The sequence below is a fragment of the Mobula birostris genome, chromosome 5 (genome assembly GCF_030028105.1).
Source record: "Mobula birostris isolate sMobBir1 chromosome 5, sMobBir1.hap1, whole genome shotgun sequence".
NCBI lineage: Eukaryota > Metazoa > Chordata > Chondrichthyes > Myliobatiformes > Myliobatidae > Mobula > Mobula birostris.
This window is the reverse complement of record NC_092374.1, coordinates 36,080,723-36,152,811: the sequence shown is the minus strand read 5'-3', so window position 1 is coordinate 36,152,811 and position 72,089 is coordinate 36,080,723. Positions and strand designations below refer to the sequence as shown.

Genomic DNA, 72,089 nt, shown 5'->3' with positions numbered 1-72,089 from the left:
AATGTCCTGGGTACTTTGTAGGCTAGTACAAAGATGGAGCTGACTAGATTTACAACCCTCTGCAGCTTCTTTCACTCCTATGCAGTAGCACGCGCCCCCCCACCCACCATACCAGACAGTGATGCAGCCTGTCAGAATGCTCTCCACGATACAGCTATAGAAGTTTTTGAGTGTATTTGTTGACATGCCAAATCTCTTCAGACTCCTAATGAAGTATAGTCACTGTCTTGCCTTCTTTATAACTGCATCAATATGTTGGGACCAGGTTAGATCCTCAGAGATCTTGACATCCAGAAACTTGAAGCTGCTCACTTTCTCCACTTCTGATCCCTCTATGAGGATTGGTATGTGTTCCTTCGTCTTACCCTTCCTGAAGTCCACAATCAGCTCTTTCGTGTTACTGACGTTGAGTGCCAGGTTGTTGCTGCAACACCACTCCATTAGTTGGCATATCTCGCTCCTGTATGCCCTCTCGTCATCATCTGAGATTCCACCAACAATGTATGTAACATCAGCAAATTTATAAATTGTAACTTTGAGCTATGCCGAGCCACACAGTCATGAGTATAGAAAGAGTAGAGCAGGGCTAAGCACACACCACTGAGGTGCACCAGTGTTAATCATCAGCGAAGAGGAGATATTATCACCACTTCACACAGATCGTGGTCTTCCAGTTAGGAAGTTGACGATCCAGTTGCAGAGAGAGGTACAGAAGCCGAGGATCTGCAACTTCTCAATCATGATTGTGGGAATGATGGTATTAAGTGCTGAGCTGTGGTCGACGAACAAAATCCTGACATAGGTGTTTGTGTTCTCCAGGTGGTCTAAAGCTGTGTAGAGAGCCATGGAGATTGCGTCTGTCGTTGACCTATTGTGGCAGTAGGCAAATTGCAATGCGTCCAGGTCCTTGCTGAGGCAGGAGTTCAGTCTAGTCATGACCAACCTCTCAAAGCATTTCATCACTGTCGATGTAAGTGTTACTGGATGAAGTCATTAAGGCAGCCCACATTATTCTTCTTAGACACTGGTATAATTGTTGTCTTTTTGAAGCAAGTGGGGACTTCCACCCGCAGCAGTGAGAGGTTGAAAATTCGCTACAGATGCTGCTTGACCTGCTAAGTCCCTCCAGTAGATTGTTTGTTTCTCCAATAAGAAAGTTCATATTTGCCCCTGTTTCCCTAGCTGTGAGACCTTCATAACTTTCTTACATGAATTACCTGACTGCTGTTTGAAAACCTCAGCGCCACTCAATCTCGACAGGCATATAACCCTTGTAGGTGCCCTTTTCCAGACAACAGCAAGGCAGAAGGATCTCATAGATTCAGGAGAAGGCCAGAACTTCATCCTGTGCAGTAACTTACTCCTGCTCGCATTCAATTATATCAACATACAAAATGCTGGAGAAATCCAGCAGGTAAGGCAGCATCTAAAGAGAAAGCACAGTCAACATTTCAGGACAAGGCCATTTATCAGGACTGGAAAGGAAAGGGGCAGAAGCCAGAAAACAGAGGGTAAGGGGAGGAGGAAGAGCAGGAGCTGGCAGGGGATGGATGAATCTGGTTGAGCAGGGCAAGGCAGAAGTTTGTGGGAAGAGGAGAAAAGGGAATGATGTGAGAAGTGGGTGGTAATAAATTAGGAAGGCAAAGGGATGAAGAATAAGGAATGTGTTTGGAGAGGACAGGAGACCATGGAATGAAGGGAAGTAGGGAGAGAACCAGAGGGTGGAAGGTGATGGGCAGGTTGTGAGATGGGGGAGGGGAAAGAGGAGGAGTAATGGTACACAGGGATAAGGTAAAATAAAGGGTGGATGAAAAGAAGGGAGTGGTTTCCATCATCCGCAGTCTCACCTGCTTTCCTGCTGACCTGCGTTTTCATATTCCTGTGTCTACATCAGGGTTTCCCAACCTGGGGTGTACGGACCTCTTGGTTAAAGGTGTTCAAAGCATAAAAAAGTTAAGGAATCCCTGGCTGATATCTTTTAAAAAAACTTGACTGACCTCAGTGTGCATTTATTTCCCAAAATGATTCCATTAATCCCTTTTCCTATTCTCTTAAAGTTAAACATCAAAGGACTTTGCAGTATATTAGTCATGAAGTTAGCTGCATAATTTGCCAAACGTATGGAATATTTAGGAGATGAAGTGCTGTATATATTTATGGTGATGGGTTTGCAGAGGGTGGTTTGAGGTGGAGTGGTGGTGCTCCTCAAGGTTGTCATACCCAGGGAAGGTAATGGGGATAAGCTCCCACAACCTATTAATGTCATGGTCCGGATCGGGGCCCCTTTAAATTTAGCTTGTTTATGTTATCATCCGGACCGTTAATTCCTTGTTTTCCCCTGTCCCTCGGCTTTGGTGATTAGAGGCAATTAATGCTCGGCTGAACAGGTAGTTTATAGTCTCCAGCTATCAGCCGTTCGGCGCAGGAGCATCTGCAAAGTCATCAAAGTTATGGTGTGCTGATGTCACCTGGCCGGAGCAAGCCTAGTCTCTGCCGATAATTCAGCTTCCTCACCTGAGCAACCCTGTCCAGTTACCTCGCCGAAGCGAGCCTGCAAAGTTTCCTCATCAAGGTGGGTCCTTCAGTTAACCTGCCGGAGAGAATCAGGAGCCACTGGCTACTGTTCCTGGGCCGAGTCTAGAGCTCGCCACTACCCTGAGGTTCCAAGTACCACGTCCAAGTCCTGGCTCTGGCGGCATCCAAGTACCACGTCCAAGTTCTGGCTCTGGTGGCATCCAAGTACCACGTCCAAGTCCAAGTCCTGGCTCTGGCATCCAAGTACCCAGTCGAGTCCTGGACCTGGTGGCATCCGAGTACCTAGTCAAGTCCTTCCCCTGGTGGTCTGTGATTCCTGTCCTACCCCCCAACCTGGATCCCTTCTCTGACCCTCTCACCTCTAGCCCTCCTATGGAGCCCTCGCCTGCACCTTGGTCTAGTTCTATCACTGGAGCTAGATCAGAACTGTGTTGTTCTTTGATGTTTATCTTGTCTTGTCCTCCCCTCCATGGGGTAAGTCAGGCCGTCTTGCCATTGCTCCGCGGAGGGGGGGAGTGTGGTCATGAGTCCCAGCCCTATGTCCTGTTCCCAAGGAGGGGTCCCAGCTCTCTGTTCTGTGTGTGAGTCCCGGCCCTATGTCCTGTTTCCAAGGAGCGGTCCCAACTCTGTGTTCTGTGTATGTGTCCATGGTTCCATGTACCTGCTCTCCCGAGACAATGTCTTTCCATGTTCCTCCTCTTCCTAGCCCATGTCATGTCCATGCCTGGTTCTGGGGACCGAGCCCAAGGCAAGACCCAGGTATTGGGTCCTTGCCCAGTCTCTGGCTTGGAGTCCATACCGTAACCTCAAAAGATGTGTCTTGCATTTGGGTCCACCCTTGCTCCCAATGCACCCGCCATTGTGACAATTAAATGCTTCCAATGGCGGGTATCTCAAATAGCTTCTGACAGCCTAGTCTGACTTCTGGCCGTCACATGTGGCTTAGCTACTAAGCCCAGCAGAACTGTTTCTACTGACAGGAGAAGGGTCAAAGGCATTTCATTGACATTTCAAGCCAGTCGCTTCGGCAGATGGGGTTTGTCAACTGTAGTTGGCAGCTCATCTGGGAGAAGGAAAACTCTGATCTCCAACCTCACCTGTCACTCATGGGACTCATGGGGAAGGCTTCAGGAGTAAACCCTGAGGACAAACAGATCTATCTTTCCTAAGGCAATCCTTTGTTGGGTTCAATGCTGACTGGCAAGCCCTGCGATGCTGCTAGTGTCAGATTGTATCGGTTTCCACTGTTCCTTTGGATTCATCAGCTGTGTGGTGAGGGAGAGCCTGTGGGGAGAGGGCCTCCAGGTTAGTTGGAAGAGACAAAGAGCAGAGAAACAGCATGCACTGACCTTGAATAGAGCAGACGTCCTGTCATGATGGTCGCAGTGCACTCTCCTATCTTTGCAGTTTCATATCTCCTTATGAAACCCGAACCATGAGTTAAAGGCATTTGGAAATTGAATTAAGACTTGTATATCTGCAAAGTGCAGATACATGTGAATGTTGATTTGGGCTTACAATCTTGCTTACTTAACTGACAACACAAAAGCTGTCGTGAGGAAGTGGACACCAATCTCATGAGTTGCTTGGCTACTTTCTGTGAGTTCTTGCAGAAAGACTGGCAGTTAAAGCAATTTATCTCAGTAAATATCAAGTCTATCCCTCACAGTGGTACTTGCATGTTTATTTCCTGAGTGCAATTCAACATTAACTAACAGGGATAGAAATTAGTTTACAAAGACAGAATCATAGAAGAAAATAGAAGCAGAAGCCAGTCACTAGGACCCAAACTCTTTACCTGACATTCATCTCTTCTGTGCCAGATGTCCATGACACTCAGTTCCTCAATCTATTGAATATTTACTTGACTCCACCTTAAATGAGGCATAGGAGGAGAATTAGCTCATTTGACTTATCGGGTTTGCTCTGCCATTCAATCATGACTGGTTTATTATCCCACTCGACCCCATTCTCCTGCCTTCTCCCTCTAACCTTTGGTGCCCTTACTAATCAAGAACCTATTAACGCTGCATTAAATATACCCAGCGTCTTGGCCTCCATAGTTGTCTGTAGCAATGAATTCCATAGATTCTCCTCCCTCTGACTAAAGAAATTCCTCCTCAACTGTTTTCTAAAGGGGTGTCTTTGTATTCTGACCTTGTGCCTTCTGGTACTATACTCCATCACTACATGAATCATCTGTATAAATAGCTAAACATCTACGTGCCTATAAAAAGAATTCACCCCGCCCTTGGAAATTTTCATGTTTTTACAACTTGGCTTTTTATAACTTGGCTTTCTTTTTGATACCAAAAAGGCTCTTTCATGTCAAAGTGAATATGAATCCCGACAAAGTGATCCAAATTAATTAGAAATATAAAACACAGAATAATTGATTGCATAATTATTCACCCCCTTCAAGTCAGTATTTAGTAGATGCGCCTTTAGCAGTAATTACAGACTTGAGTCTGTGTGGATAGGTCTCGATCAGCTTTGCACATCTGGATACTGCAATTTTTCTTCATTCTCCTTTACAAAACAGTTCAAGCTCTGTCAGATTGCATGTGGATCATGAGTAAACAGACCTTTTTAAGTCCAGCCACAAATTCTCTGTTGGACTTGGCCACTCCAGGACATTAACTTTGTTGTTTGTTAAGCCATTCCTGTGTAGCTTTGGCTTTACGCTTGGGGTCATTGTCCTTCTGGAAAACAAATCTTGTCCCAAGTTGCAGTTCTCTTGCAGACTGCATCAGGTTTCCCTCCAGGATTTCCCTGCATTAGCTGCATTGACTTTACCCTCTAGCTTCACAAGCCTTGCAGCATGATGCAGCCACCGCCATGCTTCATGGTCGGGATGGTGTGATTTTGATGATGTGCTGTGTTTGGTTTTGCCAAAAAAAAGCATGTAGTCTGATGGCCAAAAAGTTCAATTTTGGTTTCATCAGCCCATAGAGCCTTCATAAGCTGACTTCAGAGTCTCCCAAACACGAGGAATTCTGCAGATGCTGGAAATGCAAGCAACACATATAAAAGTTGCTGGTGAATGCATCAGGCCAGTCAGCAACTGTAGGAAGAGGTACTAGAGATGCTGCCTGGCCTGCTGTGTTCACCAGCAACTTTGATGTGCGTTGCTTCAGTCTCCCACATGCTTTCTAGCTAACACTTCATGTCAGTTTTTTCCACCAGTGGCTTTCTCTTTGCTACTGTCCCATAAAGCTGGGATTGGTGAAGTACCTGGGCAACAGTTGTTGTATGCACAGTCTCTCCCATCTCAGCCACTGAAGCTTGTAACTCTTCCAGAGTGGTCATAGGTCTCTTGGTGGCCTCCTTCACTAGTCCCCTTCTTGCACGGTCACTCAGTTTTTGAGGACAGCCTGCCCTTGGCAAATTTACACCTGTGACATATTCTTTCCATGTCTTGATGAACAACTTAACTGTACTGCAAGGGATATTCAGTGACTTGGACATTTTCTCGTATCCATCTCCTAAATTGTGCTTTTCAATAAACTTTTTGCAGAATTGCTTGGGGTGTTCTTTTGTCTTCATGGTGTAGTTTTTGCCAGGATACTGACTCACCAGCAGTTGGACCTTCCAGATACAGGTGTATTTTTACTACAATCAATTGAAATACCTTGACTTCACAAAATGATCTCCATTTAACTAATTATGTGACTACTAAAACCAATGGGCTGCACCGGTTATGATTTGGCATGCCATATTAAAGGGGATGAATACTTATGCAATCAATTATCTTGTGTTTTATATTTGTAATTAAATTATCACTTTGTAGAGATCTGTTTTCACTTTGACACAACACTCTTTTTTTGTTGATTATTGCCAAAAACAGCCAAATTAAATCCACTGTCATTCAATGCTGTAAAACAATAAAACCCAAGGTGCTTGAATACTTTTTATAAGTATATCTAATGACCTGGCACACTAATTATACCGAATGATCTGGCCTCCACCACTCTCAGAAAAAGTAATGGATGATTTATTTCAATCCCATTCTCTCACTTTCTTCCTCAAATACATATCAATTAGGATCCTATTAATCACTGCATTAAATGCACCCAATGGCTTGGCCTTCACAGCCATCTGTCACAATGAATTCCACAGATTCATGACTCTCTAGCTGAAGAACTTTATCCTCATCTCTGTTTCAAAAGGCATTCCAGAAACTCACCACTCTCTGTGTTAAAAACTCCCTCTGACATCTTCCCCATATTTTTCTCCACTCATTTTAAATACTTCTGGTATTAGTAATTGCCCCCTTGGTTAAAATTTGCTGGGTGTCCTTACTTCTTTGCTTCTTACAAATTATATACCTCTATTGAGTAGCTTGTCACCCTCTTTCACTCCGAAGAAAAAAAAGACATAGTTCATTTTGCCTTTTCTCCTAAGACATGTTCTGTAAACCAGGCAGCATCCTAGTTAATCCCCGCCCTCTTTAAAGCTTCCACATCCTTCCAATAATGAGGCAAGCAGAATTGAACACAATGCTCCAAGCATGGTGTTACCAAGTTTTAAATAGTTGCAACATTACCTCAGGGCTCTTAAATTCTGTCCCTGACTAAGGAAGGTTAACACACCAGAACCCGCCTTAAGCACCCTATTAACTTGCAGGCAAATTTGAAAGATCAATGGACCCCCACGGTCCCTCTGCTCCTCCATGCCGCTAAAAATCCTGCCATTAACTTTCTACACTGCTTTTAAGTTCATTCTTACAAAGTGTATCATTTCACGCTTTTCTGGATTGAACTCCATCTACCATTTCTCAGCTCAGCTCTGAATGTTATCAACATTCCGTTGTAGCCTCAGACAACCTTCTACACTATCGACAACGTAACCAGATTTTGTGTCATCTACAGACTTACTAACCCACTTTTCCAATTCCCCGCCCGAGTTATTTATGCAAATCGCAAAGAGCAGGGGTTCCAGAATAGATCCCTGCAGAGCATCACTGGTCACGGACCTAGAGGCAGAATACACTCCATCTGCCACCACCCTCTGCCTCTTGTGGACAAGACAATTCCCAATCAATGCGGACAAGGTTTCACTGATTCAATGCCAAATGAGTTTCCGGATGGACCTTCCAGAATGAACCCTGTCAAATGCCTTACTAAAATCCATATACACATCATCCACAAATCAATTTTCATCAGTTTGTTTATCCCTTCCTCAAAAATGTCATTAACGCTCACGAAGCACGACTTGCTCATAAGGCTCATAAAGCCATTCGGACCATTGCGAATCGGACCATACTTCTCCGATTGCTCGTAAATCCTCTCCCTGAGCAGTCTCTCATTTTGTTTGGCCTTTGCTGACGTAAGACTCACTGGTCTACAACAAAATCGATCAACTAGCTATTTTCCAATAGCCCGCACTCTTCCCCACCCTACGAAATGAACGCTTCCACTGAGCATGTGTCTCCAATTAGCGCGACGTCAGCATTGTCAGACAGGGATACTGTAATGAGAATTACAAGTCTACGGGGGGCGGCGCGGGAGAGGCGAGAAGGAGAAATTACTCGTGTCCGACCTGCTCTATCACACCCTTTTGATCAGTCCCACCCTCACTCTTGTCATCCTCTTGTTCTTCACATATGTGTAGAGCACCTTGGTGTTTTCCTTAATCCGACTCATCAAGCACTTCTCATGTCCCCTTCTAGCTTTCCCACACCCCTTATTAATATCCCTGCTGGCTACTTTATAATTCTCAAGAGCCCCGGCTGATCGTCGCTTCCTAGACCTTAAGTATGCTCTCCCCGATTACTTTGCAAACCGTCTGCTTCTGCTGTTGTCCATTCCCATGCTAAGGCTCAGACAGCTGTGGTCTTTATCTCCGAAATGCTCACCCACGGAGAAATATGTAACCTGATGAAGTTCATTACCCAGTATTGGATCCAGTATGACCCGTCCTCTAATCGGCCTGTCCACATATTGTATTAGGAATTCTCCCGGAACACAAATAGAACTCTGAGTGATATTTGTGCTTCTAGATCAACCAGAAAGGACTGTTCAATACAAAACGAAGGGCTTGCACAAAGTCGGCTGGATGGAAATGGGGAGGGGCGATATATCTCCGAAGACCCAGGCATGCACAGCAGAGGGGAGGATAACCTTCACGGGACGTGGATGGGAATTTGTATAATTTAAAGTATCTTCTAACATCTGGTTGAAAACACCAAACATTTTGTGAACTTCGACAAGCTGTACCACAGTGAAGGCGTGACATTTTAGTTTCACATTTACATCAGATCGTTGTAGATGAAAGGTCATCGATTTAGTTAACTATTCCTGTGCAATGTGAGTGTCGTTTGCGGCCAACAGCGTCAGAGCACGGTGAATAAACAGCAGAGCCCTCTCCGACTTATCATTAAAATAAGGAAGGGACTATTTAATGTAAGTGTCAAATTCAGTTATTAACCTTTTCAAGTATGTGCGACATGGTCGGCACAGTGTGATTGCCTGAAATTTTATGCAAGCCTTACCGATCACCACGCCATGCTACTCTCAGAGAACTAGTGAACACAGAACCACAAACAGATAAAAAGTGAACATTTTTATTTGCATTCGAATACATTTTGCATTTTAAGGACATATTTACATTTTTGCCTGTATTCCATAATCTATTCTTAAATACATATGACGTATTATTTTAAATATTTGAGGCAAAAGTTTTGCAAATGCATAGAAATGATGCCACAGAGGTTTCTTTCCAATATACATTACACAACGTACGTAAGATAATTGAAACATTCATAATCATGGTACCTCTTTAAAATGGATATTTACCTCACGTATAACGGTAAGTACAAATGTAGCGCGTTTTTATACCGTACTACACATAGCTTACTTCAAAGGTATTGCGTTAGTTTTAACGTGAAAAATAAATAACTGCGATATTTAACGTCAGAATATTCCGGCAGTCACCTCACTCAAGATTTTCTTTGATCATTGCACTGCCGATTTCTCTATCGTCTCCAAACCGGTTCTCTTGGCACCTTGTTTTACGCGGGAGAAATGCGGCTTTCATCAGATAGCGGGATGCTAGATATATTTCTTGCTTTTGCTGGCTTTGCGTCCCTTCTTTTCCATGTCCAAACAGGCGGGCGAGCGCTTGTATTCGCAGCAAGTGCCGCAAAGCCAGTCCCAGTGTGAGAAGTAAGGGGCAAAATAGTACTGTGGTTTCTGGTGGTGAGCATCGTGTTTCACAGAGCCGCCCCAGAGCCCGAAAGGGATAATATTGTGTGAAGCCCAAGGAAAGTCATAGCCGCTGCAGTCAACCACTGACAGCCAGACGTTGAAGATCATGAAGGTGAACCCTGTCAGGCTGTGACACTGCAGGATAATCGGGTCTATGGTGGTCCAAAAGCCAAGGCTGATCAGTTCCCAGGCAGATAGATACTGCGTCGACCAGGAGAAGGGAGCGTAATATTCTTAGCAGGAAGAATTTAATATTTCTTTTATTCTTTTGTGGATGTGGGCAGGATAAGCACAGTCAGTAATTATCGCCCCTGAAGTGAGTGGCTTGCTAGGCCACTGAATGACGATGCAGTCACATTGCAATATACGACAGCAAGACCGGGTACAGCAAACAACATTCCTTCACTAGAGATCGTGATTGGTTCTGATCCATCGTAACCAGGATCTGGTGATATCTTGTGGTCACTAGTACTGACTGCCTTCTTATCCCAGGTACATTACTTGGACTTGCCAACTCTTATGGACTATAGATCTAGAAAACAGCAACTCAATGCAGAAAAGCATGCAGACATGATCAAAAGGTTCAGTTGTTCAGACCAAACATCAGAATGGGGAGGAAATTTGATCTAAGTTACTTTGACCGTGATTGTTGATGCCAGACATAGTGGTTTGATATCTCAGAAATGGCTGATCTCCTGGGATTTTCACATACTGAGTTTACAGAAAACTGTTAAAAAGAAAACATCCAGTGAGCAGCAGATCTGAGAGAAAAAATGCCATGCAAATGTGAGACGTCAGAGGAGAATGGTCAGATTAGTTCAAGCTGACAGGAAAGTGACAGTCACTCAAATAACCAAAAGTTACAACAGTGGTGTGCAGAAGAGCATCTCTGAATGCACAACACATACAGGAGGTACCTAATAATGCGGCAACTGAGTGTATGTCAGTGATAGTAAACCTGATTTAACTATTCAACTATGTACCATTGCTCTAAGAAGACCAAGTGAGAAAAACATACAAATGAGGTAAGATTAAATGCCTTCAAATCAGGTACTACCAAAGAATTGACATAGATGGTTATTCATCACAGTATGATGATGAAGGCTCTCTTGTTTAAGAATTCTCACAGCTTGACAAGGGTAAACAGGAAGGAAAGGGACTGGCAGCCTGTTGTCAAACCAAATACAATTAAATAAGGTGAAGTTTGGTTCACCAAATAAAGTCAAATGCGCACAATGTCCCTAATTTCCCAAGATTGCCGCCACCTTCTTCCTAAATCAGAATCCATATTTCCACCTGATTTAATTCCATCTAGTTTCCACGTGGCCAAGTGGTTAAGGCGTTCGTGTAGTTAACTCAAGGTCGCTAGTTCGAGCCTCTGCTGTGGTAGCATGTTTGTGCTCTTGAGCAAGGCACTTAATCCCACATTGTTCTAGTCTGTGTGAGGAGTGGCGCCCCACACAGACTTCCAATCTGCACCCTGTAAGGCATGAAAATGCCTGACACAGGCCTCTCATGGTCTGAGTTGACGTTCCCTCCCCTCCCCTAGTTTCCAGAAGCTGAAACCAAACACTGGAATAATCATGCAATGAAGCTATCTTTACTGGTAACTCCACTTTTCACCAGGAAGTGGCAACAGAATGAACTCTTGCAAATTAAATCTGTGTTTTAAGCTCCCTTTGTTTCATTGTAGTTATTTAATTTGCCCACTCATTTGAAGTGTTTCCTGACTGGGCTGAGCTTGAGAGGGGAAGTTGGATATTGGTATGGTTACCCTGAAGCCTTAGAGATCTCAAGTTCACATATTTGTTTGCTGCAAAACAACAAGTTTGATGACATATGCCAGTGAGTGTCTACTGCTATTCCAGAGAGAGTGAACCAATTAGATTAAGGAGGTGTGCCTGGTCTGTCACTGAAACTCCCTTGGTTGAAGAGATTGGAGAGGCTCTTGTGAAAATGAAGGAAAGTAACTATTTATCTCACTGCCACAGCCAATTAAACTATCCCTGAATCAGAGTCAGAATTATATATATATATATAAAATGAAATAAGTAATGTAAAAAGAGAGAAAAATAAATAGTGAGGTAGTATTCATGGATTCATTATCCATTCAGTAATCTAATGGCAGAGCAGATGAAACTGTTCCTAAAAAGTTGAGTGTGTGTCTTCAGGCTTGTTGATGGTAGCAGTGAGAAGAGGGTATGTCCTGGGTGATGGGGGTCCTTAATGATGGATGCTAACTTTTTGAGACATTGCCTTTTGAAGGTGTCCTCAATGCTGGGGAGGCTAGTACTCATGATAGAGCTGGATGATTTTACAACTTTCTTGTGACACCACTCAGTCAGCTGATCTATCACACTCCTGCATGCCTTCTTATCATCACCTAGAACTCTTCCAACAAAAGTTATGTCATTGGCAACCTTATAGGTGGCTCTCGTCACATAATCGTGGGTGTAGAGAGTGCACCGCAGTGAGCTAAGCACACATCCTTGAGGTGAGCCAGTGTTGCTAGACAGTGTGGAGTAGATGTTATTTCTGATTCACACAGACTGGTTTCCCAGTGGGACGTCATGGAGCCAGTTGCACAGGGTGGTACAGAGGCCTAGGTTTTGGAGCTTGTTGGTTTGAACTGAGGACTGCGGGTATGACTGTGTTGAACACTGAGCTGTAATCAGTAAACAAATCCTGATGTAGGTGTTACTATTGTCCAGGTGACCACGAATGCCAGGCAGACTATCTCTGAAGAGTGTTAATAACGGCTGAGGTCACCCATCTTGTAAAGACACTACCAAAAAGGCAATGACAAACCACTTCTGTAGAAAAATTTGAGAAGAACAATCATGGTCATGGACAGCCCATGATCGCCTACGTCATACCACATGGCACATGATGAATGAACAAATTGTATTTGATTGCACAAACTCTGTGTTCTGAACAAAAATGTGTTCAGATATCAACCAGTAAAACAACCTTACCCCAGATCCCTTTTAAAGGTCTGTCCTCTCATCTTAATCTATGCCCTCTTGACCTTGATTCCTATGACTTTGTCAATCAACCCTATCTATGCCCTTCATGATCTTATACACTTCTATCAGGTCACCTCCCAGTCGCCTTTCTTTCAGGGTAAACAACAGTGACCCGTCCAATCTCCCCCCATAACTTAAATCCTCCAATCCAACTGGTGAAACCATTCCGCATTTCCTCCAGCACAATTACATCCTTCCTATAGTGTAGTGCAGGGGTCTCCAACCTGTTTTGCACCGCGGACCGGTTTATTATTGACAATACACTTGCGGACCGGCCCATCCGGGTGCGGGGGCGGGGGGCGGGCGATAGTGTAGCCAACGGACAAGGGTAGCAGTCAAATACATTGTGTTTACCCCGAGAAAGACTACAATGACCATGAAGCCTTGCCAGGGCTTCTGTGTGCGCATGCGGGACTTGCGCATTCCTGTACGTGCCGATTTTTTTCTACAAATAGTTTTTGGCGATTCTGTTTGGGGGGAATATTAATCACAACCGGAATATAGGTGATAAGTGGCTAATACACTCAATTTCATTTCTAAAAGGGTTTATCTAACGAATTTAATATTAAGCACACAGCGCATATTTTCCTCGCATGAACATAGTGATATGTCAATTATCAGGGGAGGACAGGGGAGCTTGAAGTAAGTGTTGAACGAACTTCCAGTAGAAGTGGTAGAGGCAGGTTCAATATTATCATTTAAAGAAAAATTGGACAGGTATATGGACAGGAAAGGAATGGAAGGTTATGGGCTGTGTGCAGGTTGGTGGGATTATGTGAGAGTAGCGTTCAGCACGGACTAGAAGGGCAGAGATGGCCTGTTTCCGTGCTGTAATTGTTATAAGATTATATAAGTCACTTATAATTCAATAGCATCATAACATTTTAAGTAACGTTTGGATATTAAAAACACAGCACATATTTTCCCCGTATGAACATACAAAATCATTGCAACACACCAATATCGCTGAAGTGGGAGCCCTGGGCTTGTTTTCCTGCAACAAGACAGTCCTATCGAGGGGTGATGGGAGACAGCGATACTCGAAGGGGTTTCCTTATGTCCAGTCTATTCCGCAATTTAGTTTTCGTTGCATGCATCGCAGAGATATGTTGGAAATGGAAGCAACGTTTTCAGTGCTTTCATGGCTATGTCAGGATATTTAGCCTTGACTTTGATCCAGAATGCCGGCAGAGATGTTATGTCAAACATACTTTTCAGCCCGCTGTCACTTGCAAGCTCGAGGAGTTGATCTCCTTCATGCGCTGACATGGATAGCGCGCGCGTAATAACCTCGCGTGCGTTCAAGATCAACGGTGGGCATGACAGGGAATGAGGAAAGGTGTAGCTGACTCCTGTCGCCAAATCGTATCATTTTCTCGCGGCCCGGTACCATATGCCTTGCGGCCCGGTGGTTGGGGACCGCTGGTGTAGTGATCAGAAATGCACACAATACTCCAAGTGCGATTAACCAGTGTTTCATGAAGTTGCAACACAACATCCCAACGCTTATACTCTATGCCCCCAACCTATGTAAGCAGGCATGCCTTTTGCACTACCCTATCGACCTGTGTTTCTATCTTTAGACAACCATGGACATAGATCCCAGGTCTGTCTGTTCAACATTCCTTAGTGTTCTACCATTTACAGCCAATATACTAGCCCTATTTGATTTCCTTAAATGTATCACCTCCCACGTTAGGATTAAATATCAACTGCAAACGCTCCAACCAACTTTCCAGCTTGCTTTAGACAATCTTCCACACTATCCATCTGCATAAGATTATTTGGAAGCTATGTAAGGGGATGTTTGTTTCACTCAGTTATAAAATATCATTCTTTGCCACCAGAGGGAACTATGACAGCATAAATGATTGTATTTTGCAACGAGCAAAGTAGGTATACCAGGGGTAATTGATAAGTTTGTGTCCTAAGGTAGAAGGAGTCAATTTTAGAAAACATAGCACATTTCTTTTTCAACATTTTCCCCTCCTACATTTACACTCTTAGTCCAGTGGTCATGGGGCATACGGATCTTGGACCTCCAGAATGTGTCCACAGCAGGGGGTGAGTGATAGGTTTGTGGCCTAAGGTGGAAGGAGGTGAGTTATTAACTTCAAACTTTCTGCATAATCACTTAAAGAGTTGAACTGCATGTGCATGTAACAAGAACTGTCTAACTCATCTCCTTCTACCTTAGGCCCCAAACTTATCAATCACCCTTACTGTGGACACTTTCTGGAGGTCCAAGATCCATATGCTCCAGAGAGTGCTAATAGATGTATGAATATTGGTGTGTCACATGGAATAGTGCTGGGTCCATTGTTGTTTATTGTCTATATTTATGACTGAGATGATAATGTGGTAAACCGGACCAGCAAATTTGCAGACAACACAAAATTGGGGATGTAGATGACAGAGAGGAAGGCTATGGAAGTTTGCAATGGGATGAGGATCAGCTGAAAATCTTGGCTGATAAATGGCAAATGGAATTTAATGCAGACAAATGGTAGGGTGTTGTACTTTGGGAGGACAAAGCAAGGTAGGACTTACACAGTGAACAGTAGGACACTGAGGACCAGTAGGCAATGGGATGTGGGAAAACAGAGCCACAATTCCTTGAAAGTAGTGACATAGGTAGATAGGGATGTTAAAAGAGTCTTTGGCACATTGCCCTTCATAAATCAGAGTATTGAGCACAGGAGTTGGAATGGTACATTAAAGTATTATGAGACATTGGTGAGGCCAAATTTGAAGTATTGTGTGCATTCTTGTCACCCATGTACAGGAAAGATATCAATAAGATTTGCAAGGACAGAAAGAATTTACAAGAATGTTGCCAGAACTTGAGGACTGAATTATAAGACCAAAAGATATAGGAGCAGAATTAGGCCATTTGGCCCATCGAGTCTGCTCTGCCATTCCATCATGGCTCATCCATTTTCCTTCTCAGCCCCAATCTCCAGCCTTCTCCCTGTATCTCTTCATGCTCTGACAAATCAAGATCTATCAACGTCTGCCTTGAATATACCCAATGACTTGGCCTCCACAGCTGCCTGCGGCAATGAATTCCACAGATTCACCACTCTCTGGCTAAAGAAGTTCCTCCTCATCTCCATTCTAAAAGGACGCCCCTCTATTCTGAGGCTGTGTTCTCCAGTCTTAGACTCCCCCACCAAAGGAAACATTCTCTCCACTTCTACTCGATCAAAGTCTTTCAATATTCGATAGATTTCAATGAGGTCACCTCTCAAATATTTCTCGTAGTACAAGCCTTTCAGTCCTGGAATGATTTTTGTGAATCTCCTTTGAACCCTCTCCACTGTCAGCACATCCTTTCTTAAATAAGGTGCCAAAACTATTCACAATGCTCCAAGTGAGGCCTTACCAGTGTTTTACATCCTTGCTTTCGTATCCTAGTCCTAATGAAATTAATGTTAACATCACATTTTCCTTCCTCACCACTAACTCAAGCTGCAACTTAAACTTTAAGGACTCCCAAGACCGTTTGCACGTTAGATTTTTGAATTTTCTCTCCATTTAGAAAATAGTTCACACTTTTCTTTCTTCATTCTATTGCATCTGCCTCTTTGCTCATTCTCCTCATCTGTCTAAGTCCTTCTGTAGCCTCTCTTCTTCTTCAAAACTACATGCCCTGCCACCTATCTCTGTATTAACTGCAAACTTGGACACAAAGCTATCAATACCATCACCCAAGTCCTTGGCATATAATGTAAAAAGAAACAATCCCACACAGACTTCAGGCATACTGCTAGTGTATTTCACAGTGAAGACTGATGCAAAATATTTAATCAGTTCATCCACCATTTCCTTGTCCCCATTACTACCTCTCCAGCATAATTTTCCAGCAGATCGATATCCATTCTTGCCTCTCTTTTATACCACTAGTCACGGGCAGCTAACCAGAAAAGGCACCCTTTATTCCCATTCTTTGCCTCCTACTAATCAGCGGCTCCTCTATCCATGCCCGTATCTTTCCTATAATGCTGTGGCCCTTATGTGTTAACCTGCCTCATGTGTAGCACCCTGTCAAAGGCCTTCTGAAAACCCAGGTACACAGCATCCACCAATTTTCCTTTGTCTACCCTGCCTGTAATTTCTTCAAAGAATATGAACAGATTTTTCAGGCAAGATTTTCTCTGATGGAAACTATGCTGATTACCCCCTATTTTATCTCGTGCCTCCAAGTACCCAAAACCATATCCTTAGCAATCAACTCCAACACCTTCCCAACCACTGAGGTCAGACTAACTGGCCAATAATTTCCTTTCTTGTGCCTCGCTTCCTTCTTGAAGAGTGGAGTGACATTTCTACTTTTCTAGTCCACCGGAGCCATGCCAGAAGATATTGACTCTTGAAGGATCATTACTAATGCCTCCACAACCTCTTTCAGAACCCTGGTGTACACCATCTGATCCAGGTGACTTATCAACCTTCAGACCTTTCACTTTCCCAAGAACCTTCTCCTGAGTAATTGCAACTTCACACACCTCTGCCCCGACACCCTCAAACTTCCAGCATACTGCTAGTGTCTTCCACAGTGAAGACTGATGCAAAATACTTAATCAGGTCGTCCACCATTTCCGTGTTGCCAATTACTACCTCTCCAGCATCGCTTTTCAGCAGTCCGATATCCACTCTTGCCCCTCCTTTACACTTTATGTATCTGAAGAAACTTTTGGTATCCTCTTTAGTATTATTGGCTAGGTTACCTTTGTATTCCATCTTTTCCTTCTTTATGAGTTGTTTAGTTGCCTTCTGTTGGTTTTTTAAAGCTTCCCAATTCTCTGACTTTCCACTAATTTTTGTTCTATTATATAACTTTCAAGGGCGGTTTGACTTCATGTGTCAGGCATGGTTGTGTCATCCCATCTTTAGAATACTTCTTCCTTTTTGTTATGTATATATCGAGCACCTTCCGAATTTCTCTCAGAAATTCCAGCGATTGCTGCTCTGCCATCATTCCTGCCAGTGTTCTTTTCCAATCAGTTTTGGCCAGCTCCCCTCTCATGGCACTGTAATTCCCTTTACCCCACTGTAATACTGATAGATCTAACTTTAGCTTCTCAAATTGTAGGGTGCTTTCGATCGTATTACAATCACTTGTCCCTATGGATTCTTTAGGAGAAATGTTAAATAGTTAAGAACTTTATTCCTTGGAGCATAGGAGAATGAGGGGAGATTTGATAGAAGAATAAGTATGAAGGGTATACATGGGATAAGTGCAAGCAGACTTTTTTTACTCAGGTTGGGTGAGACAAGAATTAGAGTTCATAGGTTAAGGGTGAAAGACAAAATATTTAAAGGGAACCTGAGGAGGATCTTTTTCACTCAGAGGATGGTGCAAGAGTGGAATGAGCTGACAGTGAAAGTGGTGGATGCAGGTTCAATTCCAATATTTAAGACATGTTTGCATAGCTACATGGATGGGAGGTGTATGGACGGCAATGTCCAGGTGCAGGTTGATGGGACTAGCCAGAATTACAGTTCAGCACAGACTAGATGGGCTGAAGGGCCAGTTTCTGTGATGTAGTAGGCTGTGACTCTATGATCCTAAGTCATGATTATAATTGCTGTTTCAATTGGGAAGTCTCTCCAGTCCACATTAACACCAGGTTTCCTGGTTATGAGACCAATGGGGTTACAGTAATGTGCAAGGATTTAGTATCCAGCTGAGCATGCAGAGAGCGGCCCCTTGGTCAGTGTTCCAAATGACCAGCTGCAATGCCTTGACCCCAAGCAGACTAAGTGAACGCCTGTTATCACAATGTTAAATTACACATACTTTTCGGATCTCCCAATCTGTGCCTGTACCCTCCTCCAGCATTATAAGCTCTCTGTACTGAGATGCATGTATCCAGATGCTAACTGATTCTATCGTACTGGCACGGTGTTCAGAGATGGCCCGAGTGCAGAGGAAGAGACTGTAAGGAAAAAGTTAAATGTGACTCCTCCTTGGTTTATGCTAAAATAAAATGGAAGTCTGAAGGCAAAGTGCTGTTAGTTTGGAGAGGGATTGTTTAGAGAAAGTACAAGAGAACCAGTCCACAGCAATTCTTTGAGAAAGTTACTGGAGTACACGTCTATAGATAACAGAGGAATACGGTGAAAAAAAGTTTTTCATGGGAAGGCGAGGTCATTGTGCAGGTACAGATACCAAATGCCCGGAAAAATACCCATGGAAGGGGTTTGGAAGGGTATAAAAGGGGAACCTTCTTAGTGCCGTAGGAGAGAGTTTTGTCCGAGGCTAGGTCATGTCTGGTGACTGGTGTTAAGAAAGGGAACAGTACAAATGTTTGTACATCGAGAGTCAATGCATGTTGAGTCAGAGTTAGACTCAGAAAGAGAGAGAGAACAGGCTGCGTGTGAGGTTGCCGGATTTGTGGGCTTGCTTAGTGGATGATAAGCTTTATTTTGATTTCTGTACTGTTACAGAGACTTGTTTTTCCTTTTGTATTGCACGTATGCTAGTTATAATAAAATGTTTCCTTGTGGCCTTGGATATGTGTGAGATCTCCTTTGTGCATACAAATGCAAATATCCTGAGCTGAACCAGGAAAGGACACATAACAAATATTAAAATAAATTTGGCTTTATAAATTGGCACTGCAAGCAAGATTCAGCCTAATGGGTGCTATGTATTGCAAACAACAGGAGAAATCTGAGGGTGAGACTGAGGTTGAAGCAGCAGGGTGGAGGGACAACACCCATGGTTTTGCTGCAGTGGCCAGCATGCTGGCTGAGTGCTGCCCTCTATCATGTTAGAGAGCTGAGATGGAGAGGAGTAGAGATGATGTCCTGGACATGGCAGCCACTCTGGTAAGTAAGGTAAGGATTCCCAAACTGGAAGCCAGTAAGGGAATGGCTTGTTGGATTTTGCTGTTTGCTTTGAAAACTGCATTTGACATGTATAGAGTAGCAGAGCAAAAGTTGTCTGCCGTAATGACAGAATTGGAATCGTGGAGCAGCAAAATCTTACTTCAGCTGAATCAGCTAGGACAGCCCCTGAATGAGCTGAAAAGGTTACATCGCAGCAAGCCACCCTAGCGTGTAAGGGACTTAGAGCATAGCAGGAGCATTGGGCAAAGCTGAGTGATCAGCAGCCTGACCCTATCAAAATGAGGGCAGCAATGGGTAAAGGATGGGACCCCGACAGCTGGGATGGCAATATCTGATATGGCGCTGATAGTAAGCGTGGTGACGGCCCTGACGATCTCCCACTGAGATCTGAGCAGTACGTCACTCGTGAGGACCTGGCAGTACAAGCTCACACGGTAGCAGTGCTGGCCAAATTGGGGAAGTTCACATTTGGCATCTTAACAGCAACTGTTTCAGTGGGGCTAGCTCAGCGGGCGCCCCTTACAATACTGCCATCGAGTGCCCTGGTTTGTGTGATACAGTACCTAATAGCAGGAGGACATACAGAGGTCTCAGACACCCAAGCAGAGTTATTAAAACAAGGTGTGATCAAACACGCAACTTTTGAGTTTAATAGTCCTGGCCAGTAAAGAAGCCCAACAGCAGCAGCAGGAGCAGGATGACAGATGATTATCGCCGGTTCAATAAACACTCCCCTCCGTTAACTGCTGCTGTCCCCGACATGAGTGACCTTAGTGGGAACAACGTCACGGGGAGATGAGAGACGGTATGCTGTGATAGATCTGGCCAACACATTCTTCTCTATTCACCTGGTGCCAGAGTCCTGGGATCCAGTGAACTTCACAAAGGGAGGCAGACAGTACACCTTTACCAGATTGCCTCACGGATGAGTGCATAGCCCTACCCTGTGGCTTGGACTGATAGCGCGAGACCCTGATGTACGTGCTCTCCCACCTGATATTCAGGTAGTTCGCTACATCAATGGCGTCATGCTAAAAGGATCCACCGAGGAAGAGACAGCTGAGGCCCTGGACATACTAGTAAGCTACAAGATGGAGAGAAGATGGGTGGTGAATCCATAGAAAATACAGGGGCCAACCCAGACAGTCTAGTGGGTCTCAGGATATCAAGTTATTCCAGATAAGATACGGAATAAGGTAACTAAGATGGCTACTCCACAAATAAGCAAGGATCCTGGGGCTACTGGGATACTGGAGGCGGCATATACCACACCTAACTGTCCTGTCACAACCCTTATAGAAAGTAATTGGGAAGAAAGCAACTTTTGAACGTGGTCCAGTGCAGCGACAGGCATACAAGGCCTGTAAGGAAGGAATAGCCCAGGCCCTGCCTGACACACGCCCTTTGAAAGACAGCTGCTGGCCTGCTACTGGGCCTTGGTGGAGGCGGAGGGAAGCGAGGCAGTCATGAGACCTGACCTCCCCATTATGACATGGTTCGTGGTTGCTGTCAGGAAGCCCCGCTAACGTCGAGGAGAGCGCAGCAGGACTCTGGTGCAGGGGTTCCAAACCTGGAGTCCATGGACCTCTTGCTTAGTGGCATTGGTCCATGGCATAAAAGAGGTTGAAAACCCCTGCTCTAATGTGAGATGGAAGTGGCCCCCCACACCAGTGCCTCTTTCTCCTGTTCCTTGCGGTGTCCCATATGAAGAGTTGCTGAAGCGGACAAGCACAGCGCCTGCCTTATGGATGGCTCCAGTCGCTGGAAAGCCACTGTCCACGGATGGGGAGCTGCCCAGATGAACCCAGTGTAAAGTGCAGATCTGCAGCGGCTGGGGGAGGGCAGTTCGGCCAACTAGGTGAGCTGGTAGCAGTCACATTACCGCTGCGACACAAAATGAGTCAGCTGCGCGCGCACACACACACACACACACACACACACACACACACACACACACACACACATACACACACACACACACACACACCGCCCCGCCTCTGGGCGGCTGCGAATGGAATGCCAGTGCAGAGATCAGGGTGGCATAACAAAGCTGGCAGTTACAGGGAAAGCCTTTGTGGGGACAAACACTTTGGGAAATGAGCTGGGAAGCAGCCCAACGAATGAAGATCACTGTTTTCCATGTAGACACTCAACAGAAAGATGCTTTGCCTTTAATAGTTAAGTGGAGCACTTAATCCGGGTAAATCAGGTCAACACCTATGCGATGCAACACTGGGTACATCATGTGGCTGGTCATTTGGGAGCACATGGCATGGTCAAATAGGCTAAACAACAAGGTATACAACTAACAGAAGACATGACAAAAGCAGTTATTACTGCGTGTGATACTTGTTAGCACTCCCTGAGAAGCCAACAGCCAACGTTAAAAGGGATAGGTGAGAAGATGGTCCGGCCCAGGAATAGCTGATTGATTACATCGGATACCAGTCACAGCAGCAATGATTTAAATATTTGCTTACCATGGTTTGTTAATGGGAATTTCTTGCACAAAAGCTGACCAGGATCACACACTGAAGGGACTGCAGAAGTTGACTGGTTGTTAAGTAGACCCTTGAGAAATACAGTCAGATAATGGGTCTCACTTCTCGGGGTAAGCTGTGAAAGACTGGGCTGCCAGCAGAGGAATTCATTGGCTATATCACATACCCTATTACCCTCAAGCATCAGGGCTAATCGAAAGAATGAATGCACTTTTAAAACAATAGATTTGTGTTTTGACATCAGCTCACACCTTATAGGGGTGGTCGACTATACCATGCCAACCCTTCTACAATTTAAACAACAGACCTTTACCCCAAGGATCACCGATGGCCAGGATGATTAAGTAGAGCCCAGAGCCAGAGGAGGAAACAGGCACTGAAGAAAGGGCTCCCACAATGAGAGGTAAATATGGGTGCACATTTGAAATTCTCTGGTCTGCAAGGGGGAGATTGTAGCAAATGGAGACAGTTACACTTACTGAGTATCAGTACAAGGGACAGAACATCTTGTGTTTGAATAATGAGAAAATGGCCAAACCAGAATGATTTAACTTTTTGTAAGACTGATAATAAAGGATACTTGATTTTCTCCCATGTGAAATAACAGCTCGGAATTAATCTTATGGACGGCATGGACGTTCCCCTGAGCAAAGATCACTGTTTGAACTGTGAAAAAGAACAGCTATAGAAAAGGAAAACATCCACATTACAATGATGTCACCTACACATCTGTGAAATTTAACCTTGATAATTACGTTCGGATTTGCATTATTCAAAATAAAGTTTGGGACTGAGGAATAGTGGACATGAACAAATCATATCAGTTGTCATTAAGATACAGTTTATTTTAGCTTACTGCTTATGCAGAATTATCAGATTATTATAATAATCCTATTGCTTAATTATATTATGATAATTCTAGCTAACTTGTATTTACCATAAGTTTTATATAATGTACCAATGAGGAATCAAGGGGTGGAGTGTAAGAAATAAGTTAAATGTGTTTCCTCCTTGGTTTATGCTAAAATTAAATGGAAGCCGTAAGGCAAAGTTCTGTTAGTTTGGAGAGGGATTGTCTTGAGAAAGTACAAGAGAACCAGTCCACAGTGATGTTTTGAGGAAGTTGCAGGAGTACAAGTCTATAGCCATAACAGTGGAAAATGGTGAAAACATGTTTTTCACAGGAAGGAAGGGTCATTGTGCAGGAGCAGGTACCAATTGCTTGGAAAAATACCCGTGTAAGGGGTCTTGAAGGGTATAAAAGGGGCACCTTCTTTGTGCAAGAGGAGAGGGTTCCGTCCTAGTCAAGGTCATGTCTGGTGACTTGTGTTAAGATAGGGGACAGTGCATCGAGAGAGTCAGTGTATGTTGAGCCAGAGTTAGACTTCGACTTGGGGGAGAGAAAGCAGGAGAGAAAAAACAGGCTGCATGTGAGGTTGTCAGATCTGCGGACCCCTCCAGATCAGCTCGCTTAGTGGATGATAAGCATTATTTTGATTCTGTACTGCTACAGAGATTTATTTTTCCTTTTGTATTGCGTGTATGCTAGTTCTAATAAAGTGTTTCCTAGTGGCCTTGGACACGTGCATCATCTCCTTTGTTTGAGAATACATATGCAAATTTGCTGAGCTGAACCAGGAAAGAACACATAATGAATTTTAAAATAATTTTCCTTTACAGAGACACAGAAGTGGAATGAACAGTTCATTGATTTTTAATAAGAACTGTACAGAACTAAAGTGTGTGCCTTCAGGCTTCTGTACCTCCTACCTGATGGCAACAGTGAGAAAAGGGCATGCCCTGGATGCTGGGGATCCTTAATTATGAACGCTACCTTTCTGAGACACCGCTCCCTAACAATGTCCTGGGTACTTTGTAGGCTAGTACAAAGATGGAGCTGACTAGATATACAACCCTCTGCAGCTTCTTTCAGTCCTATGCAGTAGCACGCGCCCCCCCACCCACCATACCAGACAGTGATGCAGCCTGTCAGAATGCTCTCCACGGTACATTTATAGAAGTTTTTGAGTGTATTTGTTGACATGCCAAATCTCTTCAGACTCCTAATGAAATATAGAAACTGTCTTGCCTTCTTTATAACTGCATGAATATGTTGGGACCAGGTTAGATCCTCAGAGATCTTGACATCCAGGAACTTGAAGCTGCTCACTTTCTCCACTTCTGATCCCTCTATGAGGATTGGTATGTGTTCCTTCGTCTTACCCTTCCTGAAGTCCACAATCAGCTCTTTCGTGTTACTGACGTTGAGTGCCAGGTTGTTGCTGCAATACCACTCCATTAGTTGGCATATCTTGCTCCTGTATGCCCTCTCGTCATCATCTGAGATTCCACCAACAATGTATGTAACATCAGCAAATTTATAGATTGTAATTTTGAGCTATGCCGAGCCACACAGTCATGAGTATAGAAAGAGTAGAGCAGGGCTAAGCACACACCACTGAGGTGCACCAGTGTTAATCATCAGCGAAGAGGAGATATTATCACCAATTCACACAGATCGTGGTCTTCCAGTTAGGAAGTTGACGATCCAATTGCAGAGAGAGGTACAGAAGCCAAGGATCTGCATCTTCTCAATCATGATTGTGGGAATGATGGTATTAAGTGCTGAGCTGTAGTTGACGAACAAAATCCTGACATAGGTGTTTGTGTTCTCCAGGTGGTCTAAAGCTGTGTAGAGAGCCATGGAGATTGCGTCTGTCGTTGACCTATTGTGGCAGTAGGCAAATTGCAATGCGTCCAGGTCCTTGCTGAGTCAGGAGTTCAGTCTAGTCATGACCAACCTCTCAAAGCATTTCATCACTGTCGATGTGAGTGTTACTGGATGAAGTCATTAAGGCAGCCCACATTATTCTTCTTAGACACTGGTATAATTGTTGTCTTTTTGAAGCAAGTGGGGATTTCCACCCGCAGCAGTGAGAGGTTGGAAATTCGCTACAGATGCTGCTTGACCTGCTAAGTCCCTCCAGTAGATTGTTTGTTTCTCCAATAAGAAAGTTCATATTTGCCCCTGTTTCCCTAGCTGTGAGACCTTCATATCTTTCTTACATGAATTACCTGACTGCTGTTTGAAAACCTCAGCGCCACTCAATCTCGACAGGCATAAAATCCTTGTAGGTGCCCTTTTCCAGACAACAGCAAGGCAGAAGGATCTCATAGATTCAGGAGAAGGCCAGAACTTCATCCTGTGCAGTAACTTACTCCTGCTCGCATTCAATTATATCAACATAGAACATGCTGGAGAAATCCAGCAGGTAAGGCAGCATCTGAAGAGAAAGCACAGTCAACATTTCAGGACAAGGCCATTTATCAGGACTGGAAAGGAAAGGGGCAGAAGCCAGAAAACAGAGGGTAAGGGGAGGAGGAAGAGCAGGAGCTGGCAGGGGATGGATGAATTTGGTTGAGCAGGGCAAGGCAGAAGTTTGTGGGAAGAGGAGAAAAGGGAATGATGTGAGAAGTGGGTGGTAATAAATTAGGAAGGCAAAGGGATGAAGAATAAGGAATGTGTTTGGAGAGGACAGGAGACCATGGAATGAAGGGAAGTAGGGAGAGAACCAGAGGGTGGAAGGTGATGGGCAGGTTGTGAGATGGGGGAGGGGAAAGAGGAGGAGTAATGGTACACAGGGATAAGGTAAAATAAAGGGTGGATGAAAAGAAGGGAGTGGTTTCCATCATCCGCAGTCTCACCTGCTTTCCTGCTGACCTGCGTTTTCATATTCCTGTGTCTACATCAGGGTTTCCCAACCTGGGGTGTACGGACCTCTTGGTTAAAGGTGTTCAAAGCATAAAAAAGTTAAGGAATCCCTGGCTGATATCTTTTAAAAAACTTGACTGACCTCAGTGTGCATTTATTTCCCAAAATGATTCCATTAATCCCTTTTCCTATTCTCTTAAAGTTAAACATCAAAGGACTTTGCAGTATATTAGTCATGAAGTTAGCTGCATAATTTGCCAAGCGTATGGAATATTTAGGAGATGAAGTGCTGTATATATTTGTGGTGATGGGTTTGCAGAGGGTGGTTTGTGGTGGAGTGGTGGTGCTCCTCAAGGTTGTCATACCCAGGGAAGGTAATGGGGATAAGCTCCCACAACCTATTAATGTCATGGTCCGGTTCGGGGCCCCTTTAAATTTAGCTTGTTTATGTTATCATCCGGACCGTTAATTCCTTGTTTTCCCGTGTCCCTTGGCTTTGGTGATTAGAGGCAATTAATGCTCGGCTGAACAGGTAGTTTATAGTCTCCAGCTATCAGCTGTTCGGCGCAGGAGCGTCTGCAAAGTCATCAAAGTTATGGTGTGCCGATGTCACCTGGCCGGAGCAAGCCTAGTCTCTGCCGATAATTCGCCCTTCCTCACCGGAGCAACCCTATCCAGTTACCTCGCCGAAGCGAGCCTGCAAAGTTTCTTCATCAAGGTGGGTCCGTCAGTTAACCTGCCGGACAGAATCAGGAGCCACTGGCTACTGTTCCTGGGCCGAGTCTAGAGCTCGCCACTACCCTGAGGTTCCAAGTGCCACGTCCAAGTCCTGGCTCTTGCAGCATCCAAGTACCACGTCCAAGTCCTGGCTCTGGCGGCATCCAAGTACCACGTCCAAGTCCAAGTCCTGGCTCCGGCGGCATCCATGTACCCAGTCGAGTCCTTGACCTGGCAGCATCCAAGTACCTAGTCAAGTCCTGGCCCTGGTGGCATCCGAGTACCTAATCAAGTCCTGGCCCTGGCGGTCTGTGATTCCTGTCCTACCCCCCAATCTGGATCCCTTCTCTGCCCCTCTCACCTCTAGCCCTCTTCTGTAGCCCTCGCCTGCACCTCAGTCTAGTTCTATCACTGGAGCTAGATCAGAACTGTGTTGTTCTTTGGTGTTTGTCTTGTCTTGTCTTGTCCTCACCTCCATGGGGTAAGTCAGGCCGTCTTGCCATTGCTCCGCGGTGGGTGGTGGGGTGGTGGTGGTCATGAGCCCCAGCCCTATGTCCTGTTTCCAAGGAGGGGTCCCAACTCTGTGTTCTGTGTATGTGTCCATGGTTCCATGTACCTGCTCTCCCGAGACTGAGGCTCCTCTTCCATGTTCCTCCTCTTCCTAGCCCATTGCATGTCCATGCCTGGTTCTGGGGACCGAGCCCAAGGCAAGACCCAGGTATTGGGTCCTTGCCCAGTCTCTGGCTTGGAGTCCATACCGTAACCTCAAAAGATGTGTCTTGCATTTGGGTCCACCCTTGCTCCCAATGCACCCGCCATTGTGACAATTAAATGCTTCCAATGGCGGGTATCTCAAATAGCATCTGACAGCCTAGTCTGGCTTCTGGCCGTCACATGTGGCTTAGCTACTAAGTCCAGCAGAACTGTTTCTACTGACAGGAGAAGGGGCAAAGGCATTTCACTGACATTTCAAGCCAGTCGCTTCGGCAGATGGGGTTTGTCAACTGTAGTTGGCAGCTCATCTAGGAGAAGGAAAACTCTGATCTCCAACCTCACCTGTCACTCATGGGACTCATGGGGAAGGCTTCAGGAGTAAACCCTGAGGACAAACAGATCTATCTTTCCTAAGGCAATCCTTTGTTGGGTTCAATGCTGACTGGCAAGCCCTGCGATGCTGCTAGTGTCAGATTGTATCGGTTTCCACTGTTCCTTTGGATTCATCAGCTGTGTGGTGAGGGAGAGCCTGTGGGGAGAGGGCCTCCAGGTTAGTTGGAAGAGACAAAGAGCAGAGAAACAGCATGCACGAACCTTGAATAGAGCAGACGTCCTGTCATGATGGTCGCAGTGCACTCTCCTATCTTTGCAGTTTCATATCTCCTTATGAAACCCGAACCATGAGTTAAAGGCATTTGGAAATTGAATTAAGACTTGTATATCTGCCAAGTGCAGATACGTGTGAATGTTGATTTGGGCTTACAATCTTGCTTACTTAACTGACAACACAAAAGCTGTTGTACAGGAAGTAGACACCAATCTCAAGAGTTGCTTGGCTACTTTCTGTGAGTTCTTGCAGAAAGACTGGCAGTTAAAGCAATTTATCTCAGTAAACATCAAGTCTTTCCCTCACAGTGGTACTTGCATGTTTATTTCCTGAGTGCAATTCAACATTAACTAACAGGGATAGAAATTAGTTTACAGAGACAGAATCATAGAAGAAAATAGAAGCAGAAGCCAGTCAATAGGATCCAAATTCTTTACCTGACATTCATCTCTTCTGTGCCAGATGTCCATGACACTCAGTTCCTCAGTCTATTGAATATTTACTTGACTCCACCTTAAATGAGGCATAGGAGGAGAATTAGCTCATTTGACTTATCGGGTTTGCTCCGCCATTCAATCATGACTGGTTTATTATCTCACTCGACCCCATTCTCCTGCCTTCTCCCTCTAACCTTTGGTGCCCTTACTAACCAAGAACCTATTAACTCTGCATTAAATATACCCAGTGTCTTGGCCTCCATAGTTGTCTGTAGCAATGAATTCCATAGATTCTCCTCCCTCTGACTAAAGAAATTCCTCCTCAACTCTTTTCTAAAGGGGTGTCTTTGTATTCTGACACTGTGCCTTCTGGTGCTATACTCCATCACTACATGAATCATCTGTATAAATAGCTAAACATCTACGTGCCTATAAAAAGTATTCACCCCGTCCTTGGAAATTTTCATGTTTTTACAACATGAACTCACAGTGGATTTAATTGGCTTTCTTTTTGATACCAAAAAGGCTCTTTCATGTCAAAGTGAATATGAATCCCTACAAAGTGATCCAAATTAATTAGAAATATAAAACTCAGAATAATTGATTGCATAATTATTCACCCCCTTCAAGTCAGTATTTATTAGATGCGCCTTTGGCAGTAATTACAGACTTGAGTCTGTGTGGATAGGTCTCTATCAGCTTTGCACATCTGGATACTGCAATTTTTCCCCATTCTTCTTTACAAAACAGTTCAAGCTCTGTCAGATTGCATGTGGATCATGAGTAAACAGCCCTTTTTAAGTCCAGCCACAAATTCTCAGTTGGACGTGGCCACTCCAGGACATTAACTTTGTTGTTTTTTAAGCCATTCCTGTGTAGCTTTGGCTTTATGCTTGGGGTCATTGTCCTTCTGGAAAACAAATCTTGTCCAAAGTTGCACTTCTCTTGCAGACTGCATCAGGTTTCCCTCCAGGATTTCCCTGCATTAGCTGCATTGACTTTACCCTCTACCTTCACAAGCCTTGCAGCATGATGCAGCCACCACCATGCTTCATGGTCGGGATGGTGTGATTTTGATGATGTGCTGTGTTTGGTTTTGCCAAAAAAAAGCATGTAGTCTGATGGCCAAAAAGTTCAATTTTGGTTTTATCAGCCCGTAGAGCCTTCATCAAGCTGACTTCAGAGTCTCCCAAACACGAGGAATTCTGCAGATGCTGGAAATGCAAGCAACACATATAAAAGTTGATGGTGAATGCATCAGGCCAGGCAGCATCTCTAGGAAGAGGTACTAGAGATGCTGCCTGGCCTGCTGCATTCACCAGCAACTTTGATGTGTGTTGCTTCAGTCTCCCACATGCTTTCTAGCTAACACTTCATGTCAGTTTTTTCCACCAGTGGCTTCCTCTTTGCTACTGTCCCATAAAGTTGGGATTGGTGAAGTACCTGGGCAACAGTTGTTGTATGCACAGTCTCTCCCATCTCAGCCACTGAAGCTTGTAACTCCTCCAGAGTGGTCATAGGTCTCTTGGTGGCCTCCTTCACTAGTCCCCTTCTTGCATGGTCACTCAGTTTTTGAGGACAGCCTGCTCTTGGCAAATTTACACCTGTGACATATTCTTTCCATGTCTTGATGAACAACTTAACTGTACTGCAAGGGATATTCAGTGACTTGGACATTTTCTTGTATCCATCTCCTAAATTGTGCTTTTCAATAACCTTTTTGCAGAATTGCTTGGAGTGTTCTTTTGTTTTCATGGTGTAGTTTTTGCCAGGATACTGACTCACCAGCAGTTGGACCTTCCAGATACAGGTGTATTTTTACTACAATCAATTGAAATACCTTGACTTCACAAAATGATCTCCATTTAACTAATTATGTGACTACTAAAACCAATGGGCTGCACCAGTTATGATTTGGCATGCCATATTAAAGGGGATGAATACTTATGCAATCAATTATCTTGTGTTTTATATTTGTAATTAATTTATCACTTTGTAGAGATCTGTTTTCACTTTGACACAACATTCTTTTTTTGTTGATTATTGCCAAAAACAGCCAAATTAAATCCACTGTCATTCAATGCTGTAAAACAATAAAACCCAAGGTGCTTGAATACTTTTTATAAGTATATCTAATGACCTGGCACACTAATTATACTGAATGATCTGGCCTCCACCACTCTCAGAAAAAGTAATGGATGATTTATTTCAATCCCATTCTCTCACTTTCTCCCTCAAACTACATATCAATTAGGATCCTATTAATCACTGTATTAAATGCACCCAATGGCTTGGCCTTCACAGCCCTCTGTCACAATGAATTCCACAGATTCATGACTCTCTAGCTGAAGAACTTTATCCTCATCTCTGTTTCAAAAGGCATTCCAGAAACTCACCACTCTCTGTGTTAAAAACTCCCTCTGACATCTTCCCCATATTTTTCTCCACTCATTTTAAATACTTCTGGTATTAGTAATTGCCCCCTTGGTTAAAATTTGCTGGGTGTCCTTACTTCTTTGCTTCTTACAAATTATATACCTCTATTGAGTCGCTTGTCACCCTCCTTCACTCCGAAGAAAAAAAAGACATAGTTCATTTAGCCTTTTCTCCTAAGACATGTTCTGTAAACCAGGCAGCATCCTAGTAAATCCCCGCCCTCTTTAAAGCTTCCACATCCTTCCAATAATGAGGCAAACAGAATTGAACACAATGCTCCAAGCATGGTGTTACCAAGTTTTAAATAGTTGCAACATTACCTCAGGGCTCTTAAATTCTGTCCCTGACTAAGGAAGGTTAACACACCAGAACTCATCTTAAGCTCCCTATTAACTTGCAGGCAAATTTGAAAGATCAATGGACTTGGGCCCCACGGTCCCTCTGCTCCTCCACGCCGCTAAAAATCCTGCCATTAACTTTCTACACGGCTTTTAAGTTCATTCTTACAATGTGTATCATTTCACGCTTTTCTGGATTGAACTCCATCTACCATTTCTCAGCTCAGCTCTGAATGTTATCAACATTCCGTTGTAGCCTCAGACAACCTTCTACAATATCGACAACGTAACCAGATTTTGTGTTATCCACAGACTTACTGACCCACTTTTCCAATTCCCCGCCCAAGTTATTTATGCAAATCGCAAAGAGCAGGGGTTCCAGAATAGATCCCTGCAGAGCATCACTGGTCACGGACCTAGATGCAGAATACACTCCATCAGCCACCACCCTCTGCCTCTTGTGGACAAGACAATTCCCAATCAATGCGGACAAGGTTTCACTGATTCAATGCCTCATGAGTTTCCGGATGGACCTTCCAGAATGAACCTTGTCAAATGCCTTACTAAAATCCATATACACATCATCCACAAATGAATTTTCATCAGTTTGTTTATCCCTTCCTCAAAAATGTCATTAACGCTCACGAAGCACGACTTGCTCATAAGGCTCATAAAGCCATTCGGACCATTGCGAATCGGACTATACTTCTCCGATTGCTCGTAAATCCTCTCCCTGAGCAGTCTCTCATTTTGTTTACCCTTTGCTGACGTAAGACTCACTGGTCTACAACAAAATCGTTCAACTAGCTACTTTCTAATAGCCCGCACTCTTCCCCACCCTACGAAATGAACGCTTCCACTGAGCATGTGTCTCCAATTAGCGCGACGTCAGCATTGTCAGACAGGGATACTGTAATGAGAATTACAAGGCTACGGGTGCGGGGGTGGGGGCGGGAGTGGCGAGAAGGAGAAATTACTCGTGTCCGACCTGCTCTATCACACCCTTTTGATCAGTCCCACCCTCACTCTTGTCATCCTCTTGTTCTTCACATATGTGTAGAGCACCTTGGTGTTTTCCTTAATCCGACTCATCAAGCACTTCTCATGTCCCCTTCTAGCTTTCCCACACCCCTTATTAATATCCTTCCTGGCTACTTTATACTTCTCAAGAGCCCTGGCTGATCTTCGCTTCCTAGACCTTAAGTATGCTCTCCCCGATTACTTTGCAAACCGTCTGCTTCTGCTGTTGTCCATTCCTATGCTAAAGCTCAGACAGCTGTGGTCTTTATCTCCGAAATGCTCACCCACGGAGAAGTCTGTAACCTGATGAAGTTCATTACCCAGTATTGGAGCCAGTATGACCTGTCCACTAATCGGCCTGTCCACATATCGTATTAGGAATTCTCCCGGAACACAAATAGAACTTTGAGTGATATTTGTGCTTCTAGATCAACCAGAACGGACTGTTCAATACAAAACGAAGGGCTTGCACAAAGTCGGCTGGATGGAAATGGAGAGGGGCGATATATCTCCGAAGACCCAGGCATGCACAGCAGAGGGGAGGATAACCTTCACGGGACGTGGATGGGAATTTCTATAATTTAAAGTATCTTCTAACATCTGGTTGAAAACACCAAACATTTTGTGAGCTTCGACAAGCTGTACCACAGTGAAGGCGTGACATTTTAGTTTCACATTTACATCAGATCGTTGTAGATGAAAGGTCATCGATTTAGTTAACTATTCCTGTGCAATGTGAGTGTCGTTTGCGGCCAACAGCGTCAGAGCATGAATAAACAGCAGAGCCCTCTCCGATTTATCATTAAAATAAGGAAGGGACTATTTAATGTAAGTGTTAAATTCAGTTATTAACCTTTTCAAGTATGTGCGACATGGTCGGCACAGTGTGATTGCCTGAAATTTTATGCAAGCCTTACCGATCACCACGCCATGCTACTCTCAGAGAACTAGTGAACACAGAACCACAAACATATAAAAAGTGAACATTTTTTATTTGCATTCGAAGACATTTTGCATTTTAAGGACATATTTACATTTTTGCCTGTATTCCATAATCTATTCTTAAATACATATGACGTATTATTTTAAATATTTGGGGCAAAAGTTTTGCAAATGCTTAGAAATGATGCCACAGAGGTTTCTTTCCAATATATATTACACAATGTACGTAAGATAATTGAAACATTCATAATCATGGTACCTCTTTAAAATGGATATTTACCTCACGTATAACGGTAAGTACAAATGTAGCGCGTTTTTATACCGTACTACACATAGCTTACTTCAAAGGTATTGCGTTCCTTTTAACGTGAAAAATAAATAACTGCCATATTTAACGTCAGAATATTCCGGCAGTCACCTCACTCAGGATTTTCTTTGACCATTGCACTGCCGATTTCTCTGTCGTCTCCAACCCGCTTCTCTTGGCACCTTGTTTTACGCGGGAGAAATGCGGCTTTCATCAGATAGCGGGATGCTAGATATATTTCTTGCTTTTGTTGGCTTTGCGTCCCTTCTTTTCCATGTCCAAACAGGCGGGCGAGCGCTTGTATTCGCATCAAGTGCCGCAAAGCCAGTCCCAGTGTGAGAAGTAAGGGGCAAAATAGTACTGTGGTTTCTGGTGGTGAGCATCGTGTTTCACAGAGCCGCCCCAGAGCCCGAAAGGGATAATATTGTGTAAAGCCCAAGGAAAGTCATAGCCGCTGTGGTCATCCACTGACAGCCAGACGTTGAAGATCATGAAGGTGAAACCTGTCAGGCTGTGACACTGCAGGATAATCGGGTCTATGGTGGTCCAAAAGCCAAGGCTGATCAGTACCCAGGCAGATAGATACTGCGTCGACCAGGAGAAGGGAGCGTAATATTCTTAGCAGGAAGAATTTAATATTTCTTTTATTCTTTTGTGGATGTGGGCAGGATAAGCACAGTCAGTAATTATCGCCCCTGAAGTGAGTGGCTTGCTAGGCCACTGAATGATAATGCAGTCACATTGCAATATATGACAGCAAGACCGGGTACAGCAAACAACATTCCTTCACTAGAGATCGTGATTGGTTCTCATCCATCGTAACCAGGATCTGGTGATATCTTGTGGTCACTAGTACTGACTGCCTTCTTATCCCAGGTACATTACTTGGACTTGCCAACTCTTATGGACCATAGATCTAGAAAACTATCCCAGAGGCAGCAACTCAATGCAGAAAAGCATGCAGACATGGTCAAAAGGTTCAGTTGTTCAGACCAAACATCAGAATGGGGAGGAAATTTGATCTAAGTTACTTTGACCGTGATTGTTGATGCCAGACATAGTGGTTTGATATCTCAGAAATGGCTGATCTCCTGGGATTTTCACATACTGAGTTTACAGAAAACTGTTAAAAAGAAAACATCCAGTGAGCAGCAGATCTGAGAGAAAAAATGCCATGCAAATGTGAGAGGTCAGAGGAGAATGGTCAGATTAGTTCAAGCTGACAGGAAAGTGACAGTCACTCAAATAACCAAAAGTTACAACAGTGGTGTGCAGAAGAGCATCTCTGAATGCACAACACATACAGGAGGTACCTAATAATGCGGCAACTGAGTGTATGTCAGTGATAGTAAACCTGATTTAACTATTCCACTATGTACCATTGCTCTAAGAGGACCAAGTGAGAAAAACATACAAATGAGGTAAGATTAAATGCCTTCAAATCAGGTACTACCAAAGAATTGACATAGATGGTTATTCATCACAGTATGATGATGAAGGCTCTCTTGTTTAAGAATTCTCACAGCTTGTCAAGGGTAAACAGGAAGGAAAGGGACTGGCAGCCTGTTGTCAAACCAAATACAATTAAATAAGGTGAAGTTTGGTTCACCAAATAAAGTCAAATGCGCACAATGTCCCTAATTTCCCAAGATTGCCGCCACCTTCTTCCTAAATCAGAATCCATATTTCCACCTGATTTAATTCCATCTAGTTTCCACGTGGCCAAGTGGTTAAGGCATTCGTGTAGTTAACTCAAGGTCGCTAGTTCGAGCCTCTGCTGTGGTAGCATGTTTGTGCTCTTGAGCAAGGCACTTAATTCCACATTGTTCTAGTCTGTGTGAGGAGTGGCGCCCCACACAGACTTCCAATCTGCACCCTGTAAGGCATGAAAATGCCCGACACAGGCCTCTCATGGTCTGAGTTGACGTTCCCTCCCCTCCCCTAGTTTCCAGAAGCTGAAACCAAACACTGGAATAATCATGCAATGAAGCTACATTTACTGGTAACTCCACTTTTCACCAGGAAGTGGCAACAGAATGAACTCTTGCAAATTAAATCTGTGTTTTAAGCTCCCTTTGTTTCATTGTAGTTATTTAATTTGCCCACTCATTTGAAGTGTTTCCTGACTGGGCTGAGCTTGAGAGGGGAAGTTGGATATTGGTATGGTTACCCTGAAGCCTTAGAGATCTCAAGTTCACATATTTGTTTGCTGCAAAACAACAAGTTTGATGACATATGCCAGTGAGTGTCTACTGCTATTCCAGAGAGAGTGAACCAATTAGATTAAGGAGGTATGCCTGGTCTGTCACTGAAACTCCCTTGGTTGAAGAGATTGGAGAGGCTCTTGTGAAAATGAAGGAAAGTAACTATTTATCTCACTGCCACAGCCAATTAAACTATCCCTGAATCAGAGTCAGAATTATATATATATATATATATAATGAAATAAGTAATGTAAAAAGAGAGAAAAATAAATAGTGAGGTAGTATTCATGGATTCATTATCCATTCAGTAATCTAATGGCAGAGCAGATGAAACTGTTCCTAAAAAGTTGAGTGTGTGTCTTCAGGCTTGTTGATGGTAGCAGTGAGAAGAGGGTATGCCCTGGGTGATGGGGGTCCTTAATGATGGATGCTAACTTTTTGAGACATTGCCTTTTGAAGGTGTCCTCAATGCTGGGGAGGCTAGTGCTCATGATAGAGCTGGATGATTTTACAACTTTCTTGTGACACCACTCAGTCAGCTGATCTATCACACTCCTGCATGCCTTCTTATCATCACCTAGAACTCTTCCAACAAAAGTTATGTCATTGGCAACTTTATAGGTGGCTCTAGTCACATAATCGTGGGTGTAGAGAGAGCACCGCAGTGAGCTAAGCACACATCCTTGAGGTGAGCCAGTGTTGCTAGACAGTGTGGAGTAGATGTTATTTCTGATTCACACAGACTGGTTTCCCAGAGGGACGTCATGGAGCCAGTTGCACAGGGTGGTACAGAGGCCTAGGTTTTGGAGCTTGTTGGTTTGAACTGAGGACTGCGGGTATGACTGTGTTGAACACTGAGCTGTAATCAGTAAACAAATCCTGATGTAGGTGTTACTATTGTCCAGGTGACCACGAATGCCAGGCAGACTATCTCTGAAGAGTGTTAATAACGGCTGAGGTCATCCATCTTGTAAAGACACTACCAAAAAGGCAATGACAAACCACTTCTGTAGAAAAATTTGAGAAGAACAATCATGGTCACGGACAGCCCATGATCGCCTACGTCATACCACATGGCACATGATGAACGAACAAATTGTATTTGATTGCACAAACTCTGTGTTCTGAACAAAAATGTGTTCAGATATCAACCAGTAAAACAACCTTACCCCAGATCCCTTTTAAAGGTCTGTCCTCTCATCTTAATCTATGCCCTCTTGACCTTGATTCCTATGACTTTGTCAATCAACCCTATCTATGCCCTTCATGATCTTATACACTTCTATCAGGTCACCTCCCAGTCGCCTTTCTTTCAGGATAAACAACAGTGACCTGTCCAATCTCTCTCCATAACTAAAATCCTCCAATCCAACTGGTGAAACCATTCCGCATTTCCTCCAGCACAATTACAACCTTCCTATAATGTAGTGCAGGGGTCTCCAACCTTTTCTGCACCGCGGACCGGTTTATTATTGACAATAATCTTGCGGACCGGCCGATCCGGATGCGAGGGCGGGGGAGGGGGCGGGCGATAGTGTAGCCAACGGACAAGGGTAGCAGTCAAATACATTGTGTTTACCCCGAGAAAGACTACAATGACCATGAAGCCTTGCCCGGGCATCTGTGTGCGCATGCGGGACTTGCGCATTCCTGTACGTGCCGATTTTTTTCTACAAATAGTTTTTGGCGATTCTGTTTGGGGGGGATATTAATCACAACCGGAATATAGGTGATAAGTGGCTAATACACTCAATTTCATTTCTAAAAGCGTTTATCTAACGAATTTAATATTAAGCACACAGCGCATATTTTCCTCGCATGAACATAGTGATATGTCAATTATCAGGGGAGGACAGGGGAGCTTAAAGTAAGTGTTGAACGAACTTCCAGTAGAAGTGGGAGAGGCAGGTTCAATATTATCATTTAAAGAAAAATTGGACAGGTATATGGACAGGAAAGGAATGGAGGGTTATGGGCTGTGTGCAGGTTGGTGGGATTAGGTGAGAGTAGCGTTCAGCATGGACTAGAAGGGCAGAGATGGCCTGTTTCCGTGCTGTAATTGTTAAAAGATTATATAAGTCACTTATAATTCAATAGCATCATAACATTTTAATTAATGTTTGGATATTAAAAACACAGCACATATTTTCCCCGTATGAACATACAAAATCATTGCAACACACTAATATCGCTGAAGTGGGAGCCCTGGGCTTGTTTTCCTGCAACAAGACAGTCCTATCGAGGGGTGATGGGAGACAGCGATACTCGAAGGGGTTTCCTTATGTCCAGTCTATTCTGCAATTTAGCTTTCGTTGCATGCATCGCAGAGATATGTTGGAAATGGAAGCAACGTTTTCAGTGCTTTGATGGCTATGTCAGGATATTTAGCCTTGACTTTGATCCAGAATGCCGGCAGAGATGTTATGTCAAACATACTTTTCAGCCCGCTGTCACTTGCAAGCTCGAGGAGTTGATCTCCTTCATGCGCTGACATGGATAGCGCGCGCGTAATAACCTCGCGTGCGTTAAATCTCAACTGTGGGCATGACAGGGAATGAGGAAAGGTGTAGCTGACTCCTGTCGCCAAATCGTATCATTTTCTCGCGGCCCGGTACCACATGCCTTGCGGCCCGGTGGTTGGGGACCGCTGGTGTAGTGATCAGAAATGCACACAATACTCCAAGTGCGATTAACCAGTGTTTCATGAAGTTGCAACACAACATCCCAACGCTTATACTCTATGCCCCCAACCTATGTAAGCAGGCATGCCTTTTGCACTACCCTATCGACCTGTGTTTCTATCTTTAGACAACCATGGACATAGATCCCAGGTCTGTCTGTTCAACATTCCTTAGTGTTCTACCATTTACAGCCAATATACTAGCCCTATTTGATTTCCTTAAATGTATCACCTCCCACGTTAGGATTAAATATCAACTGCAAACGCTCCAACCAACTTTCCAGCTTGCTTTAGACAATCTTCCACACTATCCATCTGCATAAGATTATTTGGAAGCTATGTAAGGGGATGTTTGTTTCACTCAGTTATAAAATATCATTCTTTGCCACCAGAGGGAACTATGACAGCATAAATGATTGTATTTTGCAACGAGCAAAGTAGGTATACCAGGGGTAATTGATAAGTTTGTGGCCTAAGGTAGAAGGAGTCAATTTTAGAAAACATAGCACATTTCTTTTTCAACATTTTCCCCTCCTACATTTACACTCTTAGTCCAGTGGTCATGGGGCATACGGATCTTGGACCTCCAGAATGTGTCCACAGCAGGGGGTGAGTGATAGGTTTGTGGCCTAAGGTGGAAGGAGGTGAGTTATTAACTTCAAACTTTCTGCATAATCACTTAAAGAGTTGAACTGCATGTGCATGTAACAAGAACTGTCTAACTCATCTCCTTCTACCTTAGGCCCCAAACTTATCAATCACCCCTACTGTGGACACTTTCTGGAGGTCCAAGATCCATATGCTCCAGAGAGTGCTAATAGATGTATGAATATTGGTGTGTCACATGGAATAGTGCTGGGTCCATTGTTGTTTATTGTCTATATTTATGACTGAGATGATAATGTGGTAAACCGGACCAGCAAATTTGCAGACAACACAAAATTGGGGATGTAGAGGACAGAGAGGAAGGCTATCGAAGTTTGCAATGGGATGAGGATCAGCTGAAAATCTTGGCTGATAAATGGCAAATGGAATTTAAGGCAGACAAATGGTAGGGTGTTGTACTTTGGGAGGACAAAGCAAGGTAGGACTTACACAGTGAACAGTAGGACACTGAGGACCAGTAGGCAATGGGATGTGGGAAAACAGAGCCACAATTCCTTGAAAGTAGTGACATAGGTAGATAGGGATGTTAAAAGAGCCTTTGGCACATTGCCCTTCATAAATCAGAGTATTGAGCACAGGAGTTGGAATGGTACATTAAAGTATTATGAGACATTGGTGAGGCCAAATTTGAAGTATTGTGTGCATTCTTGTCACCCATGTACAGGAAAGATATCAATAAGATTTGCAAGGACAGAAAGAATTTACAAGAATGTTGCCAGAACTTGAGGACTGAATTATAAGACCAAAAGATATAGGAGCAGAATTAGGCCATTTGGCCCATCGAGTGTGCTCTGCCGTTTCATCATGGCTGATCCATTTTCCTTCTCAGCCCCAATCTCCAGCGTTCTCCCCGTATCTCTTCATGCTCTGACAAATCAAGATCTATCAACGTCTGCCTTGAATATACCCAATGACTGGGCCTCCACAGCTGCCTGCGGCAATGAATTCCACAGATTCACCACTCTCTGGCTAAAGAAGTTCCTCCTCATCTCCATTCTAAAAGGACGCCCCTCTATTCTGAGGCTGTGTTCTCTAGTCTTAGACTCCCCCACCAAAGGAAACATTCTCTCCACTTCTACTCGATCAAGGTCTTTCAATATTCGATAGATTTCAATGAGGTCACCTCTCAAATATTTCTCGTAGTACAAGCCTTTCAGTCCCGGAATGATTTTTGTGAATCTCCTTTGAACCCTCTCCACTGTCAGCACATCCTTTCTTAAATAAGGTGCCAAAACTATTCACAATGCTCCAAGTGAGGCCTTACCAGTGTTTTACATCCTTGCTTTCGTATCCTAGTCCTAATGAAATTAATGTTAACATCACATTTTCCTTCCTCACCACTAACTCAAGCTGCAACTTAAACTTTAAGGACTCCCAAGACCGTTTGCACGTTAGATTTTTGAATTTTCTCTCCATTTAGAAAATAGTTCACACTTTTCTTTCTTCATTCTATTGCATCTGCCTCTTTGCTCATTCTCCTAATCTGTCTAAGTCCTTCTGTAGCCTCTCTTCTTCTTCAAAACTACATGCCCTGCCACCTATCTCTGTATTAACTGCAAACTTGGACACAAAGCAATCAATACCATCATCCAAGTCCTTGGCATATAATGTAAAAAGAAACAATCCCACACAGACTTCAGGCATACTGCTAGTGTATTTCACAGCGAAGACTGATGCAAAATACTTAATCAGTTCATCCACCATTTCCCTGTCCCCATTACTACCTCTCCAGCATAATTTTCCAGCAGATCGATATCCATTCTTGCCTCTCTTTTATACCACTAGTCACGGGCAGCTAACCAGAAAAGGCACCCTTTATTCCCATTCTTTGCCTCCTACTAATCAGCGGCTGCTCTATCCATGCTCGTATCTTTCCTGTAATGCTGTGGCCCTTATGTGTTAACCTGCCTCATGTGTAGCACCCTGTCAAAGGCCTTCTGAAAACCCAGGTACACAACATCTACCAATTTTCCTTTGTCTACCCTGCCTGTAATTTCTTCAAAGAATTTGAACAGATTTTTCAGGCAAGATTTTCTCTGATGGAAACTATGCTGATTACCCCCTATTTTATCACGTGCCTCCAAGTACCCAAAACCATATCCTTAGCAATCAACTCCAACACCTTCCCAACCACTGAGGTCAGACTAACTGGCCAATAATTTCCTTTCTTGTGCCTCGCTTCCTTCTTGAAGAGTGGAGTGACATTTCTACTTTTCTAGTCCTCCGGAGCCATGCCAGAAGATATTGACTCTTGAAGGATCATTGCTAATGCCTCCACAACCTCTTTCAGAACCCTGGTGTACACCATCTGATCCAGGTGACTTATCTACCTTCAGACCTTTCACTTTCCCAAGAACCTTCTCCTGAGTAATTGCAACTTCACACACCTCTGCCCCGACACCCTCAAACTTCCAGCATACCACAGTGAAGACTGATGCAAAATACTTAATCAGGTTGTCCACCATTTCCGTGTTGCCAATTACTACCTCTCCAGCATCGCTTTCAGCGGTCCGATATCCACTCTTGCCCCTCCTTTACACTTTATGTATCTGAAGAAACTTTTGGTATCCTCTTTAGTATTATTGGCTAGGTTACCTTTGTATTCCATCTTTTCCTTCTTTATGAGTTGTTTAGTTGCCTTCTGTTGGTTTTTTAAAGCTTCCCAATTCTCTGACTTTCCACTAATTTTTGTTGTATTATACAACTTTCAAGGGCGGTTTGACTTCATGTGTCAGGCATGGTTGTGTCATCCCATCTTTAGAATACTTCTTCCTTTTTGTTATGTATATATCGAGCGCCTTCCGAATTTCTCTCAGAAATTCCAGCGATTGCTGCTCTGCCATCATTCCTGCCAGTGTTCTTTTCCAATCAGTTTTGGCCAGCTCCCCTCTCATGGCACTGTAATTCCCTTTACCCCACTGTAATACTGATAGATCTAACTTTAGCTTCTCAAATTGTAGGGTGCTTTCGATCGTATTACAATCACTTGTCCCTATGGATTCTTTAGGAGAAATGTTAAATAGTTAAGAACTTTATTCCTTGGAGCATAGGAGAATGAGGGGAGATTTGATAGAAGAATAAGTATGAAGGGTATACATGGGATAAGTGCAAGCAGACTTTTTTTACTCAGGTTGGGTGAGACAAGAATTAGAGTTCATAGGTTAAGGGTGAAAGACAAAATATTTAAAGGGAACCTGAGGAGGATCTTTTTCACTCAGAGGATGGTGCAAGAGTGGAATGAGCTGACAGCGAAAGTGGTGGATGCAGGTTCAATTCCAATATTTAAGACATGTTTGCATAGCTACATGGATGGGAGGTGTATGGACGGCAATGTCCAGGTGCAGGTTGATGGGACTAGCCAGAATTATAGTTCAGCACAGACTAGATGGGCTGAAGGGCCAGTTTCTGTGATGTAGTAGGCTGTGACTCTATGATCCTAAGTCATGATTATAATTGCTGTTTCAATTGGGAAGTCTCTCCAGTCCACATTAACACCAGGTTTCCTGGTTATGAGACCAATGGGGTTACAGTAATGTGCACGGATTTAGTCTCCAGCTGAGCATGCAGAGAGTGGCCCCTTGGTCAGTGTTCCAAATGACCAGCTGCAATGCCTTGACCCCAAGCAGACTAAGTGAACGCCTGTTATTACAATGTTAAATTACACATCCTTTTCGGATCTCGCAATCTGCGCCTGTAACCTCCTCCAGCATTATAAGCTCTCTGTACTGAGATGCATGTATCCAGATGCTAACTGATTCTATCGTACTGGCACGGTGTTCAGAGATGGCCCGAGTGCAGAGGAAGAGACTGTAAGGAAAAAGTTAAATGTGACTCCTCCTTGGTTTATGCTAAAATAAAATGGAAGTCTGAAGGCAAAGTGCTGTTAGTTTGGAGAGGGATCGTTTAGAGAAAGTACAAGAGAACCAGTCCACAGCAATTCTTTGAGAAAGTTGCTGGAGTACACGTCTATAGATAACAGAGGAATACGTTGAAAAACATGTTTTTCATGGGAAGGCGAGGTCATTGTGCAGGTACAGATACCAAATGCCCGGAAAAATACCCATGGAAGGGGTTTGGAAGGGTATAAAAGGGGGACCTTCTTGGTGCCGTAGGAGAGAGTTTTGTCCGAGGCTAGGTCATGTCTGGTGACTGGTGTTAAGAAAGGGAACAGTACAAACGTTTGTACATCGAGAGTCAATGCATGTTGAGTCAGAGTTAGACTCAGAAAGAGAGACAGAACAGGCTGCGTGTGAGGTTGCCGGATTTGTGGGCTTGCTTAATGGATGATAAGTTTTATTTTGATTTCTGTACTGTTACAGCGACTTGATTTTCCTTTTGTATTGCACGTATGCTAGTTATAATAAAATGTTTCCTTGTGGCCTTGGATATGTGTGAGATCTCCTTTGTGCATACAAATGCAAATATCCTGAGCTGAACCAGGAAAGGACACATAACAAATATTAAAATAAATTTGGCTTTATAAATTGGCACTGCAAGCAAGATTCAGCCTAATGGGTGCTATGTATTGCAAACAACAGGGGAAATCTGAGGGTGAGACTGGGTTAAAGCAGCAGGGTGGAGGGACAACACCCATGGTTTTGCTGCAGTGGCCAGCATGCTGGCTGAGTGCTGCCCTCTATCATGTTAGAGAGCTGAGATGGAGAGGAGTAGAGATGATGTCCTGGACATGGCAGCCACTCTGGTAAGTAAGGTAAGGATTCCCAAACTGGAAGCCAGTAAGGGAATGGCTTGTTGGATTTTGCTGTTTGCTTTGAAAACTGCATTTGACGTGTATAGAGTAGCAGAGCAAAAGTTGTCTGCCGTAATGACAGAATTGGAATCGTGGAGCAGCAAAATCTTACTTCAGCTGAATCAGCTAGGACAGCCCCTGAATGAGCTGACAAGGTTACGTCGCAGCAAGCCACCCTAGCGTGTAAGGGACTTAGAGCATAGCAGGAGCATTGGGCAAAGCTGAGTGATCAGCAGCCTGACCCTATCAAAGTGAGGGCAGCAATGGGTAAAGGATGGGACCCCGACGGCTGGGATGGCAATATCTGATATGGCGCTGATAGTCAGCGTGGTGACGGCCCTGACGATCTCCCACTGAGATCTGAGCAGTACGTCACTCGTGAGGACCTGGCAGTACAAGCTCACACGGTAGCAGTGCTGGCCAAATTGGGGAAGTTCACATTTGGCATCTTAACAGCAACTGTTTTAGTGGGGCTAGCTCAGCGGGCGCCCCTTACAATACTGCCATCGAGTGCCCTGGTTTGTGTGATACAGTACCTAATAGCAGGAGGATATACAGAGGTCTCAGACACCCAAGCAGAGTTATTAAAACAAGGTGTGATCAAACACGCAACATTTGAGTTTAATAGTCCTGGCCAGTGAAGAAGCCCAACAGCAGCAGCAGGAGCAGGATGACAGATGATTATCGCCGGTTCAATAAACACTCCCCTCCGTTAACTGCTGCTGTCCCCGACATGAGTGATCTTAGTGGGAACAACGTCACGGGGAGATGAGAGACGGTATGCTGTGATAGATCTGGCCAACACATTCTTCTCTATTCACCTGGCGCCAGAGTCCTGGGATCCAGTGAACTTCACAAAGGGAGGCAGACAGTACACATTTACCAGATTGCCTCACGGATGAGTGCATAGCCCTACCGTGTGGCTTGGACTGATAGCGCGAGACCGTGATGTACGTGCTCTCCCACCTGATATTCAGGTAGTTCGCTACATCAATGGCGTCATGCTAAAAGGATCCACCGAGGAAGAGACAGCTGAGGCCCTGGACATACTAGTAAGCTACAAGATGGAGAGAAGATGGGTGGTGAATCCATAGAAAATACAGGGGCCAAGCCAGACAGTCTAGTGGGTCTCAGGATATCAAGTTATTCCAGATAAGATAAGGACTAAGGTAACTAAGATGGCTACCCCACCAATAAGCAAGGATCCTGGGGCTACTGGGATACTGGAGGCGGCATATACCACACCTAACTGTCCTGTCACAACCGTTATAGAAAGTAATTGGGAAGAAAGCAACTTTTGAACGTGGTCCAGTGCAGCGACAGGCATACAAGGCCTGTAAGGAAGGAATAGCTCAGGCCCTGCCTGACACACGCCCTTTGAAAGACAGCTGCTGGCCTGCTACTGGGCCTTGGTGGAGGCGGAGGGAAGCGAGGCAGTCATGAGACCTGACCTCCCCATTATGACATGGTTCGTGGTTGCTGTCAGGGAGCCCCGCTAACGTCGAGGAGAGCGCAGCAGGACTCTGGTGCAGGGGTTCCAAACCTGGAGTCCATGGACCTCTTGCTTAGTGGCATTGGTCCATGGCATAAAAGAGGTTGAAAACCCCTGCTCTAATGTGAGATGGAAGTGGCCCCCCACACCAGTGCCTCTTTCTCCTGCTCCTTGCGGTGTTCCATATGAAGAGTTGCTGAAGCGGACAAGCACCGCGCCTGGCTTATGGATGGCTCCAGTCGCTGGAAAGCCACTGTCCACGGATGGGGAGCTGCCCAGATGAACCCAGTGTAAAGTGCAGATCTGCAGTGGCTGGGGGAGGGCAGTTCGGCCAACTAGGTGAGCTGGTAGCAGTCACATTACCGCTGCGACACAAAATGAGTCAGCTGCGCGCGCGCGCACACACACACACACACACACACACACACACACACACACACACACACACACACACACACACCGCCTCTGGGCGGCTGCGAATGGAATGCCAGTGCAGAGATCAGGGTGGCATAACAAAGCTGGCAGTTACAGGGAAAGCCTTTGTGGGGACAAACACTTTGGGAAATGAGCTGGGAAGCAGCCCAACGAATGAAGATCACTGTTTTCCATGTAGACACTCAACAGAAAGATGCTTTGCCTTTAATAGTTAAGTGGAGCACTTAATCCGGGTAAATCAGGTCAACACCTATGCGATGCAACAATGGGTACATCATGTGGCTGGTCATTTGGGAGCACATGGCATGGTCAAATAGGCTAAACAACAAGGGATACAACTAACAGAAGACATGACAAAAGCAGTTATTACTGCGTGTGATACTTGTTAGCACTCCCTGAGAAGCCGACAGCCAACGTTAAAAGGGATAGGTGAGAAGATGGTCCGGCCCAGGAATAGCTGATTGATTACATCAGACACCTGCCACAGCAGCAATGATTTAAATATTTGCTTACCATGGTTTGTCAATGGAAATTTCTTGCACAAAAGCTGACCAGGATCACACACTGAAGGGACTGCAGAAGTTGACTGGTTGTTAAGTAGACCCTTGAGAAATACAGTCAGATAATGGGTCTCACTTCTCGGGGTAAGCTGTGAAAGACTGGGCTGCCAGCAGAGGAATTCATTGGCTATATCACATACCCTATTACCCTCAAGCATCAGGGCTAATCGAAAGAATGAATGCACTTTTAAAACAATAGATTTGTGTTTTGACATCAGCTCACACCTTATAGGGGTGGTTGACTGTACCATGCCAAGCCTTCTACAATTTAAACAACAGACCTTTACCCCAAGGATCAACGATGGCCAGGATGATTAAGTAGAGCCCAGAGCCAGAGGAGGAAACAGGCACTGAAGAAAGGGCTCCCACAATGAGAGGTAAATATGGGTGCACATTTGAAATTCTCCGGTCTGCAAGGGGGAGATTGTAGCAAATGGAGACAGTAACACTTACTGAGTATCAGTACAAGGGACAGAACATCTTGTGTTTGAATAATGAGAAAATGGCCAAACCAGAATGATTTAACTTTTTGTAAGACTGATAATAAAGGATACTTGATTTTCTCCCATGTGAAATAACAGCCTGGAATTAATCTTATGGACGGCATGGACTTTCCCCTGAGCAAAGATCACTGTTTGAACTTTGAAAAAGAACAGCTATAGAAAAAGAAAACATCCACATTACAATGATGTCACCTGCACATCTGTGAAATTTAACCTTGATAATTACGTTCGGATTTGCATTATTCAAAATAAAGTTTGGGACTGAGGAATAGTGGACATGAACAAATCATATCAGTTGTCATTAAGATACAGTTTATTTTAGCTTACTGCTTATGCAGAATTATCAGATTATTATAATAATCCTATTGCTTAATTATATTATGATAATTCTAGCTAACTTGTATTTACCATAAGTTTTATATAATGTACCAATGAGGAATCAAGGGGTGGAGTGTAAGAAATAAGTTAAATGTGTTTCCTCCTTGGTTTATGCTAAAATTAAATGGAAGCCGTAAGGCAAAGTTCTGTTAGTTTGGAGAGGGATTGTCTTGAGAAAGTACAAGAGAACCAGTCCACAGTGATGTTTTGGGGAAGTTGCGGGAGTACAAGTCTATAGCCATAACAGTGGAAAATGGTGAAAACATGTTTTTCTCAGGAAGGAAGGGTCATTGTGCAGGAGCAGGTACCAAATGCTTGGAAAAATACCCGTGTAAGGGGTCTTGAAGGGTATAAAAGGGGCACCTTCTTTGTGCAAGAGGAGAGGGTTCCGTCCTAGTCAAGGTCATGTCTGGTGACTTGTGTTAAGATAGGGGACAGTGCATCGAGAGAGTCAGTGTATGTTGAGCCAGAGTTAGACTTCGACTTGGGGGAGAGAAAGCGGGAGAGAAAAAACAGGCTGCATGTGAGGTTGTCAGATCTGCGGACCCCTCCAGATCGGCTCGCTTAGTGGATGATAAGCATTATTTTGATTCTGTACTGCTACAGAGATTTATTTTTCCTTTTGTATTGCGTGTATGCCAGATCTAATAAAGTGTTTCCTTGTGGCCTTGGACACGTGCATCATCTCCTTTGTTTGAGAATACATATGCAAATATGCTGAGCTGAACCAGGAAAGAACACATAATGAATTTTAAAATAATTTTCCTTTACAGAGACACAGAAGTGGAATGAACAGTTCATTGATTTTTAATAAGAACTGTACAGAACTAAGGTGTGTGCCTTCAGGCTTCTGTACCTCCTACCTGATGGCAACAGTGAGAAAAGGGCATGCCCTGGATGCTGGGGATCCTTAAGTATGAACGCTGCCTTTCTGAGACACCGCTCCCTAACAATGTCCTGGGTACTTTGTAGGCTAGTACAAAGATGGAGCTGACTAGATTTACAACCCTCTGCAGCTTCTTTCAGTCCTATGCAGTAGCACGCGCCCCCCCACCCACCATACCAGACAGTGATGCAGCCTGTCAGAATGCTCTCCACGATACATCTATAGAAGTTTTTGAGTGTATTTGTTGACATGCCAAATCTCTTCAGACTCCTAATGAAGTATAGTCACTGTCTTGCCTTCTTTATAACTGCATGAATATGTTGGGACCAGGTTAGATCCTCAGAGATCTTGACATCCAGGAACTTGAAGCTGCTCACTTTCTCCACTTCTGATCCCTCTATGAGGATTGGTATGTGTTCCTTCGTCTTACCCTTCCTGAAGTCCACAATCAGCTCTTTCGTGTTACTGACGTTGAGTGCCAGGTTGTTGCTGCAACACCACTCCATTAGTTGGCATATCTCGCTCCTGTATGCCCTCTTGTCATCATCTGAGATTCCACCAACAATGTATGTAACATCAGCAAATTTATAGATTGTAATTTTGAGCTATGCCGAGCCACACAGTCATGAGTATAGAAAGAGTAGAGCAGGGCGAAGCACACACCACTGAGGTGCACCAGTGTTAATCATCAGCGAAGAGGAGATATTATCACCAATTCACACAGATCGTGGTCTTCCAGTTAGGAAGTTGACGATCCAGTTGCAGAGAGAGGTACAGAAGCCGAGGATCTGCATCTTCTCAATCATGATTGTGGGAATGATGGTATTAAGTGCTGAGCTGTGGTTGACGAACAAAATCCTGACATAGGTGTTTGTGTTCTCCAGGTGGTCTAAAGCTGTGTAGAGAGCCATGGAGATTGTGTCTGTCGTTGACCTATTGTGGCAGTAGGCAAATTGCAATGCGTCCAGGTCCTTGCTGAGGCAGGAGTTCAGTCTAGTCATGACCAACCTCTCAAAGCATTTCATCACTGTCGATGTGAGTGTTACTGGATGAAGTCATTAAGGCAGCCCACATTATTCTTCTTAGACACTGGTATAATTGTTGTCTTTTTGAAGCAAGTGGGGACTTTCACCCGCAGCAGTGAGAGGTTGAAAATTCGCTACAGATGCTGCTTGACCTGCTAAGTCCCTCCAGTAGATTGTTTGTTTCTCCAATAAGAAAGTTCATATTTGCCCCTGTTTCCCTAGCTGTGAGACCTTCATAACTTTCTTACATGAATTACCTGACTGCTGTTTCAAAACCTCAGCGCCACTCAATCTCGACAGACATATAACCCTTGTAGGTGCCCTTTTCCAGACAACAGCAAGGCAGAAGGATCTCATAGATTCAGGAGAAGGCCAGAACTTAATCCTGTGCAGTAACTTACTCCTGCTCGCATTCAATTATATCAACATACAAAATGCTGGAGAAATCCAGCAGGTAAGGCAGCATCTAAAGAGAAAGCACAGTCAACATTTCAGGACAAGGCCATTTATCAGGACTGGAAAGGAAAGGGGCAGAAGCCAGAAAACAGAGGGTAAGGGGAGGAGGAAGAGCAGGAGCTGGCAGGGGATGGATGAATTTGGTTGAGCAGGGCAAGGCAGAAGTTTGTGGGAAGAGGAGAAAAGGGAATGATGTGAGAAGTGGGTGGTAATAAATTAGGAAGGCAAAGGGATGAAGAATAAGGAATGTGTTTGGAGAGGACAGGAGACCATGGAATGAAGGGAAGTAGGGAGAGAACCAGAGGGTGGAAGGTGATGGGCAGGTTGTGAGATGGGGGAGGGGAAAGAGGAGGAGTAATGGTACACAGGGATAAGGTAAAATAAAGGGTGGATGAAAAGAAGGGAGTGGTTTCCATCATCCGCAGTCTCACCTGCTTTCCTGCTGACCTGCGTTTTCATATTCCTGTGTCTACATCAGGGTTTCCCAACCTGGGGTGTACGGACCTCTTGGTTAAAGGTGTTCAAAGCATAAAAAAGTTAAGGAATCCCTGGCTGATATCTTTTAAAAAAACTTGGCTGACCTCAGTGTGCATTTATTTCCCAAAATGATTCCATTAATCCCTGTTCCTATTTTCTTAAAGTTAAGCATCAAAGGACTTTGCAGTATATTAGTCATGAAGTTAGCTGCATAATTTGCCAAGCGTATGGAATATTTAGGAGATGAAGTGCTGTATATATTTATGGTGATGGGTTTGCAGAGGGTGGTTTGTGGTGGAGTGGTGGTGCTCCTCAAGGTTGTCATACCCAGGGAAGGTAATGGAGGTAAGCTCCCACAACCTATTAATGTCATGGTCCGGATCGGGGCCCCTTTAAATTTAGCTTGTTTATGTTACCATCCGGACCGTTAATTCCTTGTTTTCCCGTGTCCCTCGGCTTTGGTGATTAGAGGCAATTAATGCTCGGCTGAACAGGTAGTTTATAGTCTCCAGCTTTCAGCCGTTCGGCGCAGGAGCGTCTGCAAAGTCATCAAAGTTATGGTGTGCCGATGTCACCTGGCCGGAGCAAGCCTAGTCTCTGCCGATAATTCAGCTTCCTCACCTGAGCAACCCTGTCCATTTACCTCGTCGAAGCGAGCCTGCAAAGTTTCCTCATCAAGGTGGGTCCTTCAGTTAACCTGCCGGAGAGAATCAGGAGCCACTGGCTACTGTTCCTGGGCCGAGTCTAGAGCTCGCCACTACCCTGAGGTTCCAAGTACCACGTCCAAGTCCTGGCTCTGGCGGCATCCAAGTACCACGTCCAAGTTCTGGCTCTGGTGGCATCCAAGTACCACGTCCAAGTCCAAGTCCTGGCTCTGGCATCCAAGTACCCAGTCGAGTCCTGGACCTGGCAGCATCCAAGTACCCAGTCAAGTCCTGGACCTGGTGGCATCTGAGTACCTAGTCAAGTCCTTGCCCTGGTGGTCTGTGATTCCTGTCCTACCCCCCAATCTGGATCCCTTCTCTGACCCTCTCACCTCTAGCCCTCCCATGGAGCCCTCGCCTGCACCTTGGTCTAGTTCTATCACTGGAGCTAGATCAGAACTGTGTTGTTCTTTGATGTTTATCTTGTCTTGTCCTCCCCTCCATGGGGTAAGTCAGGCCGTCTTGCCATTGCTCCGCGGAGGGGGGGAGTGTGGTCATGAGTCCCAGCCCTATGTCCTGTTCCCAAGGAGGGGTCCCAGCTCTCTGTTCTGTGTGTGAGTCCCGGCCCTATGTCCTGTTTCCAAGGAGCGGTCCCAACTCTGTGTTCTGCGTATGTGTCCATGGTTCCATGTACCTGCTCTCCCGAGACAATGTCTTTCCATGTTCCTCCTCTTCCTAGCCCATGTCATGTCCATGCCTGGTTCTGGGGACCGAGCCCAAGGCAAGACCCAGGTATTGGGTCCTTGCCCAGTCTCTGGCTTGGAGTCCATACCGTAACCTCAAAAGATGTGTCTTGCATTTGGGTCCACCCTTGCTCCCAATGCACCCGCCATTGTGACAGTTAAATGCTTCCAATGGCGGGTATCTCAAATAGCTTCTGACAGCCTAGTCTGGCTTCTGGCCGTCACATGTGGCTTAGCTACTAAGCCCAGCAGAACTGTTTCTACTGACAGGAGAAGGGGCAAAGGCATTTCACTGATATTTCAAGCCAGTCGCTTCAGCAGATGGGGTTTGTCAACTGTAGTTGGCAGCTCATCTGGGAGAAGGAAAACTCTGATCTCCAACCTCACCTGTCACTCATGGGACTCATGGGGAAGGCTTCAGGAGGAAACACTGAGGACAAACAGATCTATCTTTCCTAAGGCAATCCTTTGTTGGGTTCAATGCTGACTGGCAAGCCCTGCGATGCTGCTAGTGTCAGATTGTATCGGTTTCCACTGTTCCTTTGGATTCATCAGCTGTGTGGTGAGGGAGAGCCTGTGGGGAGAGGGCCTCCAGGTTACTTGGAAGAGACAAAGAGCAGAGAAACAGCATGCACTGACCTTGAATAGAGCAGACGTCCTGTCATGATGGTCACAGTGCACTCTCCTATCTTTGCAGTTTCATATCTCCTTATGAAACCCGAACCATGAGTTAAAGGCATTTGGAAATTGAATTAAGACTTGTATATCTGCAAAGTGCAGATACATGTGAATGTTGATTTGGGCTTACAATCTTGCTTACTTAACTGACAACACAAAAGCTGTCGTGAGGAAGTGGACACCAATCTCATGAGTTGCTTGGCTACTTTCTGTGAGTTCTTGCAGAAAGACTGGCAGTTAAAGCAATTTATCTCAGTAAATATCAAGTCTATCCCTCACAGTGGTACTTGCATGTTTATTTCCTGAGTGCAATTCAACATTAACTAACAGGGATAGAAATTAGTTTACAAAGACAGAATCATAGAAGAAAATAGAAGCAGAAGCCAGTCACTAGGACCCAAATTCTTTACCTGACATTCATCTCTTCTGTGCCAGATGTCCATGACACTCAGTTCCTCAATCTATTGAATATTTACTTGACTCCACCTTAAATGAGGCATAGGAGGAGAATTAGCTCATTTGACTTATCGGGTTTGCTCTGCCATTCAATCATGACTGGTTTATTATCCCACTCAACCCCATTCTCCTGCCTTCTCCCTCTAACCTTTGGTGCCCTTACTAATCAAGAACCTATTAACGCTGCATTAAATATACCCAGTGTCTTGGCCTCCATAGTTGTCTGTAGCAATGAATTCCATAGATTCTCCTCCCTCTGACTAAAGAAATTCCTCCTCAACTCTTTTCTAAAGGGGTGTCTTTGTATTCTGACATTGTGCCTTCTGGTACTATACTCCATCACTACATGAATCATCTGTATAAATAGCTAAACATCTACGTGCCTATAAAAAGAATTCACCCCGCCCTTGGAAATTTTCATGTTTTTACAACATGGACTCACAGTGGATTTAACTTGGCTTTCTTTTTGATACCAAAAAGGCTCTTTCATGTCAAAGTGAATATGAATCCCGACAAAGTGATCCAAATTAATTAGAAATATAAAACACAGAATAATTGATTGCATAATTATTCACCCCCTTCAAGTCAGTATTTAGTAGATGCGCCTTTGGCAGTAATTACAGACTTGAGTCTGTGTGGATAGGTCTCGATCAGCTTTGCACATCTGGATACTGCAATTTTTCTTCATTCTCCTTTACAAAACAGTTCAAGCTCTGTCAGATTGCATGTGGATCATGAGTAAACAGCCCTTTTTAAGTCCAGCCACAAATTCTCAGTTGGACTTGGCCACTCCAGGACATTAACTTTGTTGTTTTTAAGCCATTCCTGTGTAGCTTTGGCTTTACGCTTGGGGTCATTGTCCTTCTGGAAAACAAATCTTGTCCCAAGTTGCACTTCTCTTGCAGACTGCATCAGGTTTCCCTCCAGGATTTCCCTGCATTAGCTGCATTGACTTTACCCTCTACCTTCACAAGCCTTGCAGCATGATGCAGCCACCGCCATGCTTCATGGTCGGGATGGTGTGATTTTGATGATGTGCTGTGTTTGGTTTTGCCAAAAAAAAGCATGTAGTCTGATGGCCAAAAAGTTCAATTTTGGTTTTATCAGCCCATAGAGCCTTCATCAAGCTGACTTCAGAGTCTCCCAAACACGAGGAATTCTGCAGATGCTGGAAATGCAAGCAACACATATAAAAGTTGCTGGTGAATGCATCAGGCCAGTCAGCATCTGTAGGAAGAGGTACTAGAGATGCTGCCTGGCCTGCTGTGTTCACCAGCAACTTTGATGTGCGTTGCTTCAGTCTCCCACATGCTTTCTAGCTAACACTTCATGTCAGTTTTTTCCACCAGTGGCTTTCTCTTTGCTACTGTCCCATAAAGCTGGGATTGGTGAAGTACCTGGGCAACAGTTGTTGTATGCACAGTCTCTCCCATCTCAGCCACTGAAGCTTGTAACTCTTCCAGAGTGGTCATAGGTCTCTTGGTGGCCTCCTTCACTAGTCCCCTTCTTGCACGGTCACTCAGTTATTGAGGACAGCCTGCCCTTGGCAAATTTACACCTGTGACATATTCTTTCCATGTCTTGATGAACAACTTAACTGTACTGCAAGGGATATTCAGTGACTTGGACATTTTCTTGTATCCATCTCCTAAATTGTGCTTTTCAATAACCTTTTTGCAGAATTGCTTGGAGTGTTCTTTTGTCTTCATGGTGTAGTTTTTGCCAGGATACTGACTCACCAGCAGTTGGACCTTCCAGATACAGGTGTATTTTTACTACAATCAATTGAAATACCTTGACTTCACAAAATGATCTCCATTTAACTAATTATGTGACTACTAAAACCAATGGGCTGCACCGGTTATGATTTGGCATGCCATATTAAAGGGGATGAATACTTATGCAATCAATTATCTTGTGTTTTATATTTGTAATTAAATTATCACTTTGTAGAGATCTGTTTTCACTTTGACACAACATTCTTTTTTTGTTGATTATTGCCAAAAACAGCCAAATTAAATCCACTGTCATTCAATGCTGTAAAACAATAAAACCCAAGGTGCTTGAATACTTTTTATAAGTATATCTAATGACCTGGCACACTAATTATACCGAATGATCTGGCCTCCACCACTCTCAGAAAAAGTAATGGATGATTTATTTCAATCCCATTCTCTCACTTTCTCCCTCAAATACATATCAATTAGGATCCTATTAATCACTGCATTAAATGGACCCAATGGCTTGGCCTTCACAGCCATCTGTCACAATGAATTCCACAGATTCATGACTCTCTAGCTGAAGAACTTTATCCTCATCTCTGTTTCAAAAGGCATTCCAGAAACTCACCACTCTCTGTGTTAAAAACTCCCTCTGACATCTTCCCCATATTTTTCTCCACTCATTTTAAATACTTCTGGTATTAGTAATTGCCCCCTTGGTTAAAATTTGCTGGGTGTCCTTACTTCTTTGCTTCTTACAAATTATATATCTCTGTTGAGTAGCTTGTCACCCTCTTTCACTCCGAAGAAAAAAAAGACATAGTTCATTTAGCCTTTTCTCCTAAGACATGTTCTGTAAACCAGGCAGCATCCTAGTTAATCCCCGCCCTCTTTAAAGCTTCCACATCCTTCCAATAATGAGGCAAGCAGAATTGAACACAATGCTCCAAGCATGGTGTTACCAAGTTTTAAATAGTTGCAACATTACCTCAGGGCTCTTAAATTCTGTCCCTGACTAAGGAAGGTTAACACACCAGAACCCGTCTTAAGCCCCCTATTAACTTGCAGGCAAATTTGAAAGATCAATGGACTTGGGCCCCACGGTCCCTCTGCTCCTCCACGCCGCTAAAAATCCTGCCATTAACTTTCTACACTGCTTTTAAGTTCATTCTTACAAAGTGTATCATTTCACGCTTTTCTGGATTGAACTCCATCTACCATTTCTCAGCTCAGCTCTGAATGTTATCAACATTCCGTTGTAGCCTCAGACAACCTTCTACACTATCGACAACGTAACCAGATTTTGTGTCATCCACAGACTTACTAACTCACTTTTCCAATTCCCCGCCCGAGTTATTTATGCAAATCGCAAAGAGCAGGGGTTCCAGAATAGATCCCTGCAGAGCATCACTGGTCACGGACCTAGAGGCAGAATACACTCCATCTGCCACCACCCTCTGCCTCTTGTGGACAAGACAATTCCCGATCAATGCGGACAAGGTTTCACTGATTCAATGCCAAATGAGTTTCCGGATGGACCTTACAGAATGAACCTTGTCAAATGCCTTACTAAAATCCATATACACATCATCCACAAATCAATTTTCATCAGTTTGTTTATCCCTTCCTCAAAAATGTCATTAACGCTCACGAAGCACGACTTGCTCATAAGGCTCATAAAGCCATTCGGACCATTGCGAATCGGACTATACTTCTCCGATTGCTCGTAAATCCGCTCCCTGAGCAGTCTCTCATTTTGTTTGGCCTTTGCTGACGTAAGACTCACTGGTCTACAACAAAATCGATCAACTAGCTACTTTCCAATAGCCCGCACTCTTCCCCACCCTACGAAATGAACGCTTCCACTGAGCATGTGTCTCCAATTAGCGCGACGTCAGCATTGTCAGACAGGGATACTGTAATGAGAATTACAAGGCTACGGGTGCGGGGGTGGGGGCGGGAGTGGCGAGAAGGAGAAATTACTCGTGTCCGACCTGCTCTATCACACCCTTTTGATCAGTCCCACCCTCACTCTTGTCATCCTCTTGTTCTTCACATGTGTGTAGAGCACCTTGGTGTTTTCCGTAATCCGACTCATCAAGCACTTCTCATGTCCCCTTCCAGCTTTCCCACACCCCTTATTAATATCCTTCCTGGCTACTTTATAATTCTCAAGAGCCCTGGCTGATCTTCGCTTCCTAGACCTTACGTATGCTCTCCCCGGTTACTTTGCAAACCGTCTGCTTCTGCTGTTGTCCATTCCTATGCTAAAGCTCAGACAGCTGTGGTCTTTATCTCCGAAATGCTCACCCACGGAGAAATCTGTAACCTGATGAAGTTCATTACCCAGTATTGGATCCAGTACGACCTGTCCTCTAATCGGCCTGTCCACATATTGTATTAGGAATTCTCCCGGAACACAAATAGAACTCTGAGTGATATTTGTGCTTCTAGATCAACCAGAACGGACTGTTCAATACAAAACGAAGGGCTTGCACAAAGTCGGCTGGATGGAAATGGAGAGGGGCGATATATCTCCGAAGACCCAGGCATGCACAGCAGAGGGGAGGATAACCTTCACGGGACGTGGATGGGAATTTGTATAATTTAAAGTATCTTCTAACATCTGGTTGAAAACACCAAACATTTTGTGAGCTTCGACAAGCTGTACCACAGTGAAGGCGTGACTTTTTAGTTTCACATTTACATCAGATCGTTGTAGATGAAAGATCATCGATTTAGTTAACTATTCCTGTGCAATGTGAGTGTCGTTTGCGGCCAACAGCGTCAGAGCATGGTGAATAAACAGCAGAGCCCTCTCCGACTTATCATTAAAATAAGGAAGGGACTATTTAATGTAAGTGTCAAATTCAGTTATTAACCTTTTCAAGTATGTGCGACATGGTCGGCACAGTGTGATTGCCTGAAATTTTATGCAAGCCTTACCGATCACCACGCCATGCTACTCTCAGAGAACTAGTGAACACAGAACCACAAACAGATAAAAAGTGAACATTTTTATTTGTATTCGAAGACATTTTGCATTTTAAGGACATATTTACATTTTTGCCTGTATTCCATAATCTATTCTTAAATACATATGACGTATTATTTTAAATATTTGGGGCAAAAGTTTTGCAAATGCTTAGAAATGATGCCACAGAGGTTTCTTTCCAATATACATTACACAATGTACGTAAGATAATTGAAACATTCATAATCATGGTACCTCTTTAAAATGGATATTTACCTCACGTATAACGGTAAGTACAAATGTAGCGCGTTTTTATACCGTACTACACATAGCTTACTTCAAAGGTATTGCGTTCGTTTTAACATGTGAAAAATAAATAACTGCGATATTTAACGTCAGAATATTCCGGCAGTCAGCTCACTCAAGATTTTCTTTGATCATTGCACTGCCGATTTCTCTATCGTCTCCAACCCGCTTCTCTTGGCACCTTGTTTTACGCGGGAGAAATGCGGCTTTCATCAGACAGCGGGATGCTAGATATATTTCTAGCTTTTGCTGGCTTTGCGTCGCTTCTTTTCCATCTCCAAACAGGCGGGCGAGCGCTTGTATTCGCAGCAAGTGCCGCAAAGCCAGTCCCAGTGTGAGAAGTAAGGGGCAAAATTGTACTGTGGTTTCTGGTGGTGAGCATCGTGTTTCACAGAGCCGCCCCAGAGCCCGAAAGGGATAATATTGTGTAAAGCCCAAGGAAAGTCATAGCCGCTGTGGTCTTCCACTGCTATCCAGACGTTCAAGATCATGAAGGTGAACGCTGTCAGGCTGTGACACTGCAGGATAATCGGGTCTATGGTGGTCCAAAAGCCAACGCTGATCAGTTCCCAGGCAGATAGATACTGCGTCGACCAGGAGAAGGGAGCGTAATATTCGTGATGAATGGCGTGGAAAGTCGTGTAGAGCCATCGAAACTTGTGGTGCATAAGGTGCCAGAAGTAATACTGGAAGTCGAAGAGAATTGTGCAGCTGAGGATTCCTATAAGGAACTCGGAGAGCTGTGGTGTGTCTTCCAGGAGGGGGATCGGAGGTCGCCAGTACCACTGGAAGGCGGCTGCTGGGAAAACAAAGATAACGTGGTTGCAGCCGGTAAGCCACAGAGTCTTGAGAATGTTTGCCCACGTTACATGCTGCTCCGGCTGGATCTTGCACTTGTTAATGGCCGGGCATCTGCGAGCCAAGATGTCGAGCGTCATGTAGAAGGTGCAGCTGATGAAGTAGGTGGAGACTGAGATGATGACTGGAAAGAGAGGCGAGCGGAGGGTATCCTGGTGGTTGACTCGCAGGTAGTCCCACAGGGGCTGCAGCAAGGACCTGTTCGAGGCGTAATGAGAAATATTGGCATTCTGTATTACCCGGACGTATGGGTCGAAGACTTGGGTCGTTTCTGCAGAATACATCAGGGTAGGCTGCTACAGAACTACTGCACACACTTGCTGCTCTTAATTTCCCGCTCTATACTTGCAAGATTCTGAAATGGACGGGAAGGAATTCAGATAGATAATTTACACAAATAGTGCCCAGTTTAGTCGAAGTCTCGTTTTTATTCTTCCCGCCTTCCTGACGGTTGATCGGAGGTTCAGTGTAGCAGTGCAAGCTGGCTGGAGTGGCTCCGGTATTTATAGGCATGCGAGCTCTGAGCCCAAAGCTATGTGCTCCAAGTGCGGCCCCCTCTTGAGGACGCCCCACGGTTCCGATTGGCCCTCGGCAGAGTCGAAGCTCTACAGGTTACATGGTGTTGGTAAAACACTACGTTAGCTGTAAAATCGTTAGCATACAAGTGCAACTCGAGCGCATAGCCCCAAAGTTCAATCCAGTTTTGCCAGTACACTACCATGGTAAGAGCATTTGTGCTGAGCGCAGTGTGGGTCGGACTCAGCCCCGCACAGATTCGGCAGGATTCCGCCAGTGTTCGTCCAGTGATTAATATATCAGGAGTTCCACTCCTTGCTCTTACAGGAGCAGTTAGATTCTCACTCCATCCTTTCTGCTTCCGTACAACAGACCATGCACATGCAAAGGCTACCAATATTACCGGAACTAAATCAAGACTGCCCAGATTAGAGCTGAGTTGGAGACAAGCACTATACAGTACATGAAACCGGCTTTAGAATGAAAGGTTTTTTACCTTCCAAACTGTCGATTGTAGTTTAGCCCTGTTCGTTCCTTAGTCAGTGACACATCCATATCGGTGACCGATAAAATCTTCAGTAACCCTGCACATAGAGCGAATAAGCTGCGGCAGGCAAAGTTGACGGCAATTAATTTCTTTTAACTTTTCGCTGAAAATCCCGTGTGTGCAAAGACGGGGAAAAAAATGTTTCCTCGGCAGCAAGATCTGCCATCTCCTGGTGAGCCGTGTTACTACATCTGTGTGAGGATGATGAGCACAAGTCCAAGTCTCCCAAACTTGGAAAAACAAAGAATGTTGATTTAAAAAAAAGAAAAGAGAGTTAAACTTTATAAATAGATTCAAGCCATCTTATAATAAAAGCCACGAGCTTTCAATTGTTCTTCATTTACATACCAAATTCCTTTACGAAGTTAGTAGCAATCAACACCGCATCCCTACAAACAACGACGACAGCATTACCAATATTCCACTAGCAGGAGTTCCCAATATTTTTTATGCCATGCACCAATACCATTAAGCAAGCGGTCCGTGGACCCCAAATTGAAACCCCCTGCGACTAGAGCCATGCAAATTGTACACTTTCCCACAATGTTCTCTAATAGTTCGAGCATTGAGGTTAAGTATAAAGCATGTGTACCGTGCTCCTCGCACTGTTATCAAATTAAATCCGCGCGCAGTTGCTTGATATATTCAGACTGTATGGAATTTAATTTCACCTTTTCACTCCTGTTTATAGATTTCATAATCTGCACAGATTTCTTTCCTTACCCATTAATTGAAGTTATATTGTAAACTCTACTTTTTTTCTGCACTGAAGCTTCCACATTTCAGCCCCCTCCTGGCTGTTTCGGCTGCGTCTTTCTGGAATTGTAAATGCTAATTTCCGAAATGCACAGGCGATAGGTGAAAAGAGACAAGATTTCAGATCATTGACCCTTCATCAGACCCAGAATAGCCAGAGGAGTAATTTTTAAATTGATGAGAACAGAGACAATGTCTGTCATAGGGCCAACTGCAGGACTGTCCGGACTTCCATTATTTTTCGTGCCTCATTTAGGAGGGGACAAACAGAGCCACAAGCCGAAGCGCGCGGCAGCGGCAGGAAGATGTTCTGGAGGTCAGGATGGAAACTGGGTCATCGCAGCTGTGAGCCAGTAGCACCACCTACTGCAGCATTGCCTCACTCACATGTCCATGGTGAGACTATTTCAGTTGTTCCCACATTACAGCTCTAAATCTTTACTCTTGTTACGGATTTCTGCTTTTATCTCCGATTCTGGTGGTGGGTTCCATATTACTCACCTACTAATGAATGACATTCTCCTCAACTTCCCAATAATCATTTTACCCATTACCTTAAAATTCACCCTCACCCACCCCGTTTCTGATCTCTCTCTCTCTCTGTCAACAGCAATCAACCTTTCAGATGCAGGGGTTCAAGCTGAAATATCAATAATTCCTTTCCTCCCACAGATGCTGCTCGACCTGATGAGTTCAAGCAGTAGATTGTTGATCCTTTCTTGTATGTGGTAACTTCTACTTTGAAAAGGCACACTCGACAACTTCATGCCAAAGAAACAACTTTATCTCCAACTTCAAAACATTACGTATATACAGAGGCTTTCACAACCCGTACGGCATGGCGGGAACACTATGTACACGAGGGCCACTAGGAAGAACCACAAACGGAAGTAGACCCCCCATGATATCCTAATTAATATTAACTTACTTTTAATTACGCTCATATTACAACACCTTGTGTAAACTTCTCATAATTTTATTGACCTCAGTTAAATCTCCCCCATCTACCCATTGATTCTAAAGAGAACAACCCCAACCATTCTCTCTTGATGTAACTCTATAGATCTCCTCTGTGTCCTTTCTAAAATGTAATGAAACACGCCTGGATGCAGGAGAATGAGGGGAGATTGGGTAGGGGTATACGAAATTATCAGAGATGTAGATAGGGTTAGTGCAAGCAGGCTTTCTTTCCACTGAAATGAGCAAACCTAGAACTAGAGGTCATAGGTTTAGGGTAAAAGGTGAAACCTTTCATTTAAGGGGAAGTGAGGGGGAATGGCTTCACTCACAGGGTGGTGTGAGAGTGAAATGAGCTGCTAGTGGAAGTGGTGAATGCAAGTTCGATTACAACATTGAAGAGAAGTTTGGATATGGACATGGATGGGAGGTATATGGAAGGCTATGGTGCAGGTGTGGATCAATGTCACTCTGGCAGAACAACAGTTTAGCACAGACTAGATGGTTTGAAGAGTCTGTTTCTGTGCTGTATTGATCTATTAACCTCTGAATCTAAGTTTTCAACTGTGACTTACCTAGGGCTTTGAGAAATTCCAAGATGACTTCCACATGATTACATTCCATGATGTGCACACTATGTCATATAGCTTATCTACTGTACTGTTGTATCTGCCGTCAGGGATCCAAGGACAGGGATTGCCTCTGTTCCTCAGTGTTAATCATCATCTTTCCTTCACTGTCTTTCTCGATGCCTTGTTTGTCCTTCCTGCAGATATTATCTCACAATTTTTCAGAACAAATTCCTTTTATGACCATCTGGCAAATGTATTTGTATTTTCGTACGTTCTTCTTCCTAATTGTTTGCCTAACATCATGCAGCCAACTTTGACAATCAACTGAAACCATCCTAATCAAAGCTCTTACATTTCTACCTAAGTTATTTATCTTGTGTACACTTCTTCAGCTTTCCGCTAAAGTCAATGACTCAATTCTCATTTTGAAGGAGATTAATTTAACCAGAAGGAAGTTCTGCGTAACAAAGTTGCTCTAAAATCTTGCAACTAATCGGTGGTGCAGTGGAGTTGCTCACAAAAAAATGCTGGAGGAACTCAGCAAGCCAGGCGGCGTCTGTGGGGGGAATAAACAGTCAAAAGAGTAAAGAGACAAAAGGAACTGGAGAGATACTATCGACACGAAATCTCACAACACCTTTGGAAGGATTAACAAACCAATGTCAGCATCATCTCCTGGTCAAGCACCATCAGTGCTGAGACCCAAACATCAGTCAGCCATGCCAGGCAGACCATATCATTCTGGTGCCTGGTATCAGTGTCCAAAAGCAGACACACTCTTCTATGGGAAGTGATCACCAGGAGGAGAGGGAAAAAAAAGATTCAAAGGTGATTTCAAGAAATACAATATGCTCCTGGGAATCCCTGACATATGATCCCTGCTGAAAAGTAGAACCTCCAGGGTAGCAGTTTCTGGATTGCTGCCTGTGCATGCGCCAGTGACAGTAAGAATAGGATGATTTAGTGTGGCTGAAAAACTGTTGCGGGGGCCAGCTTTCAGATTTCTGGATCATTGGTGTCATGCTGTGCACTGGCAATGTCGGAACTCTCATGTGGATGAAAGACAGACTGCAATGTAGAGACCGTGACCAGAGTTTATTCATTATAATTCCAAAAGAACATCGGTGGCTTGGACGAGCAACACCGTGAGATGTAACATTCTCAAAACTAGGACCCTGGGACTAGTGCTAATTGGGCGTCCATTTAAATAATACAAGTAACATGGAACGCCCGAGCCTATCAAAATAAACTTAACAATTAACCAATTCAGGTGCTCTAAAAACCTCAGAGCCCTACACACTCCAGCTCCCCGGAGAGGCTCAAAGAGCTCGCTACCATACCCGCCCTCCCTATGGCTGGTGCCCGATGGCCAGAGAGTCCTGAAAACTTGAGAGAAGCCTGGGAAACTTGAGAGAGACCTGCAGATCCTGAGAGATACTTAGAAACCTCAAGACAGAGAAAACATTAAATGAACCTCGGAAACATTGTATAAGTTTCAGAAACCTAGCGGGCCATGGGAATCCTGGAGTGCCTTGAGAACCTTACTGAGCTGGAGACCCTGGATGACATGGAGAACCTTGAGAACTTTGCCGAACTTGAGACCCAGAAAAAGACGGTGTAGACTAAAGAAGCTCAGACCACGGACTCGAGAAATTCAGAATGTAGGCTAGAGTCACTTGGAATGTAGACTCCAGACGTGGACTTGAGAGTAGGTGACATTCTCACCTTAAGTCTACCGATGTCAAAATGCTGCTGTTTAACCTCCACTGAGTCCACTACTGGCAGGGTCCTTCTGTCACGAGGTGTGCTAGCAATATTGGAACCCAAGTGCAGTGGAAAGTCAGGCCTTATTACAAAAGCGAGTTGCTTGAAAAAAAAACACAAGGAACTTTAAATGATTAATGAAGCTCATTAAACAACAATTACCCAATTCAGGTGCGCTACAAACTTTGGAGCCCAACACTGTCCAGCTCCCTGCACAGGCCCGAAGAGCTTATTACAAATTGGGATCACCTCTGGGGAAGGTACCCCCTGTACAAAAGGGACAGATTACACCTGAACCTGTGGGGGACAAATATCCTTGCAGGCAGGTTTGCTAGAGCTGTTGGGGAGGGTTTAAACTAATTTGGCAGGGGAGTGGGAACTGGAGTGATAGGACTGAGGATATGGCGGTTGGTTTACAGGCAGAAGCAGTGTGTAGGGAGACGGTGAGGAAGGACAAGCAGATGATAGGGCAAAGTTGCAGTCAGTGGGATGAGATGCAGTGAAAAAGGGGAACAAAATCAAAAAGCATGACAAATACAGAAAAAAAGACATTATATTTGAATGCACATAACATGCAGAATAAGATAGGTGATCTTGTAGCACCGTTAGAGATTGTCAGTTATGATGTGGGCATCACTACGTTGTGGCTGAAAGAAGATTTTAGTGGGAGTGTTACATCCAAGGATACACGTTGTATCGGAAGGACAGGCAGGTAGGTAGATGGGATAAGGTGGCTCTGTTGATAAAAAATGAAATCAAATCCTTAGAAGAGATGACAGAGGATTAGAAGATGTAGAATCCTAGTGGGTAGAGTTAAAAAACTGCAAGGGTGAAAAAAACCCTAATGGGAGCTATATGCAGGTCTTTGAACAGTAGCCAGAATGTGGGCTACAAATTACAAAGGGAGATAGAAAATATATGTCAAAAGGGCAATAGTATGATAGTCATGGCAGTTTTCAATATGCAGGTAAATTGGGAAGATCAGGTTGGTGCTGGATCTCAAAACAGAGAAGTTGTAGAATGACTACAAGATGGTTTTTAGAAGGATTGTGGTGGAGCCCACTAGGGGATCAGCTCTTCAGGATTGGATGTCGTGCAATGAACTGAATTTGATTAGAGAGCTTAAGGTAAAGGAACCTTCAGGAGTCAGAGATCATAATATGATATAATTCACATTGCAATTTGAGAAGGAGAAGCTAAAGTCAGATGTATCACTATCACAGTAGAGTAAAAGAAGTTGCAGAGGCATGAGAGAGGAGTTGGCTAATGTTGATTGTAAGGGGATGCTAGCAGGAATGATGGCAGAGCAGTAGTGGCTGGAGTTTCAAGGAACAATTTGGAAGGCACAGGATAGGTACATCCCAAAGAACAAGCATTCTAAAAGCAGGATGACACAACTGTAGCTGACTAGGGAATCAAAGCCAAAATAAAATAAAACAGAGGGGAGATAATAAAGCAAAAATTAGTGGGAAGGTAGAGGATTAGGAAACTTAAAAAAAAACATCAGGAAGTAACTAAAAAGATATAAGTGGAAAAAATCAAATATAAAGGTAAACTAGTCAACACTATCAAAGAGGATACCACAAGTTTTTCTCAGACATATAAAGAGTAAAAGAGAGATGAGAGTAGACGCCGGACCGCTGGAAAATGATGCTGGTAATGGAGGCAAGAAAGTAGCGGACAGACTGAATAAGTATGTTGCATCAGTCTTCACTGTGGAAGAGACTAGCAGTATGCCAGAAGTTCAAGACAGTAAGGGGCAGAAGTGAGTGCAGTTGAGATTACTAGGGAGGAGTTACTTTGGAAAATGAAATGTCTGAAGGTAGATACAGTAAGTCACCTGGACCAGATGGACTACACCCCAGGGGTTTGAAAGAGATAGCTGAAGAGATTGTGGAGGCATTAATAATGATGTTTCAAGAATCAATAGATTCTGGTATGGGTCAGGAAGACTGGAAAACCGCAAGTATGACTCCACACTTCAAGAAGGAAGGGAGACAGGAGAAAGCAAATTATAGGCCAGTTCACCTGACTTCAGTGGTAGGGAAGATGTTGGAGCTGATCGTTGAGGATGTGGTTTCAGTGTACTTAAGGGCACATGATATAGCAGGTCAAAGTCAGCATGGTTTCTTTGAGGGAAAATCTTACCTGACAAATTTGTTGGAATTCTTTGAGGAAATAACAAACAGGATAGACAAAGGAGAATTGGTGGATGTTGTGTATTTAGATTTTCAGAAGGACTTTGACAAGGTGCCACATGAGACTGTTTAACAGAATAAGAGTCCATTGTACTACAGTAAAGAAGGCAGCACTGGCTGTTTGGCAAGAGGTAGGCTGTGGGAATAAAGGAAGCCTTTCTGACTGGCTGCCAGTGACTCGTGGTGTTCTGTAAGAATTGGTGTTGGGACTGCTGCTTTTTACACTGTTTGCCAATGATGTGCATGACAGAATTGATGGCTTTGTGTGCAAGTCTGCAGATGACATAAATGTAGATGGAGGGGCAGGTAGTGTTGAGGAAACAGTGAGGCAGCAGAATGACTTGGACAGATTAGGAGAATGGATAAAGAAATGGCAAATGGAATACTGTGTTGGGAAGTGTATAGTCATACACTTTGGTAGAAGGAATAAAAGCATAGATTATTTTCTAAACAGGGAGAAAATTCCAAAATCTGATGTGGAAGGAGACTTGGGAGTCCTGGTGCAGAATTCCCTAAAGGTTAATTTGCAGGTTGAGTCCATGGTGAGGAATGCAAATACAATGTGAGCCTTCATTTTAAGAGAACTGGATTATAAAAACAAGGATGTAATGATGAGGCTTTATAAGGCACTGGTGAGGCCTCACTTGGAGTATTGTGAGCAGTTTTGGGCCCCTTATTTAAGAAAGACTGTGCAGATTTTGGAGAGGGTTCAGTGGAAGTTCAGAAGAATTATTCCCGGAATTAAAGGCTTATCATGTGAGGAGTGATTGAAGTCTCTGGGCTTTTACTTGCTGGAACTTAGAATTGGTGGTGGCGGGGGGCGGGGGGGTGCGGTGGAATCACATTGAAACCTATCGAATGTTGAAAGGTCTAGATAGAGTGGAGGTGGAGAGGAGGTTTACTATGCTGGGGAAGGCTAGGACCAGAGGACACTACCTCAGAATAGAATGTCCATTTAGAAAGGAGATGAAGAGAAATTGCTTGAGCCAGAGATGGTGAATCTGTGGAATTCACTGCCATAGGCAGCTGTGGAGGCCAGGTCATTGCATGTGGAGGTTGATAGGTTCTTGATTAGTCAGGACTTGAAAGGTTATGGGGAGAAGGAATGAGAATGGAGTTGAGAGGGTAATGGATCAGCCATGATGAAATGACAGAGCAGACTCAAAGGGCTGAATGCCTAATTCTGTTCCTGTGTCTTGCATTCTCATGGTCTTATGATGGCTCGAGTGGAGAAGGAACTTCTTGTGATGGCACAATGAATTTGAAATTTTTAAATATTTTCTTATAGTTTTGGAGGCTGTTCAGCTCATTAAATCCATTGTGATTCTCAGACTATTCTCATCAGTCCAGTTTCCATTGTTTCTCTGTAAAATAATCTCTCTCACAAGCCCAATTCTCCAGCCAGCCACCTGCAACACAGATAGTTACACCTTCAACATCTCCCTGAGCAGCGCCGTCATTCTTACGTGCTTCAAGGCCGCCACCATCGTTCCTGTGCCGAAGAAGTCTTCAATGTCCTGCCTCAATGATTACCGTCCTGTTGCTCTCACATCCATCACCATGAAGTGTTTCGAGAGGCTCATCATGAGACACATCAAGACCCTGCTGCCCCCCTCACTGGACCCCCTGCAGTCCACGTACCGTCCCAACCGTTCAACAGACGATGCCATTGCCATCACCCTCCACCTGGCCCTAACCCACCTGGACAAGAAAGATATGTACGTTCGAATGCTGTTCATAGACTTCAGTTCTGCATTCGACACAATCATTCCTCAGAAACTGATTGGAAAGCTGAGCCTACTGGGCCCGAACACCACCCTCTGCAACTGGATCCTAGACTTCCTGACTGGGAGACCCCTGTCAGTCCGGATTGGAAGCAGCATCTCCAACACCATCACACTGAGCACGGGGGCCCCCCAGGGTTGTGTGCTCAGTCCACTGCTGTTCATTCTGCTGACCCACAACTGTGCTGCAACACACAGCTCGAACCACATCATCAAGTTCGCCGATGACACAACCGTGGTGGGTCTCATCAGCAAGAACGATGAGTCCGCATACAGAGAGGAGGTGCAGCGGCTAACGGACTGGTGCAGAGCCAACAACCTGTCTCTGAATGTGAACAAAAGAGATGGTTGTTGACTTCAGGAGGACATGGAGTGACCACTCTCCGCTGAACATCGATGACTCCTCTGTAGAGATGGTTAAGAGCACCAAAATTCTTTGTGTTCACCTGGCAGAGAATCTCACCTGGTCCCTCAACACCAGCTCCATAGCAAAGAAAGCCCAGCAGAATCTTTACTTTCTGCGAAGGCTGAGAAAAGTCCACCTCCCACCCCACATCCTCACCACATTCTACAGGGGTTGTATTGTGAGCATCCTGAGCAGCTGCATCACTGCCTGGTTCAGAAATTGCACCATCCCGGATCGCAAGACCCTGCAGCGGATAGTGAGGTCAGCTGAGAAGATCATCAGGGTCTCTCTTCCCGCCATCACAGACATTTACATCGCAGTGTTTCCGCAAAGCAAACAGCATTATGAAGGACCCCACGCACCCCTCATATAAGCTCTTCTCCCTCCTGCCATCTGGCAAAAAGCACTGAAGCATTTGCGCTCTCACGACCAGACTATGTAGCAGTTTCTTCCCCCAAGCCATCAGACTCCTCAATACCCAGAGCCTGGACTGACACCAACCTACTACCCTCTACTGTGCCTATTGTCTTGTTTATCTATATACTACTAAAACTCTCATGCTCTGTCTGTCTGTTTGTCTGTTTGTGACCTCCAATTAGCGCAAACGGTGCTTTTTTTGGCTGAATCGAATTAAAATGCACTAACTTACAGAATGAAGGCAAAGTTCAGGGTTATATATTCATATAAAGTTGCTCATTCACCAAAATAAACAGGCTCCCTTTTAACCCAAGACCCGATTGGCTATCATGGAAATCGGGACGCGCCAGCCCGACGCATGCGCACGGCCAGCCTCAGCAGCGACACCTATCGGAGCAAAAGGGCAGGGCAGCTCTATTTCGCGGGGTCACATTCTGCTAATCACCATCAGCATGTGCAGGATTGGGACAGATCTAACTGCCACCCATCAATAAGAGATAATTAAACCTTATTGTAATGATATACTTCGAGACACCCATAAAACCCTTTGCTGCAGTCAAAAGACAGCAGTGACTATATCACATCCATTTAGTAGAACACCAACCACATCATGAAGAATAATCAGCATCCTTTGGTGTTATTGCTTCGTATCTTCTATCCAGCATTAGGGTAAAAAAATGGTCAGCCTAGTTATGCCGCATGGAAAGGGAAGGGGGACATTACGGTCAACAGATGACGCCAAATGTCGTCGCGAAGCGGCAAGGAGAGGGAGAGAACAAGAATTGGATGAGGCCAGGGCCGAACAACTCCAGGATCAAAGAGTCAGGACAAAAAAAGATGAGAGAAGAAGAGACAGAGGAGGAGAGGCATGCATGTCTCCAGAATCAGAGACAAACAAAAAACAGCAGAAGAGATGAAGAAACCGGGGATGAAAGGACTGCATTCTCCAGAATGACAATGAGAGGCACAAGGGTGGCAGATAAACCAGAAATAATGCCATCAGAAGTGTCCTTCGTTAAATGAAGATCAGCTATATTTCCTTTGCTACGTGTCCTTCTTCTTTAATAAACTGAGGTTTTCTACTTCAGTTTCCAAAGCAAAGCGATACCAAGAGCATTCAGGAAAATTTCATGTTCATTCTGGTCACATCAGACTGCACTACCCTTCTCTCAAAGGGTGCCTCAACAGGTCACCCCATTGTCTAGTTACTTATTATTACTTATTGTAGTGCCTGCATGGATTTGTGCACTTTATGCAGTGTCGGATAGGTCTGTAGTCCAGTGTAGTTTTTGTGTTTTTTCTTACGTAGTTCAGTGTAGTTTTTGTATTGTTTCATGTAGCATGTAGTCCTGGAAAATGTTGTCCCATTTTTACTATGTTCTGTACCAGCAATTATGGTGGAAATGACAATAAAAAGTGACTTGACTTGACTTGACTTGACTTGACAATTAATCTTCAAACTGGCACAATTTCAGATTCTGGGAAGACACTGAAGCACCTGGAGGGAACCCAGAGGATCATAGAGTACAAACCCGGAGCCCGGAGTGCGCGTTCTATTTCAACAAATTGGGAGCAACCCAAATTGCTGGAACTTCCTGGCAGCAGTGCCTCCTACTGCACCACAATGTGTCATGGGGAACACACAGCAACCTGGTCTAAAGAGACTCCAAAATCATGTCTCTTGTTCCATTTGCAACCTCTTAAGTCACCTCATAACCCACTGTACTGGAGTCATATTTGACCAACAGACAACCTATCAAGAAAAGCAATCTTTTTAAGTATTTTCGAAACTATTTCTATCACTGCTAAAATTCAGTTCTGCTCAAAGTATTTTCCCCACACAAAGCATGGATTTCTTAGCAGGAAGAATTTAATATTTCTTTTATTCTTTTGTGGATGTGGGCAGGATAAGCACAGTCAGTAATTATCGCCCCTGAAGTGAGTGGCTTGCTAGGCCACTGAATGACGATGCAGTCACATTGCAATATATGACAGCAAGACCGGGTACAGCAAACAACATTCCTTCACTAGAGATCGTGATTGGTTCTGATCCATCGTAACCAGGATCTGGTGATATCTTGTGGTCACTAGTACTGACTGCCTTCTTATCCCAGGTACATTACTTGGACTTGCCAACTCTTATGGAACATAGATCTAGAAAACTATCCCAGAGGCAGCAACTCAATGCAGAAAAGCATGCAGACATGGTCAAAAGGTTCAGTTGTTCAGACCAAACATCAGAATGGGGAGGAAATTTGATCTAAGTTACTTTGATCGTGATTGTTGATGCCAGACATAGTGGTTTGATATCTCAGAAACGGCTGATCTCCTGGGATTTTCACATACTGAGTTTACAGAAAACTGTTAAAAAGAAAACATCCAGTGAGCAGCAGATCTGAGAGAAAAAATGCCATGCAAATGTGAGAGGTCAGAGGAGAATGGTCAGATTAGTTCAAGCTGACAGGAAAGTGACAGTCACTCAAATAACCAAAAGTTACAACACTGGTGTGCAGAAGAGCATCTCTGAATGCACAACACATACAGGAGGTACCTAATAATGTGGCAACTGAGTGTATGTCAGTGATAGTAAACCTGATTTAACTATTCCACTATGTACCATTGCTCTAAGAGGACCAAGTGAGAAAAACATACAAATGAGGTAAGATTAAATGCCTTCAAATCAGGTACTACCAAAGAATTGACATAGATGGTTATTCATCACAGTATGATGATGAAGGCTCTCTTGACAAGGGTAAACAGGAAGGAAAGGGACTGGCAGCCTGTTGTCAAACCAAATACAATTAAATAAGGTGAAGTTTGGTTCACCAAATAAAGTCAAATGCGCACAATGTCCCTAATTTCCCAAGATTGCCGCCACCTTCTTCCTAAATCAGAATCCATATTTCCACCTGATTTAATTCCATCTAGTTTCCACGTGGCCAAGTGGTTAAGGCGTTCGTGTAGTTAACTCAAGGTCGCTAGTTCGAGCCTCTGCTGTGGTAGCATGTTTGTGCTCTTGAGCAAGGCACTTAATCCCACATTGTTCTAGTCTGTGTGAGGAGTGGCGCCCCACACAGACTTCCAATCTGCACCCTGTAAGGCATGAAAATGCCCGACACAGGCCTCTCATGGTCTGAGTTGACGTTCCCTCCCCTCCCCTAGTTTCCAGAAGCTGAAACCAAACACTGGAATAATCATGCAATGAAGCTATCTTTACTGGTAACTCCACTTTTCACCAGGAAGTGGCAACAGAATGAACTCTTGCAAATTAAATCTGTGTTTTAAGCTCCCTTTGTTTCATTGTAGTTATTTAATTTGCCCACTCATTTGAAGTGTTTCCTGACTGAGCTGAGCTTGAGAGGGGAAGTTGGATATTGGTATGGTTACCCTGAAGCCTTAGAGATCTCAAGTTCACATATTTGTTTGCCACAAAACAACAAGTTTGATGACATATGCCAGTGAGTGTCTACTGCTATTCCAGAGAGAGTGAACCAATTAGATTAAGGAGATATGCCTGGTCTGTCACTGAAACTCCCTTGGTTGAAGAGATTGGAGAGGCTCTTGTGAAAATGAAGGAAAGTAACTATTTATCTCACTGCCACAGCCAATTAAACTATCCCTGAATCAGAGTCAGAATTATAAAAATATATATAATGAAATAAGTAATGTAAAAAGAGAGAAAAATAAATAGTGAGGTAGTATTCATGGATTCATTATCCATTCAGTAATCTTATGGCAGAGCAGATGAAACTGTTCCTAAAAAGTTGAGTGTCTGTCTTCAGGCTTGTTGATGGTAGCAGTGAGAAGAGGGTATGTCCTGGGTGATGGGGGTCCTTAATGATGGATGCTAACTTTTTGAGACATTGCCTTTTGAAGGTGTCCTCAATGCTGGGGAGGCTAGTGCTCATGATAGAGCTGGATG

General features: G+C 44.1%; 1 protein-coding gene across 1 annotated transcript; it reads right to left on the bottom strand.

Annotated features, from left to right (window-relative positions):
* Positions 1-57,212: 57,212 nt before the first annotated feature.
* LOC140197229 (cholesterol 25-hydroxylase-like protein 2) lies at positions 57,213-60,132 on the bottom strand. Its single transcript, XM_072257154.1, has 2 exons — positions 60,037-60,132; positions 57,213-59,543 (listed from the first exon to the last, which is right to left on the bottom strand). The coding sequence occupies exon 2, from the start codon at positions 58,532-58,534 to the stop codon at positions 57,632-57,634; it is 903 nt and encodes a 300-aa protein (XP_072113255.1). The 5' UTR covers positions 58,535-59,543; positions 60,037-60,132; the 3' UTR covers positions 57,213-57,631.
* Positions 60,133-72,089: the final 11,957 nt, after the last annotated feature.

Excerpts from the sequence above, each read along its gene's own strand:
- LOC140197229 (XM_072257154.1), bottom strand. The coding sequence starts at position 58,534 with ATGTATTCTGCAGAAACGACCCAAGTCTTCGACCCATACGTCCGGGTA.